The 54,682-nt window shown below is 41.0% G+C and overlaps 2 protein-coding genes across 7 annotated transcripts in view; one reads left to right on the forward strand and one right to left on the reverse strand.

Annotated features, from left to right (window-relative positions):
• Positions 1-8,207, forward strand: part of usp15 (ubiquitin specific peptidase 15) — a 25,760-nt gene extending 17,553 nt beyond the window's left edge. For 5 of the 6 annotated variants that reach the window (XM_074625546.1, XM_074625547.1, XM_074625549.1 and 2 more), the window contains 5 exons: positions 11-126; positions 223-372; positions 2,103-2,206; positions 3,451-3,539; positions 5,414-8,207. In XM_074625546.1, the coding sequence (XP_074481647.1) occupies positions 11-126; positions 223-372; positions 2,103-2,206; positions 3,451-3,539; positions 5,414-5,818 (864 nt within the window). In that variant the 3' untranslated portion in view covers positions 5,819-8,207. The remainder of the gene's footprint in view (positions 1-10; positions 127-222; positions 373-2,102; positions 2,207-3,450; positions 3,540-5,413) is intronic. The other variant, XM_074625551.1, reaches the window with a different exon arrangement.
• A 7,171-nt stretch (positions 8,208-15,378) lies between these two features.
• On the reverse strand, positions 15,379-51,977 carry LOC141761893 (protein phosphatase 1H-like). The gene is made up of 10 exons (XM_074625556.1): positions 51,379-51,977; positions 37,024-37,213; positions 34,731-35,105; positions 29,790-29,902; positions 29,437-29,521; positions 27,907-28,025; positions 24,286-24,349; positions 23,134-23,241; positions 21,023-21,174; positions 15,379-19,700 (listed from the first exon to the last, which is right to left on the reverse strand). Exons 1-10 carry the CDS (start codon positions 51,612-51,614, stop codon positions 19,553-19,555), a joined length of 1,590 nt encoding a protein of 529 aa, XP_074481657.1. The 5' UTR covers positions 51,615-51,977; the 3' UTR covers positions 15,379-19,552.
• Positions 51,978-54,682: the final 2,705 nt, after the last annotated feature.

Raw genomic sequence — 54,682 nt, forward strand, 5'->3', positions numbered from 1 at the left:
GTGAGAGCAGGACTTTGACAAGCACGAGAGCATGGAGTACAAGCCTCAGAAGAAGGCGTTCTTCAAGCTGAAGGACTGCATCGAACTGTTCACCACGAAGGAGAAACTGGGAGCAGAAGACCCCTGGTGAGAAACGCTGCACATTTCGAAACGAGCTACAAGCACGGAGGAGACGCCGGCTGTCGACCGACCGCATGTGCTAACGTGCTTCCTGTCTCGTAGGTACTGTCCGGACTGTAAGCAGCACCAACAGGCCACTAAGAAGCTGGACCTGTGGTCTCTGCCGCCGGTCCTGGTGGTCCATCTGAAACGCTTCTCCTACAGTCGCTACATGAGGGACAAACTGGACTCCCTTGTTGATTTCCCACTCAGGTGCACGCACACACACACACACACACACACACACACACACACACACACACACACACACACACACACACACACACACACACACACACAAGAAGGCAATAAATCACTGCAGCAGAACACTGTATTTTCAGCAGTTCATCCATTGTTTCTGTTTTACTTCATCCATACACACTACAGTATATGCAGACCCACAGTATATATATAGTATATATATAGTATATACATAAAGATGAATCCTGTCATGCATATTATAGATACAATTACACATCTTGTGATTTCCTTCAGTAAAATTAGCTAAATTTGAAGGTTTTCAAACTTTTTTTCTGCCTCCGCGGTTTATGTTTTGTCATTGTTCGGAATTGTGATACAAAATGACAAACACTACAGACTGCTGGATATTTTATGTAATGTTTGAAACATACAGTATGTATTTAAATTCAACACTAGGCCAAATTGTTGCTTTTGCTTTTTTTTTCCTCTGTACAATTTTCCAGCAAAGATGAGTGAAATTTGCACGTTATGATAAAGATGTTAGATATCAGATACCTTTGCCAGTCAAAGTACCATTTTATTTTGATTGTAAAACCACACACCAAACAACAGTTTAAAGCTGAAGTGGGCGAGATCGGAGCAAATATGATTATTTTTATAAAACGGTTGCTATATCGTGACAGTAGTACATGAAACACGTAACCTGAAAAAAATCATGCACCTCTGCGTCCTCCGGTGCTCCTAACGGCATCTGCGAGATTTCACAGACCGGAGGAAAACAAGCAGTAAGAGCTGATCTGAGGTCTGCTGTCCAGCTGAGAGCCAGCTGTCAATCACTCGCAAACGGTCAAACTAGGCAGCGCTGATCAAATATGAATCAATATTATGTTACGTTAATGCCTATTTCTCTCCTCAGATGTTTTCAAAATCATCTTGTAGTGCACGGTTTAGCTGTAAAATGAGAAAGTTTGTGACGCCGCTGCAATTGTGAAATCTGGTGAAGGAACTTCAAGTTTCGGTCACATGACCGGAGCACAGCCAATAGGAACGCTCTCTCATTGAAATGACCTGTGATTGGTCAAAGTCTCCCGTCACGGGCTAGATTTTTTAAAGCCTGAAAACAGAGCCATGAGGAGGTGCAGAAGTCTAGTTATCTCTCAGAACACTTGAATTACAATATGCTGAAAGGTTATTATGGAATTTTTGCCCAATGATACCAAAAACATACTGCCTACTGCAGCTTTAAGTAAAAAATACCTTCATGTCAAAATCACAAAATGTTTTACTTGAAGTAATAAGTCTACAAGCAATTTCATCAGATTTAGGTTTATTTCCTCTTTATGCTTCTGTTTTCTTTGGTTTGTATGTGGCTGGAGGTAGATGTTTTAAAGAGGACCTGTTATGCTTTTGTGCTTTGTCCCTTTCCTTTAGTTTGTTATATAGTTTTTTGGTGTTATAACTTTGCAGACTTTTTACATGCACAAAGGGAGTTCCTCTCCTTCACTCCTTCACAGAAACACTGCTCCTGAACTGAAATATCCTGCCTACTGCAGCTTTAAACAGAAACTAAACAGTTTCAGTTCTGTTCCTGCTAGCACTGCTGTCTTGACATTAGTCCAAGTTCTAAAGGGTTTCAGGACCTTTTAATACCCTGAAATACCTCAGAAAGTTGCTGCCTGTATAGAAATAAAGACCTGTATAGATGACGTCTTACAGTCCTACATATGATGTGCTTCCTGCAGAGACCTGGACATGTCCGAGTTCCTGATCAACCCCAACGCCGGACCCTGTCACTACGACCTCATTGCCGTTTCCAACCACTACGGCGGGATGGGCGGAGGCCACTGTAAGATTCACCACACGTATCATTGAGCAATATTCATCTTTCCCTTTTTATCACAGCTCTGTATGTTCCTTCCCTTTTAATATGACACTTTGCAGCATAATCAAGAAACACGATGTGCAAATATAGTGTTTATCATGTGCCTGAAAGCCAGTGAGGCTAACAAGCTTGATGTAAACATCAGTCATGACTGGATTGTTTCACTCTGAAGCTCACTACAGGCATTACAGCAGGGCTTCACTGCATTTTTAAAGTTTGCTTTAAGGGCTTTCTGTCGAGTTTGCATTAACATTCTGTTCTAATTATAGCCAACCATATGCTTGTGTTATGGTACAGCGTTTTGAACGTGCTTTTCACTGTGGTTACAACAAGACTTTTCAGAGACAAGAGTGTGTATGTATTAAATAGATTTATTGTACTTAAGTACAATAGAGTGGTACAGGAATGAGTCCTAAAACCTGTTAATGAGTTAGCATTCTGGCACTTCCGGTTCCCTCGTCTGGAAGTCAGTGGGTTTTTAGTTAGATGCCTGAAATGAAGTCTGTGGTTAACACAGGCTGAAGAGATTTTACCGTTTTACCTACAGTATAAAATACGTCAGTAAATCCCCCCCACTCGTGAATTTCGAAGCTTGTACGTGTCTTTAAAAAGGCGGTTGCTAACAAGTGGCTAATAGAGAGTACTAAACGTCATCACGCCGAAGACTAGTGAGCCTTTAGCTTAGCGGTGGTGACGTGAAGTCATGTGACTAGTTTGTTTATAGCCGAATGTTAGCTTTTTTACTTCTGTCGATTGCATTCACGCTTCAAAAATCATAAAAGTGGTGTTCGTTTGTGAAGATTATCTTGCGGAACAAAACGTAAAGTATCATAAACGTTTGTTTGCTACAGAGTTTATTTTCTGCGATAATCAAAAAGCCAACGGAACAATCCAATCGGCTTTTTATCGAGGGAGCCAGGGCGATGCTAACTTCCTGGTTTGTATACAAGAATACATCATCCCTGGATCACTCTATACATAGCTGTCATCTATTCATTTTTTATGTGTTGGGTGTCCTGTTAACAAAATGTCAGTGACCAAACTGTACTGAATTGAGTTTTTGAATTGGAAATGCAGGAGCTCTTAAGTACTGACAGACACAGTACGCTTACCAAAGCGTAAGTGTTTTATAGTACAAACGGTACGAGTACACATGTAAAGAGGGAAAACTTGTCTAATACTCCGTCTTTGAATCTCCTCCCGCTCAGACACGGCGTACGCCAAGAACAAAGACGACGGAAAGTGGTACAACTTTGATGACAGCAGCGTGTCTCCTGCCAACGAAGATCAAATAGTGGTGAGTGTGTCCTCATTGGCAACAGCACTACTGTACATTCATCAAAGGCCGTTTTGCTGGACAAACTAGAACTGGTTTCATTTCATTAAAGTAATGTACTTCTAATATTGTCACTAATTGTGATTAATTATTAAATTGCGGTTTTCTCAAAGACATCCGACTGTGCCGATGCTTCCAAAAAAAGCACTAATAAGGAACCGAGGCCTCTCTCTTCTTTTCTAGGGTCGTGGGTATTTTGTTGCTGTTACCGCTCTTGGACAGTTCTTGATATGCAGTAATTGGCACATTTAAACAAGTCGGTGATTCAGACAACGGAGCCCACACTCCAACAATGTGAAGTCTCATTAAGATGTGTTGACAGCAGGGGGGGGGTGTCGAGAAAGTTTTTAAAGGCATTCCACCGCACTGATAAACGCAGCTCCTAAGTAAATAAGTTTGTCAGGTTAACACAGCACAATCACAGCTGATGTTTTAATGACTTGTACGTAACAAACACCTTCTGCTGCAGGAAAACGTGTTAACACAGAAGGTGGGTATGATTAAGCATAACTGACGCTCACATTCACGTAACTGTTGAATTAAATCATTGTAAAAATAAATAAACATGAATTGCCATTGGCTGATATAGTTAATTACATATTTGGTAATGGTATATATACTGCTTGATAGTTGATGTTAACAGTGTTGTTGGCAAATGTGTGCCTGTGCTCCTTGTGTGTAATATTCATGTTCATTTTCATAAGAAATTTAAAGGGTAAGGCAGGTGATTATTATATTATTTGGTATGGTAAACAAATCCAATGAAGACACCGAGGTGAACAATCTGTTATTCTGTCTCAATACTTTTCACTCTCAGTACAGTCACTGATGTGTTTTTAAAGAGGACCTATTGTGCTTTTTTTCAGGTGCATACTTTTATACTATTTTGGGTTTCTACCAGGACACATTTACATTCCTTAAAGTTCAAAAAACACTTTATTTTTCTCATACCGGCTGTGCTGCAGCACCTCTTTTCACCTTCTGTCTGAAACGCTCTGTTTGAGCCCCTGCTCCTCTACAACCCCCCTGAAAAACTCAGCCTGATTGGTCAGCTGGCCCACTCTGTTGTGATTCAACCGAATCAATCTCTTCGTACCCCGCTCCAGCTCCGCTCTTTGTTTAAGGGCGTGCCAAACTAGCAGGTATCATGCAAATGTGTTACTTGGTGACATCACCACGTTACGGAACAAAAAGGCGGGACTTCAAGCAAGGCATTTCGGGCCGTTCAGGAGCAGTGTTTCTGTGGGGGAGAGTAACTCCCTTTGGCGTGTGGACTTTGTAGCTTTGCAGACCTTTTACATGGACGTAAAACAATATAACACACTACAGGAAAGGGGGAAAAAGCACAAATACCAATCGGTCCTCTTTAATAGCTTTTGGACAACAATGGAGCTCTATGACGCAGAGGAATAAACTAGTGTATACCAGGTGTGTTAGTGTGATCAGTTAATTGTTAGTTTTGATCTTTTCATGGGAATTGTTGACAAAAAATATAGAATATCACCAGACTACTCCTTTAACTTTCCTCGACAGACAGACTAGTCATCATTTGTTTAACCAATTAGAATTCGGGAGGTGTTCCTACAGTAGGGTTGTCTTGGGAAACATGTCCACAAACACTAAGCCCTCTGGTTAGTCTGTAATTAATGCAGCATCCTGTTGACTCATTATCAAAGGATTAAAAAAATTGCATGGTCATGTTATTAGAAGTTATAATATTTAAAAGTGTCGACGTGAGTTAAAAAGGGAATTCTACCTAAAAACAAAGCCAACAGCAGCAGTGAGTTGTTTGTGTGGCTGCTCGCTAACTTTCTTTATCATCGTCTTTCTTTCAGTCCAAAGCGGGCTACGTGTTATTCTACCAGCGCCAGGACACGGTGAAAGGCACCGGCTACTTTGCTCTAGACCACGAGGAAGAGGAGGAGGACGAGGAGGAGGAGGAAGGAGAGGATGAGGAGAACGGAGGCGAGGAGAGGCTGGAGAGAAAGACCGCCTCCTCCTCTCAGGGTGCCTCGAACGCCGCCGCCAGTACCTCTGCAGCCAACGCCTCTGCAGCCAACGCCTCTGCAGCCGCCGCCTCTCAGAGTGACGAGGAGGACCTGAACGAAAACCGGCGCAGGAAGAACGACAACGATCAGGGGAATGAGGAGGAGGAGGAGGAGGAAGAAGAGGACGAAGAGGAGGAGGAGGAAGAGGAGGAGCAGGCGCCCAATCGAGACGTCACCATGAAAACCAACTGAGGCAAACAAGGACACGGATATATGGAGAGAGAGACTAGGATCTTTCCATCCAAAGCCATATGGACACAGCATGGCAGCGGGCGCCACCAGCCTCGGCCAGCGGCTCGGACTCGGCCGCTCGACAGGCTGAGCCACCGCGGGGGCGACGGCTGTTCGGTCAGGGAGCTGCCGCGGTACGCAACTCTAAAGAAATCAGGGCCCTCCTCTGTGGTTGGATCACTGTGTGTGTGTGTGTGTGTGTGTGTGTGTGTGTGTGCAAAGTGTGCAAAGTGTGTGTGAGTGTGTCGCCACGTCCATCCGTTTAGGATTCACCTGAAAAGAGTCACTGAACGACATCAGGGGGGGACGGGTTTAGAGGCTGCACGGTGCAGCGCTCTTAATCGCCCTCTTGCTTTTTGTGTTTTTTTTATATATTTTTGAGAGCAATGCATATCATTTTATTATCATTTAGACCTTGTAAATATTTTAAACACTGAATTATATCGGGTTTTCATGATGCGCTGAAACATTTTTGAACTTGCACAATCACCAACCATCCACCCCTTTTTTTTATGTGTTATTGCCAGACATACTGCAATTGTGTAACAATAACGTCGTCTCTCAGAGGGTTCGCTCACATTAAAAAGCTTAGGAAGCTGCCTTTAGTCGAGCCAGTGTACAGTCTAGACTCAACGTAGAGACGTGATGCTCATAGCTGGTTTTATAACGTGTTGAAAACAGCCAAACTGTCCTAGCTTTGTGCTGCTGCTGCTGCTACTACTGCTGTGATCTTGCATTTTTAGACACATTATTCGTGTATCAGCATGAACCTTTAAGGTCCTGCTTTTTGCTGTCTCTCTCTCTGGTCTCCTCTGTTGATAATTTCTTAAAATAAAAGCAGGATTTAAGAAGTTATCCAGCTAACTTTGCAAAAAAAAAAAATGAAACGGATTCTAATTTTATCTGCAAAAATGAATTGTTAAAAGGTGTTTCACTCTGTCTTAACTCAACATACTGTGCAGGGATCGCAACAAATAATCTGTTTTAAAAAAAGTTAGCTGGCCGGCTCGGATCCCTACGCCGCAAATCTCCTCTTTTTTTAAGTTATTTCATAGGTGGCGTTTTAAAGCTTTACCACGGCTCCGCTCTCCTCTTTCATAATCGAGGCACTGCGAGATTAGAGAACATCGGTGATTTCGCCGACATCAGATGGATCATCGTCTCCTGTTCGGATCACCTCGGCCTTAACTCTTAATCTCAGTCTGGTCGCCTTTTCTTTGCACATCACTATATCACGCCGTCTTTCTCTCGCACCAACACTCTGTGTACGAATGTCCGTAGTATTATTCGTCTGCTTGTTACATCGCAGATTTCTTTTACTCCACAAGAGGGCCAGAATGTACGCTGAATGGAATGAACACTGACCAGATGTATGTGGTTGATGCCTTTTTTGATTCTTTACAGGGCCACATTTCTTTTTCCCCTCTTCCTCCTTTTTTTTTTTCTTCTCATGGCTCCCTTTTTTGGTTTGGTTGAATGTGATGGTTATAGGTTCTTCGCCTTTGATTCAGCTGTATGAATTCATGGGTCCCTTTCCAGGAGGGGGGGGGCTTCTCTGTGGTTCCTGAGCTTTGAGGGTGGGGGGACACAAAGTGAAAACCGGCGGGGTGAGTCTGCCTAAAAGGCCGATCAGCTTTTTTGGATCATGATACAGTGACAATATTTTGTGGCAGATTGTTGCAGGATATTCCTCCATCGGCGTAACTCCTGATAAAACTCTATTCTCCATGGTGGAGTGTTATGTTTTCTTTTTCTACCGGTTCTTCCATTGTAAGCAGCATTAGCGTACCTGTTGTTGCCTCAGAATATTCAACGTGTACCATGCCTTTATGAGCATCTGTGTGCTTCGACTTCATCGCCTCAGCCGCTGCCTCGCTTTTTGGGCGACTCACCCCACCTCCCCTGAATCCTGACTGAGATGTGATTGCTACTATAGGCTTATACAATACTGTACATAAGAGTTCACTCTGTGAGTGCACATTTGATAAAGTTTATTTATTTATATGTAAGCATTTAATAATAAACAGACAATATATTTAAAACCTTGGCAAGACCTGAAATGTCGGGGGTGATTGGGGGGGTGGGGGGGGTAATATGTGGGGAATCCACACACGTACACACACTAGTTTGCAGAAGTCTTGCCTGTGCTCTCGTCAGGGAGGGAATATTTTTAAAAAAAGGATGGTTCTGTTTGTTTTTGGGACGTTTTTTTGTAAAAATAATCAAGACATCCTTGCATGACGACATAACGGGGGTTTCCAGGTTTGGCTGCACTTGAGTTCACTTGGGTTTACATTTGAAATGTGCATGTGTATTTATACACAATATTCAATAAAGTTGTGTAAAGCTTCCTGTGGGTCCTGCTCTGCTTTTCCTCCCTCTTTGGTGTGTGTGTGTGTGTGTTTGTGTGTTTTCTTGCTCAGACTCACTGTCCCTAAAGTGTTGTACTGTGTATTTGTCATAAATAATCAATGATACACATGTTAGTTCTCACCAAGAGGAAAAAGGCTGCTCCTAAATCAGCATCAGAGTTAAAGGGAAATACCAAAAGATGTTTATAATTTCCATCATCAGAAGCAGGTACAGATCTTGAAGAATTCCTTCAGTAGCTTTACATTTCCCTACAAAGAATAAAGAGTCTGGCTTGTTGTTCTTTTCCAGTCTGTGCTCCAGTGTGTGTGCAGCAGCAGCAGCTGCAGGCTGATCTGTGAGGAGGAACACGGTGTTCTCTCCGGGTTCTGACGGGTTCTCTGCCGCTCTCAGCTGGGAGGTTCCTCCGGAGCGGCGGATCATCCTCCCAGCCAATCAGAGGGAGGATAGGAAGGCGCGGGCTGTGGGAGGAACAGTGGATCACTCGCGAGGAGAAAACAGAAACCAATTTACCAACTAAAACCTAAATAGTGATGTGGAGCAGGGAACATAAAAATGTTTTTTTAGAAATATATTTTAGCCGGTTCACATATTACTGTTTTTTTCTCCAATATGATTTAATTGATTCATTCATTAGACACCATTCATTGAAACTGGTTAGAATTACCAATTATTTTGTTTTGTAATTAGGTTATTAGTATTTTTCAGATTTTAAAGAGGACCTATTATGCTTTTGTGCTTTTTCCTTTTCCTTTAGTGTTTTTTAGGTTTTTTTTGTGCATGTAAAGGGTCTGCAGACTTACAAAGTCCACGCCAAAAGGAGTTACTCTCCCCCACAGAAAGTCTGCTCCTGAACTGCCTAAAACGCCTTGCTAGAAGTCCCGTCTTTTCTTCCGTAATGTGGTGATGTCACCAAGTAACACATTTGCATAATACCTACCTATAGCGGCCAGTTTGGCAACAGGGATGAATGAAGAGAACTGGATACGGCGTTGGAGGTGGGTGCCTCTTCATTCCTATTAGAGTTGCTCAGTTGCGCATGAAGCTAGAATGGCCGAGTGCGAAAGTGCCCGGATCATCCGGCGATCTTCCACATCTGTTGGGCCCATGGAGCAGGCACAGTAGCGTCTTCTTTAACTCCGCCTCCCAGCCCGCGGTCCAGCCCAATGTATATCTATGGCAAAAGTCTTTTTTTGGGCCCAATGGCATTACGTGACGGACACGGGGAGTTGTAGTGTTGCTGTTTGGCCACTACCAAAATTTGCTTCATAGCCTGGCGCTCTTCCTGGGGGGTTTGTTTTTTTCACACACGCCCTGAAACAAAGCTAGTTAGAGCGGAGCTGGAGAGAAGTCTGAAGAATTTAGTTCGGTCGACCAATCACAGTCAGAGCAAACTGGGCTTTTTGTGTGTTCTAGTAGAAACCCAAAACACATATGCGCCTGATAGGTCTTCTTTAATTACACATACAGAACACCTCGACCATTCATCATCCTCTCCTCTGGTCCAGAGAAATATCAGTGTGGAAAAAACAAGGAAGAAAAAAAGCTGAGTTTACCTGCAAGATGCTGACATTATGTAGGCAGGGTCCGTCTTACAATTGTATCACTTGCATTGATTTGCTGCTTCATCATGAGAATTTCCATCACAGGAAGATTTATTCTAATGCTACTAATGTTTAATAACTGGAGCACTTCTTTATAAAAACCTGTCTGGAGAAATGAAGCTGCTCTTTTGGATGCAACCAGCTGATGGCGCACTCTGACAGTTTCTCTCCTTCCTACATGGTGTCTGAGAAACCCCGTCAGAGTGAGACCTCTGCGTTTTCTCTGATCTCAGCTCGTGCCTACACCCGTCCTGACGTTCCCCGCGAATTTTATCCACGCGCAGCTCCGCCAGATCCACTCATCCTCCTCCACACCTCCAGACCTGACATGCGGCATCTTGCAGGCAGAGAAAAGAGCAAAAAGAGAAAAACCCAGTTATCGCTCCGATGTGGATTTGTGCGCGTTTTTTAGTGTGTTTTTGTGTGAACCGAGCGGGTTTGACAGCGGGACAACTTCCCTTTCCACGACTGCAGAGACAGAAACAGACAACAATAGATTATAAAACAGTCTGCTGCAGTTCAGCTGCAAGGTGAAGGAGGACTGAACGTGGACACGATGTGGGGATTCTCTCCATCCGACACAATCCTGGTAATATCTAGAACACAGCTCTGAGTTTATTGCCACTTTTTGGTTAACGTATATGCTTCATTGCGCAAACAAAAGATTACAATAATCAGTGTTTTTAAATTCAATACTTAAAAAAAAAAATATTTTTTCAATTTTTGTTACATTTGCTAGACATTGTGATGTATTTATGGTGATTTTTGTATGCGTAATTTCATGTTTTGATGTCTGGAGACGTACTGCATTGCTGAATTGTGCCGATCATAAATAGTTTTTCCTTGTTTGGAACATGCATGTTATGCAGGATTAAAATATATATGTCATTATTTATTATCACAATCGCATGTTTTTTGTGGTGGTCTGACAAAGCTCTGCATGTCTTCTGTTCCGCTCCGGAGATCCACGGAGAGCCTCTGGTATACGGCCCGGTGTGTGTCAGCTCCACCGAGGTCATCTGAGGAGAGCAGCCGGTGCAGGAGGAAATATAGGAAAGGTACAAGAGGTGTTTTGTTTTTTTTCTTCTTCTTTCTTTGGGTGGGGTTTTTGTCTCGCTTTATTGCGGGGCCACGTTTTTTTTGCGCGCACGCCATTTTTTTTGCCCCCGTGCGCTTTTACGCACAGCGACACCGAAGTGAACGGAGGTTTCAGTCTGGTGAAGAGGAGCAGAAGAAGAAAGAGGACAAAAGAAGAGAAGAGCAGAGAGCAGCGGAGGCCACGCGCTGGTTGAGGTAGTAGTTTGTGCTGTTGGTCGGGTTGTCGTTTTACCCCCATGTGGAGATGACTGCGCAATCTACTGCCTTGCCGGCGCTGGTGACTTGCGACGGAGGAGTCCAACCGGATCACCGTGAAGGACCGAGCTCACTGTTGTTGTTGTTGTTGTTGGTAAACAGGATAAACTGAATGGAGACGGATGCGCCTTCAAGAAGAAGAGTATGTGTATTTCAGTCTGTGGGGTGGATTTGTGGAATGGGTTGAAGTGGAGCACAAATATAACTCACTTTAAAAAGAATCACTACAAAAAATATATTTTTGGGAGGTATATGCACTGGAAAAACAAACCTATAGAATCTACTCAATAAATGTGAGGTAACAATTTGCACTCAGTTTGGTTGGGTAGATTTCACCCTATGTTTTGAGTAAAGAGTACATTAATTTAACAGCTATGACACACTAGAAGAAATTAGGTAAAGTCTACCCAACATTTCTCAGTAAATTACACAACTAATTACTTTTTTTATTAAAAAAAAAGTATGTTGCAGTTGTTACTGTTAATAAACAGGTAACGGAGATAGAATTTACCTATTATTATATATTTTCCTTTTTGACTAATATAAATGAGAACATTTTAAACCATTTGCATGAGTTATATCTACTTCGCTCCAAAATCCTTTTTTACAGTGTGGTTGAGGAATAGCTGTGATATGGGTTGTGTTAAGGGTTGGTTAATATAGACTTTTTTTTAACTCTGGATGGATATGTGGGTTGTAGATAAACTTGGGATGCTGTTCATATATTTAATTTGGAATGTAAATATAATCTGGGATAGTTTATATATTATATTATCATTCTATGATATATGAGTTATTAGAGGAGAAGTGAGAAAGGGCTATAGGGAAATATAAGTTTTGCTTCTACCTACTCCTTTTTGGACACTATTAATCTTGTTTTGTTTGTTATTATTTTGTATCTGTTTTTATTTATTTTTATGTTCGAAATAAAGTCTTTCATTCATTCATTCAAGATAATCACGTTCTCTTTTTTGAAACTGTTGTGCGTAAATGATCAGAAGGTGTAAGCTGGGACAGATGTGTTCAAATGAAAGCTCAAATATCTCTGTTTTTTACAGAATAAAATTATTTTAATTGTATATATCACGTGCGTTTGTGTTTCTTTTCTCCAACTCTTATGTTCATTTATTATCCAAAGAAAGTCAGGATGTGTATCCAGAAATCAAAGGAGCTGAAATTAGTTTTTAATCTATTTAAAAATATTTAAATCTTTTTTGGGAATTTAGAGAATTAACTTAACTGTTCAATGCACTGGAATCCACATTTGGGCCTGTATAACAAAATTAGTGAAATTTAGGCTAAGTTTAGGGACAAAATGATTAGGGGGGGAAGAATGTTGTTTTGTATTCTAGGAGGTTCTTTAGTGATTGAAAGTTACCTCCAGAGAGCTCACACCTTCACTTCTTTATGTAACAGAAATCACCAAACTGTCAAAAAAGTGTAAGTGTGTCCAATAAAGTGACAGCTCTAGGTCCAAAATGAGAGACATGCTGGTAATATTCTATGAAAAAGACATATTATTTTGTTACGTCTGTCATAATTTTGGCTAATCCCACCGCTACAGTGCTATTAGAGGGCTATGAGCAAATAATGATTTAATTAATGTACAGTACACCTTCAATTCTTTGTACACTTTTAGTTATTAATTGCAAACTTTGAATTGTGCCAATCAATAGTGTTTTATTACTATGATCATGTGGGGAAGGTGTAGCAATTTTTCCGAAGAAAATATTAATAAAACTGGGGGTGACCTTTGTTTTAAAAAAAAAAAAAACTGGAACACAGGCTATGTTCCAAATCGCATGCTTTTTCTTTTTTACTTTTAGTTCATACTGCAGCTGCCCTTACAAAGTGCATACTGTTGCATGCAGTATGCATACAATTGGGTCATACTACTTCTTCATAACTTGAACTTTGACCTGCTCATATATCTGCTGTGCAGAGGATTGTGGGTCAGAATAGTCAGAAAAGCATGCTGGCTTGCATACTGCAAAATGCGACCGGATGTAGTAGGACATCCTGGTATTTTTGGTATACTGCATTTGACATACTATATATTTGGACATACTAAATCTTTTCCTGGCGTACTAAATAGTGGTAGTATGGGTATTGGACCACACAGATAATGTTCAGCCCCTCTCCTCAACCCAATCATTTTTGTACGGTCCCTAAGGAGACACATGGTTTTGGATGAAGGTACTCATAATGTTATCAACCTTTACATGGCCTATAGTATGTCGAAAAAAAGCCATAGTATAGTATGTCGAAAAAATAAAAGTCCTAGTATAGTATGTCGAAAAAAAGCCATAGTATAGTATGTCGAAAAAAAGTCTAATTATAATATGTCGGGGAAAAAAAAGTCATAGTATAGTATGTCGAAAAAATTAAAACTCATAGTATAGTATGTAGAAAAAAAGTCATATTATAGTATGTCGAAAAAATAGTCATAGTTTAATATGTCGGAAAAAAGTCACATTATAATATGTTGGGGAAAAAAAGTCAGTATAGTATGTCGAAAAAATAAAAGTCCTAGTATAGTATGTCGAAAAAAAGCCATAGTATAGTATGTCGAAAAAAAGTCTAATTATAATATGTCGGGGAAAAAAAAGTCATAGTATAGTATGTCGAAAAAATTAAAACTCATAGTATAGTATGTAGAAAAAAAGTCATATTATAGTATGTCGAAAAAATAGTCATAGTTTAGTATGTCGAAAAAAAGTCACATTATAATATGTTGGGGAAAAAAAGTCAGTATAGTATGTCGAAAAAATAAAACTCATAGTATAGTATGTCGAAAAAACGTCATAGTATATTAGGTCGAAAAGTAAAAACAGTCATAGTATACTATGTAAAAAAAAATAAAACTTATAGTATAGTATGTCGAAAAAAAAGTCACATTATATAGTATGTCTAAAAAAGTAAAAAAAAAGTCATAGTATAGTATGTCGAAAAAATCAAAATCCTAGTATAGTATGTAAAAAAAAAGTCCAAGTATAGTTTGTTGAAAAAATGTCATAGTATAGTCTGCCGAAAAAATAAAACTTATAGTATAGTATGTTGAAAAAAAGCCATAGTATAGTATGTTGAGAAAAAGTCACATTATATTATGTCGAAAAAGAAAAACTTATAGTACAGTATGTCGAAAAAATAAAAGTCCTAGTATAGTATGTCGAAAAAAAGTCGAAAAAATTAAAAATAGTCATAAGATAGTATGCCGAAAAAAGACATATTATAGCTTTTCATGGTACTCAACGACACTTTACTCAAGTTAAAATGATCATAGCAAACAACACGGTAAAAATATACAACACACAACATTAATCACACATTAAAAGCAGTTGTAAAAAGGTGAGGTTTATTTTGTGATTTGATTGTGGACAGATTGTTGCAGTCTCGGATGTGTTTGGGGAGTGATTTCCAGAGGGACGGGACAGCTATGGAGAATGCTCTGTAGCCTCAGGTCCAGTGCTTGGTTTTTAGTGGTGGAGACAGGAGGTCGGCATCAGAGGAGCTGAGGCTGCAGGAAGGAGTGTGGTGGTGGAGCAGGTAAGTCATTCAAAAATCATAGTATAGTATTCTCTAAAAATACGTCATAGTATATAATGTTAATTTATCACAGTGTTTTGTATTTTTGTGGTAGTTTATTCTTAGTTTAATACCAGTTATATCGTAGTTCAATGGCTGATGGGGGTTAGTAGGCCTACTAATAGTAATACTATTAACCTGAGTAAAGTGTCGTTAAGTACCATGAAAAGCTGTACTATGTACTATGACATTTACATTTTTTCCACATACTATACTATGACATATTTTTAGAGCATACTATACCGTCTATAAGTTAGTCCACATTATACTGTGTAAATCGACCCTGTTCTGTCAGTGTGTGTCCTGTAAAACGTTCTGAGTTTCAGTGAGCACTCTGTAGCTCCACTAATTAATCCCTTTGCTGTCCGCTCACAAAGTCTAACTAGTCTTTTAGAGGCCTGTTGACCCTGTTTGTCAGTTTTTGTTTCCCCACAATGAGAACCCGGGGAGTAGAAGCAACAATATTGATCAGTCTCTTCTTTTGTTTCTTTTTCCTTCAGACAGATTTGGTCTGGTAAACTGAGTTGGACTGCAGGCAGAAAGGGGTGCATTGCATATCGAGTTTACTTGACATTCAATTCTTCGTTTTTTTAAATCACACAAACTACATTTTTTTTTTACATTTATCTTTAACATTTATTTTCATTTCTGGAAAAGAAACACTGAAGGTAAACATTTTTCCCTCCCAAAGTCAGAGTTGCACAAGGAAACATTAAAAATATTTCTTTTTGACCTCATAAGTTATCTTTTTCTTATACAAAAATGTACATTTCACATTCACAAACGGAGAGGTTGAGGGTAGCACAATGGTCACTTAAAAATGGTTCCCCACTGGGCTTCAAACTTCCTCTTTGCTACAGAAAAAAAACCTCCCAGCTTTTCTCATTTTCCCATTACGAACTTTATAGTCTAAAGGTAGAAAAAAAACAGTTACTACTTTCACAATACAGCAACTTCAAAAAGGGAAACCTACAGTCGAGCTGACAAAAGTAAACTTTCAAGCTTCCTCTCCCATAATAAAAAATGTAGTGGGACTAATACGCCGCCCTGGGGGACTCCCGCCTTTAGAAAATCCCTCTTAACAGCTTGTCCACTTTAACTACACATGATAATTGAACCTGAGTTGATGTGCAGCAGTTGGGTGGCACAGTAGGATGACAAAAATAAATCAATCTTTGACATTCATCTAAGAGAAAAAGGCTTAATGACGGGTAGAAGGATGAACATTCAACACTTATTCTGACGCCCCATTCAGACGTTGTCTTAACATGTTTACAGTTCAAAACATTCACTCTCCATGTCGGATGAAGCCTGGTTGTTTGAAACCGTTCTGTTGAACTGGGACGCATGCTAAGACAATGCTTAGGTGGCTGTAAGGTAAAATAATAATAACAAAACATTCAATAAATTAAATTGAGAACAAGTTTAAAAAAAAAAAACGTAACTGTCAAATAGCTTATATGACAGACATATAACAATACAGGATTTTTAAATTAAATATGTCTTTCATGGAATGTACAGGAGGAAAAATGCACCATACGAACTTCAGGCAAATGTAACTGACTGCTGCTCAGAGGAATGTCGATAATTGTCAACTGCAAAAAAGCTCGGATGATAAATAGCCCATGCTACACAATGGCACATATCATGTGACGTAAAAAACGAAAGTTTGACATTTTGGGAAATGCGCTTCGCCAGAAAGAAAGGAAGTATATGTCCCAAAAATGTCAAACTATTCCTTTAACAATGGCTTCCTCATCCTGGCACTGCTCAACTTCCAAATAATCTTTGGATTCAGTCAATTGCCTGTACTATACGGCCCGTTTCATGAAATATTTTCACTTTACAGTCAAGTCTAAAGTAAACCAGTGCTACTCCAAAAACTCTACATATCCACTATTGAGGGAAAACATGCACTTTGTTTTAATTTTATGCAGTCAATTGTTTTTTTTTTCTCACTGGAATCAAACTTTTAAAAAAAACGATGACCTTTTTTTTATTGATCCTCTGAAGTCTCAAGTTTCTCCTTCCCCCCAGACTACTTCTCATTCTCTGCATCTCAACACTGGCTGAGGAGTGTAGTCTGTATGAATGCAGAATAATAATGTAGGGAAGGAAAAAAATACACATGCACATCAGTTTCTGAGGCCGTGACACTGTTTTCAGACAAGCTGAACTCTTCGTGGTTGTTTTTCTTTCTCGAGCCCAGTCAGCAAGATTTTTAAAAAAAGTGCAAAAAAAAATGTAGCCATCAGTATTTTTGTCTCATTCCTTTCCAATGAATCACATCCTTAGCTCTTATACGCTAAATGTCTGGGATGTTAATGACTCTAAAGGAACAACAACCTTAGAAACATATGCATGGTCTATGCACATTTACAAACAAATAACATCATCACTAATGCTTTGAAACATTACAGAAATACAAATTCAGTCCATATAAAAACAAACAGCAGTGTAAACCATTGCACCGTCGCTTATATTCCCAGGCCTACAATATGTCACTGCATGCACCGACTACATCACTACATCCAAACCTGTCCCTCCGAAGACAAATGGGATCTGTAACGAGCATCTAAAGCTCATGAGACATGCAAAACATGTTAAAAGAAAACGTCCGGTTTCTTTTCTTCAGATTGACTTGATTGATTGTATTTCATGATTTATTTATTTTAAAAACAACAATTATTAATTTAATCCAATCCTCCCTGCTGCAGGGAATATTTGCCTCTTCATCATTCTATAGACCGTTTCAACAGAATTGCGTTGCTAGGCAACAGCTTGGGTCCATGTTTACTTCCTGTCAGTTTATGCCGTTCACATACACTGTAACAGGAAATAAACTGGGACACAAGTGGCATGTTTACGTAACAACTGTGAAATGGTCTATATATCATGGCTGCTTGGTTAATGATGTAGGTCATACCTAAAGTGCGAGTATACTGATGTACAAGTCATTTAATCTAATGTATAGTCTCATGAGGCTTTTAGCTAAGTATGAAAAGGATTTCTTGAAAATCTTAATTTACACAAATTCCAAGTTTCTCAGTGTATAAAATATTTACTTAAAATGAATTGGTTGACATTTTGGGGAAAAAAGCGTATTCGCTTTCTTGCCGAGAGTTAGATGAAACATTGACACCACTCTCATGTTTGTACATTAAATTACTGCTATTATGTGTGCATTATATTTACTCAGTTATTACTGTTGCTTGCTTTGTATTCATTTGTATTATGTACATGTTCATAACTTTGGTCAACTGCGGTTGTTTTTTTAAACATGCTATATAAATAAAGTTTGACTTGACGAAGCTAGCTAGCAATAAACCGTTAGCTTAGCTAGTTTAAAGACAGGAAGCAGCGGTACAAAGCTAGCCTGGCTCTGTCCAAGCGAACATGTAATATCTCCTTTGTTTAACTCATACACAAGTGTGGTGTAATGTCTTTTGAGGTTTTAGAGAACTTTTTTAAACCTTTGGGCAGAGCCAAGCTAGCCATTTCCCCCTGCTTCCAGTCTTTAGCTTTGAGCTAACGGTCTCCTAACGCACAGATATGTAGTGTCGATCTTATCATCTAACTCTCAGCACAAAAGCAAATAAGTTTATTTCCCTAAATGCTGAAGCATAGATGTTTCATGAAGTGACATGGGTTATTAAAGACCCCAGCCAAGGTAAAATAACGTAACCATCACTGCTAATTGCCAACTAGCTGCAACTTAACACAAAGTAGACAAACTGATGACCAACAGGTTGATATTTAGGAGCATTTTTTTCAATTTTAAGACTCCATATTAGATTAAATGACTTGTACGAGTGAACACCTTTTTCTATGCAGATGTTAATTGACATCACACAATTTTCATATCAAACTTTGTCCATAAACCATCAAACTATGTCCCCATACAGGCTGAAGAGCTCTCACTCCACAGTAAAACTGATTTGCCTCACTACTGTGAGGTGGTAAACTTCAGGTCCTCGTCTCTTTTCTTGTGTCCACATTCCCAGAAACACGAAACACACATGAAACAATGAAACCCCCCCGCCCCCTCAACTTTCCATGTGACAAAAGATTTCAGGTTTCCTGGGCTTGCACCAACTGAAAGCCTCTGAAATGACAACAAGATGCTCAGAATGGGAACGGCAACGTGGGGTCGGGGGCCAACATCTCATCGCTGCAATCAATCTGTAATCTGTAAAGCAATCTGGAAGCAGTTCTTCAGCACGTGAATCCTTCAAAGCCACACTGTGGCGAAACAGAAAACGCAGCTGACCCGTCAGCTCGGTCCATGGTCACGAGACGGAGGGCTTTTTTTTTTATATAAACAAGTTGACTGTACAGTATAGGAGCAGAGGGGGGGGACTAAAAGAGAGGGAAGAAGATGGGTCATGTACAGCACTGCAAGAGAGGTACGAAGAACAGAAAGAAAAGAGGTATTTTCTTCGCTTTGGAAGAGCATTCGTCTATTTCAGCTTTCACATCTCTGCAGAAGTTCAGGGGCAGTCACTCCATCACTGTTATTAACTTTAAACAGGTCACATTATTTATCACCAGGTGCCTGAATTGAAACAAAGCAGAGCTGACTGTAGCGTTCCCCCGAGCAGCCAAATGTGGTGCCCGACCAATTCTGAACTCCTACAGAGATATGAAACACCAACAAATATCCAAACATTAGTATATCCTTGGTCTAAGGAAGAGAAAACAAATGTGCAAACGGCACTGAGGAAACTGAAACGTGGATTCTCAGTTTAAGAGCCTTTGAGCCGCAGCGTCTCTGCCGGGCTCCTCAGGGCTGACGGTTGCCGTACATCAGCGGTATGATGAAGGCCGAGATGTCGTCTCCGGAGCCCAGGCGCTCGTTGGTGATCCTCCAGCCTCGGTCCCTCAGCACGCCACGTGCTCGCATTACCAGGTCTTGTGCTGCCATTGTATACCTGGACAACAGAGGAAACAACAATGAAGCCTGTGATCCACAACTATGTAGCATCCTTCCCATGGACTCTGTATAAGAAGTTGACGTAATCATAATTGTTTGTGGACTGCCGTTTTGAAGCCTCGAGTTCGGCATTTTGGCTGTCCCCATCTTGGTTTCGGGAGTCGCCATCTTGGTTATTTGCAACCAGAAGTGACGAGGGTGGAGCTAAGCACAACTAATCACTGAATAAGACATTTTTAGGTGACCAAAATATTACAATTAACTTTCATTAACTGAAAACACACTGTGAAAGGATTAAAGTTGTGAGATGAAAACACGGACAACTCCCAGACCGGACAACGCTTTGGTAGCGACCTGTCAATCGCAAGGTAGCCCCGCCCTAAAGCATCCCCTGCTTTATGGTCTATTTGACTCTAAATGGGACCGTAATTTACTAAATGAACATCATGCGAGAAATCAAGTGAGAAATAGGCTTATTTTCTCACAGACTTCTATACAAACAGACTTCTTTTTGCAACCAGAGGAGTCGCCCCCTGCTGGCTATTAGAAAGAATGCAAGTTTAAGGCACTTCAGCATTGGCTTCACTTCTCAGACCCAATTCAATATTCTGTCATTATACCGTCCCACTGTATTATTCTCCATTTTGCCTCAAAATACCAACTATACAAGATGAAAAGATCTTGGACCTCCTCTGCGCTGGTGAAAATATCTATTTTTGACTTAACTCACAGATTTATTATCATATTAAAAAGTGTGAAAATGATGAGAGCAACTGGTGTAATTTATCCTCGAAGGGGAAACAACGGCTGTTAAATAAAACAGTTTAACATAAGGTATAATGACGCAGACAAAAAATACTTGACATTTACTGGAGAACTGGAAGGACCAGTCTTCAGGTTTACTGGATTAAACCTGTAATTAAAGAGTCATAAATGTGTCATTATTTGCTCTGCGGTTATGCTTTCTTTGTTTCTTGTCATTCATTCTGTTTCCCGTCTTATTTTGTAGTACTCACCTTGTCTTCATTTCCTACCATAGTGTGTTTCCCGCCTGTGTGATCGCCTTCCACTGCCCTGATTAGTTCCACCTGTGTCTAATCACCCTCCTTTCCCTGTCTTTTGTCAGTTCGTCTTTGCACCCAGCGTGTAGCCTTTTCCCCCAGTGTTAGTTTGTTCCTAATGCTTAATGTGTTCCAAGTTTATTTCCTATTGAAAGTCTTGTGGATTTACTGCCTGTTACCTGCCTGTCGGACCAAAAAGAAACCAAAGAAACCAAAGACAGAGAAATAAAGAAATTAAGAAGAAAAAAAAAGAACAGACCTGTGTAGGTCATCGGGGTCACAGTTGGCGAGGAATGTGGTGACGGTTTCGGCTACTTCCTGGTTGGAGAGGACGTCCCAGAGGCCGTCGGTTCCCATTACCAGAACATCATCAGCCCCGTGCTCATACTGCATCAGGTTGTATACCTGAACCTGCGTCACAAAACACAATTAAAAAGTAGCAACAAAATTACTTTGGTACATTTTACGACTTAATTTACGTTCCTTCCAACTGCTGGTAGCATCATAGATCAAGAACACTCAGCTGAAGTAGCTCAAGTCTCTCAGCCATACTGAAATCTATACTGCCATCACACAGCACAACGCAGTGGCATTTTTCACAACTTAACGAATTCAATGTCGTTTCCATTCACTGAGAGCATCTGAGGAAACGACTTGAGAGACTCTGGTGAGGGGTGAGACTCGTGTTTGTGAGAGAGAAGGACAGAGACGGCGTGCTGCTGAGAGGAGTTGAGTCTTTCATGTGAACCTGGTATGAACCCGGGTATTAATGAATTAAAGATCAAACAGAGAGCGCTGGGAGGGGGAAATGCTAAACTCTATAAGACAAACTGCAGTACATCAGGAGATGAAAGCGCTTTGAAACCAGCACCAGACAGTCAGACAGGTGAGCTCCAGTTCACCTGCAGCAGAGGACCTTGTTCAGACAGACGCAGATCTGACAGACGCAGGTCATGTGACTGACATCCTTTTCATGTAGGACGTATGTCATGAGACAAAACAAGGTAAGGAATGTGGCTGGCAAGAACTAGAATGAATGGAGGAGAGAAACATCTGGAACATCCTGATTAGGATCGTTAAGAAGTTGGTTCCAACCCCAGTCTGAGGGTTAATGGGTTTAAGGAGCTAGATGCTGACATATTAGCCCACAATTTCTCGTTTTTGGAGAATGAAACACAGGCCAGCCGCAGATGTAAGCTAATGTTTCCTCATGTGTTCTTGACTGGTACGAGCTCCAGGGAAAGTTCATTATGTTCTGCCCAAGTTACAGAGACCGGAATCACATTATTTTTGTACTTTCAACCTGCTGCCAAAATCTATAACCGTATACTGCATGGCGGTCTTCTTCGCTGCCTTTATTGGCACATTTCGGTTTCTCTTGGCGTGTAGATCATTGGCATAGTGTGAAACCATTGGCAGGACTGTATGGAGTCACCCGCTAACACCGTTAGCTGTGAGTCGTCAGCTCAGCCGTCGCTATGTTGAGAGGCGTGCGAAGGCAATATAGAAAGGCTCTGAATTCTGTATTTAGAACCTTTTAAAGGGATAGTTCGGGTGTTTTGAAGTGTGGTTGTATGACGTACTTCTCCATAGTCAGTGTATTACCTGCAGTAGATGACGGTCGGCACGTCCCCAGTTTGGAGAAGCAGACATGAGTTTAAAATCCAATATCAGTTTAAGTGTATTTAGAATATTTTCACCACTTTACCTCGCCGTCAGACAGCCCTTTCTGACGGGAAACTGAAGCCGTTGTATCCATCTTTGCTCTCGCCAAAGCCACCAGACTCCATTGAAAAAAATAGTAATTTTACCTTGCAGAACATGGGGGTGCTGGTCTACCGCTGCCTCAATCGGTTAGTTTGTTTGTGCTATTGTGTGACTTTGGTGAATCTGAACTAAGTAAAGTCACACAATAACACAAACTAACCAATTGAGGCAGCGATAGACCAGCAACCTACATGTTCTGCAAGGTAAAATTACTGTTTTTTTCCAATGGAGTCTGGTGGCTTGGGTGAGAGCATAGAATAACAGCTTCAGTTCCCCCTCTGAAATAGACTTAAAGCTGTCTCACGGCAAGCTAAACCGCCAAAAATATTCTAAATATAGTGTACACTTATACTGAAATTGATGTTTTTAGGTGAGCCTTTCTTTTAGGTGTCTAAAATATGTTTTGCTGTTGTCATTGCTTTGCTTCCATGCTGGTACTCTTGTCTGCTTCTCCAAACTGGGGGCGTGCCGACCATCATCTCCTGTAGGTAATACATCGACTATGGATAAGAACCTCATACAACCCCACTTCAAAACACCCAAACTATCCCTTTAAGTCATAAATGACTGAATTTTGTGTCAGCAAGCTATTTACAGTCTTACCTCGGGGCAACAGGAAAGGAACGGTTTGATGTAGATGTTGGAGTCATGAACTTTGAGGTCATGGTCGCCGAGCCCACGGGTCACACCGATGGTCGCCAACACTCGTGCCTGTAAAACACAGACTGGTTTAGTTCAGGTTTCTAACACGTTTTTATTCTCTTCGGAGCATTTTCATCAGAAATTCTGCTGTTTGTCAGTTAGCCGTTAATGAACATATGGATGTTCCCATATTGACTGACAGTAACCATGACGGCAGTGTTTCACCCTGTTACCTGCCAGTCAGAATTTACAACATATGTGGAGCTGGTAATTGCTCACAGTACAGTGGTGTTGCAGTATAGCTTTGCATTGTGGTGTATTAAATGTAAATATGTTTGGTGGTGCATTAAACAATATGTGAAACTCTTCAGAGGTCTGTAAAGCGTTGCTGAAACTCAATGTTATTTTCTATTCATTTCTATTTCTGTTAATTATCAAATTCTTTTTCAATATTCTTCCACTCTTTTATCCCTGTGTGAAAACTCCCTTTGTCCGTTCTTTGAATTCAACAGCTATTCATCAGACAACGCTGGCGTCAGATGCGCTATTCCTTTCCGTTATGTCTCTCTTTGCATCAAACCGAACTGATTGAAAAATATGAAACAAACTGACATGACTCAAAATTTGAGTGTTTTCATTTTCGGTCTCCTTCTCATCTCATCCCCTGCTGTCCCTGTGGGGATTAACTTCACTTCTCAGAGAGACGACTGTCATCTCCCGAGTGGTGTGTGTCTGTCTGCATGTCCATGTGTGTGTGTGTGTGTGTGTGTGTGTGTGTGTTAGATGTAGCTACTGGAGTGAAACAGATGGACTGTCTCCTCTCTCTTCTAGTGAGGGTGTACATTCGCACACACACACACACACACACACACACGCACACACACACACATGCACGCGCACAGTGTGGTTCTCGCACATCAGAGACCGAGTGTTCGCCCACTCTCTGGGTGGCTAGCAGGCATGCAGTGTGTGTGTGTATGTGTGTGTCAGATTGACAATGTGGGAGCGAGGGATTTTCTCTGCAGTTCTGAATTTCAGAGTAGATGTACAGACACACACACACACACACACACACACACACACACACACACACACACACACACACACACTTACCTTTTTCCCTTCCCCATATATCAGTGGGAACTTGAGATCTTCATCCTCGATGGTCTTGTATGCCCTGTGTTTGAGGGAAGAAGAGAAAAGCAGACCGAGACAGTGAATGAATCTTTTCTTTCTTTCTGCCTGACTCACACACTCACACACACTCAAGAGGTACATAAGTGGAGAGAGAAGAGCAAAAGGAGACCTTTGAGATCTCTCTTAATTAGATGATTTCCCTGAGTCACATTGGCCCTGGGAGCCATTTTGGCTTCACAACAGCCTCTCCCTCGGGTGCGTCATTATCCATCCAGATGTAACATAATTAACAGCTTCTGCCACCAGATCCTTGAGCAAGGCACTGAGGGACTTTGTAGCTGATATGGCTTTTAAGGTGCACTCCACTGATTTAGAATTGAACATTCATAAAATGATGGGACTTGCTGGAGTACATGAATGATTAAAATTGGTGCAGCGGGGGCTGAGATGGCCCGAATTTTAGTCTCCAGTATGGGACAAACTCGTAAAAATACACTTCCCATAATGCAAATTGATAGCATCTCTTTGTTAGACCCTCCGGTAAATAGGGATGTCACGATACCAGAAATTTTGTGGTCGATACCAATAACAGTAAAATTCTGCGATTTTTAATACCAATGCGATACCACATTAATAAACAAAAGTAAAACAATAAATCTCATGTACTTCAACATATCTATTATCGTTTGTATACTGTTTTTTTGTTTGGAAGATAAACAGGTCATAATTCCCTCTCTAGTATCTATATACAACTGGATTTATTCAAGTTTCTTGCCAAAACCTACATTTTACACTTGAATACATCATGATGACGTTAGAATTTACTTTCACTCCATTTTTACTGAATAGAGCCTGAATGCATCATAATGTAATGTAATCGATGGCACCTTCCGTGTCGTTGAAATCGGCAGGTCGAGAGCTAGTTAGCGTTAGCTGTTAGCAGCCGGTAAGCAGCAAGGTCCTGCACGGAGCTAACAGCTAACGCTAACTAGCTCTCTTCCTGCCGATTTCAACGCGGATTTGTTGTTCGCAGTGTAGCATTATCGGGGAAAAAATAGTGAGTATAGAATAGTCGATAGTGAGTTTGCTGCGTTCCAAACACATTTTCTATCGTCCCCAGGATGACGGGACACCGTTAGTCTCGACCTCTGACGGTACCTATCTGCGGTACTCTAGACAAACGAGTACCGTCACGTTTTCAGAATTTTGGCATTGACTTGGTACCGAAGTATCGGTTCTCGTAACATCCCTTCTGGTAAATGACCATCTTTCAAACGCTACACCTCAGTTTGTGACGCTGGTTTTCTGTTGTCTCCCAGCTCAAACTGAGATAACCCTGATGACATCATTAAGGTTATTTCTCTTACATTTGTATTAGACATTATGAAAGTGTTTGTATAGGCTGGGTGGTACTAACCAAGATGAATACACTGAGAGTTACTTTAATGCTAAAAGCCTATGACTTTTTAAGGTCTGGTGTTTGTCAGTTTTGCATTAAACAAATATTTATTCTCCTTTTTTCCACCATTTGTTCTTGCTCTTGCTCTACCCTTGTTAATAAACATACTGTAGGTGGGAAACAAAGCCACCACCATGCCTTCTTGTAGGTTTTGATTCTGGGTCTCACTGCGGCGTCTCTCTAGAGTGCAATAACAAGTGTTTTCACTGCTGAAAAATTTAGCGAGAGAAACTGAGGGGGAGGGGATCTTAGAGTACACGAGCAAACAACACCAAAAATCTGTTCAGAAGCGCACAAATGGAAGCAGAAGGTCTGAAAACACACTTAGAAAAATGGAGCTTTGATGTCAGACTGAAAGACTCCACGGCTGACGCTGATGTACTTAAACTAGCTAGATTAGACCTGGCGTCGCCGGTCTGTGGAGAATATCAACAACTTCAGACGGCTTCACGTCTGACCCGGGTTTGCTCCGTCTGTCAGTCTCGGCCCATTTGTCTATCCCAAAACTGAGATGTGTACTTTTACAGGCCAAAATGCAACACTTTGTCTGGCCTTTGTGTTGGACCCGTGCTCGTCAAACTGAACACGAGTGAGTCACACACTGCGCTAATCTATCCTCACACTGTTTAATCCGGGATGTCAACGGGCTGCCAAGTGAGAACGCTAATTTTCCATTATTGTCTTACTTTGCATTTCACACAATTAGTGCTTAAAGAGGACCTATTATGTTCATTTCTAGGTATATACTTGTATTTAGGGTTTCTACTAGAACATATTTACATGTTTTAATGTTCAAAAAATGCTTTATTTTTCTACTACCGGCTGTGTTGAGGCACCTCTGTCTGAAACGCTCTGTTTGAGCTCCGCCCCCCCTCCCGAATAGCCTAGTCTGCTCTGATTGGTTAGCTGGCCCACTCTGTTGTCATTGGTCAACTGCTACAAACTCTTCGGACTCCGCTCCAGCTCCGCTTTAACTAGCTTTGTTTTGAGGGCATGCCAAACTTGCCGTTATAGGCAAGGTATTATGCAAATGTCTCACTCGGTGACATCATCGCGTTACGGAAGAAAAGGCCAGACTTCCAACAAGGTGTTTCAGACAGTTCAGGAGCAGTGTTTCTTTGGGGGAGAGTATCTCCCTTTGGGCTGGACTTTGGGCTTTGTAACTTTGCAGACCTTTTACATGCACAAGAAAACTATATGACACACTAAAGGAAAGGGAAAAAGCATAACAGGTCCTCTTTAATTATAAATGGCAACCATTCACTGTTTCCAGCTCCTCAAATGTGAGGTTTTACTGATTGTCTCTGTTTTGTATCTAAAACATTTTGGGGTTTTAGACTGTTTGTTGGACAAAACAAGATATTTAAAGATGTCATCTCGGGCTCTACTGCCTCTTGCCCAAAGGCACCTCAGAAGTTGCTGCTTTCAGTAAGCAAAATCAGTCATTACACATCTTTTGTCTTTCTCAAATCCCTCAAAATTATCCTCCAGCTGCCTTGGTTTGTGACATAGGCTAATTGAACATTTTCAAGCTATACCCAGTCTTTCCCAGATATGGACAAAATCTAAAAAATAAATGACTCCAAACAACTTCCTCGCTTGGATGTGAAGAGAAACATCCTGGTTGGCACATTTCTGCTCCTGAAGGGCGATCTCATGGTGAAATATACATGAATACGCACAGTACTGTATGTGGCTCTATGCATCAGTGAAAGAGAGAGAGAGACAGAGTAGCAGTAAAAGCACATCTCATTACTGGCTTCCACTGAAGCCACAGTCACACAGCATGGTGCCTGGCTAGCCCACAGAGTGCTGCACACATACAGGGCCATCTCTGCTGTATCATTATATCATATCGAGTTAGGCTGCTCCCTCATTAGCTCTCTGCTGGTCTCTTCAGCTCTCGCTGTATAGAAGCAGCAGTAAAGGAGGGAAAAGGGAGCGAGGGAAGCAGAGATTCAGGCCGCAGTATGCACGATCAACTGATGATATCTTTTTCAGATTATTGTTTGGTTTAAGGGGGATGCAGCTGGAGACAACATTAGCGTTTAGTTTGGGTGCAGGGCTGTGCCATCTTGAAGTGTCTGCTCAGTGAAAATAAAAGAGATAATAATAATAATAATAATAATAAGACTTACCATCCGTTCATGGTGAAATCTCTGTAGAGCATCCTCTTGCCCACCTCCTTCCTCTGAACTCTCCGGGGAAATTCCAGGTGCGTGAACTCATTTCCTAACAGGTGAGGCTGCATAAAACCCTGGAGGACACAATGACGGGCTTCAAGTCAGTCGAGCAGATAAATATGAGGCAGATTTGCAAATCAAATGAAAGTTATCTTCCATCACTTTGGTTTTTTTTGTCACTTCACTCTTGAACCTGATTCCTACATGAATTTTGAGGCTGATAATATGATACTGGAGAGATAAAACATTCTGATAATATATTGGCCAAGACTGTTGTGATTGACATTAGATTGGATTGATGATTGAGATGTAGTGCCCATCCTTTCATTTGTTTTACATAACATTAAAAATGCCTTAAATTTGCCATTTATTTGGTTACTAAACTCACTTTTTTAGTGTTTGTGCGCATACATTTTGGTATCTGGTGTGATTACCGACCCACAAACAAGACAACCCAGTCAGTTTTTTTGTGGGCTTTTTCTAGATCAGAAAACATGTGATTCAACAGGCCATTCAGATTTGGCTCCCCTTCCTATGTCACATGCAGGCTCATTAGAATATACCGCCCCCCCCCCCCCATCTGAGTACCTCCGTCCACGGCTTGAGAACTACCTTTGCAAAAGGCGCAGCGTATTTTTCTTGCAAGCCAATCAGAGCAGACTGAGCTCTTAAAGAGACAGGCGCTAAAACAGAGCTTTTCAGACAGAGGGTGAATACAGGTATATTCAGACAGACAGTATGAGGAAAATAATGTATTTTTTCAACATTAAAGCATGTAAACATGTTCTAGTAGAAACCCTAAATACAAGTATGAACCTGAAAATTAGCATGACATGTCCCCTTTAAGGAATTGTATTGACCAGGATATTTTACAGTTGAAAAATTGCTCTCTGGTGGACAAACTATGTAATGGAGAAACTGTTTGTAAATGACCTCACGCACCTTCCTAGCATTTCTGTTCGGCAATTTCTTGTAATTTACCTTACATATATGATGATAGATTGGTGATAATATCAGCCGCGCCAATGTATTGGTCAGGCTATATAGTCTCGGCAGGCAATATAGTCAGAAAGAAAGTATTTGGTAGTGAGCTTTCCGTTGCTTCCAACTAAAGATCTTTGAGATTTATTCATGAAATCAAAAGGAAACATGCAAGCGTCACTGCTTACAGCCACTGACTATAAAAAAGGTCATACCCGGCTGAGCTGAGTGTCCTCATATTGGTTGATTTTATAGGAAATCGATGGACTTCAGATGCCTTACTGATTGTGACTGTGGCCAACAATAAGCACTGTTTCTCTGGTCGACTATATAAACTGACATGGCTTCCTGTGACAAACCTTATTACATATATTTGTCAAGATTCAGATCACACTTCAAACTAAAGACGACACTAAAGACCAGGCGTCATACTGTACAGAGCTATCCTTTCAAGAGAAGACATGTAAACACTCTTTGTATTTCTCTGTCACAGCGTTTTCTTACCAGGAACTGGAGTCGCTGTCGTTCTGACTCCGGTGTGAACTCTGTTGACATGGGAATGATCTCATTGTTTCTGATAATGATTGCCCTGCAAGACACACACAAAAAGAAGGTGAGCTGTAGGAAGGGAGAGACAAGAGGGCACGTGGACCAGCTTTCATAGAATGGAAAGGCCCAGGTGAAGCAGACCAGCTGCTCCCGTGTCAGCCAAGTTCCTGCTGAGGTCGTCCAGGAGAGCGTCCAAAAACAGTGAGTCACAATGTACTGACATCACATGTCTCTGGGTCTCTATAAGGTCTACTGCGGTGTAATGACCACCATTTACTGGACAGAAGATTAAGCACACACACACACACCTGCTGTCACCTGCGTTCCCAACGTATAGTTTTCCCAGCAGGTAAACCACAGAGAGAGCCGTACACCCTCCTGTGATGTTATACAGTTGCTTCTCCCTCTCGATCTGGGCATCCTGGGAGAAGAGAGAGAGAGAGAGAGCTGTCAATCTTTAATGAAGCATCACTTAAGAAGCACAATAGCTTTAAAATTCTCCCACATGCGACAGTAAAAGTGGCTGCGAGCAGCCCACACAGGCAGGAGGGAAGGTTTAAATACACAGTCTCTGCCTTCTTCTATTCAATAACATTCATAAATATATGACTGTAAGGGTCGTAAGAGAGAGAGAGAGAGAGATGGAGAAAGTGTGCAAGAAATCTGATCAACCTTTATAGAAAGACAGACACTGTGTGGGCATCGTTGCAGACTATTGATCGGTTTAACCTGAACCTCTTGTCGACCGCGTGTCAGCAAACAAGAAGTGGCCGTGCATGAATAATGTGGACATTGATATGTGAGAAGGTTTGTGTATTTCCTCAGCGTATCATGGTTCAAGAGGCTTTATAGCGACTGATCGTACATGCGCACACTCAGAGTGCGTTTTTTACCCCTCAATTTGATGTATTTGTTACTTGAAATTCTCCTTTTAAGCGTCCTACAACAGGAATATGATCACATGATTTTTCTTGCAGAAACCCTGCAGACAGAACAGTTATTTTTCCTGCAGGAGGATTTCTTTCCACAAAGGCCACAGCTTTAACTGATGCATGATGATAATCTCCTACAAAGAATGTCAAATCAAGTGTAAGAGAGCTGCTTTTTCCACTAGGGGAAAGGGGGATCTGAGAGGAGCTTTCACAGGGATTCTTTTTTATATAAATCTGGTACTGCAGGGTCCAGCTTGAACTGTTTTCCATTGCCATCTAGTGGTAATACTGCATAGACTTTGGCTTTTACAGATATCTCAATCACAAAGGAAAATATACACGACTGAACGATGTGAAAGAATCCGTTCTCTTTTTGATAAGGTGTGTACTTTCAGATCTCTGAAATTGAATTCAAAAGTTTGTGGCCACATTTGGTAACATAAAAAAAGGCCTGTAGCTGTTTCTTCAATTGTGAAGTCAGTCAGCTAAATACCTTTTAATTAAAAAGCAAATGACTTGAGACATACAGACGTAGGCAAAGTTGTTGGTAACGTTCCGTTAAAGAGAGAAAAACCCACAATGGTCACTGAAATAACTTGAAACTGACAAAAGTAATAATAAATAAAAATTTACTGAAAATTAACCAATGAAAATCAGCTGTTGCTTTTGAATTGTGGTTCAACAGAATCATTTTAAAAAACAAACTGATGAAACTGGCCTAGACAAAAATGATGGTAGCCCTAGAAAAGATGTAAAATAATTTGACCATAGAGACATATTAAACTAAGGTGTGTCCTGTAATTAGCATCACAGGTGTCTTCAAACTTGTAATCAGTCAGTCTGCCTATTTAAAGGGTGAAAAGTAGCCACTGTGCTGTTTGGTGTCATGGTGTGTACCACACTGAACATGGACCACAGAAAGCTAAGGAGAGAGTTGTCTCAGGAGATCAGAAAGAACATTATAGACCTTCATGTTAAAGGTAAAGGCTATAAGACCATCTCCAAGCAGCTTGATGTTCCTGTGACTACAGCTGCACATATTATTCAGAAGTTTAAGGTCCATGGGACTGTAGCCTACCTCCCTGGACGTGGCCGCAAGAGGAAAATTGATGACAAATTGAAGAGACGGATAATACGAATGGTAACCAAAGAGCCCAGAACAACTTCCAAAGAGATTAGAGGTGAACTCCAAGGTCAAGGTACATCAGTGTCAGATCGCACCATCCGTCACTGTTTGAGCCAAAGTGGACTTAATGGAAGACAACCGAGGAGGACACCAAATCATAAAAAAGCGAGACTGGAATTTTCCAAAATGCATATTGACAAGCCACAAAGCTTCTGGGAGAATGTCCTTTGGACAGATGAGACAAAACTGGAGCTTTTTGGCAAGTCACATCAGCTCTATGTTCACAGACGAAGAGATGAAGCATCCAAAGAAAAGAACACTGTACCTAATGTGAAACATGGAGGAGGCTCGGTTATGTTATGGGGCTGCTTTGTTGCATCTGGCACAGGGTGTCTTGAATCTGTGCAGAGTGCAATGAAATCTCAAGACTATCAAGGCATTCTGGAGCGAAATGTGCTGCCCAGTGTCAGAAAGCTTGGTCTCAGTTGCAGGTCATGGGTCCTCAAACAGGATAATGACCCAAAACACAGCTAAAAACACCCAAGAATGGCTAAGAACAAAACATTGGACTATTCTGAAGTGGCCTTCTATGAGCCCGGATCTAAATCCTATTGAACATCTGTGGAAGGAGCTGAAACATGCAGTCTGGAGAAGGCACCCTTCAAACCTGAGACAGCTGGAGCAGTTTGCTCACGAGGAGTGGGCCAACATACCTGTCGACAGGTGCAGAAGTCTCATTGAGAGTTACAGAAATCACTTGATTGCAGTGATTGCCTCAAAAGGTTGTGCAACAAAATATTAAGTTAATGTTACCATCATTTTTGTCTAGGCCAGTTTCATTAGTTTGTTTTTTTAAATGATTCTGCTGAACCATAATTCAAAAACAATATCTGATTTTCATTAGTTAATTTTCAGTGAATTTTTATTTATTATTACTTTTGTCAGTTTCAAGTTATTTCAGTGACCATTGTGGGTTTTTCTCTCTTTAACGGAATGTTACCAACAACTTTGCCTACGTCTGTATGTAGTCAGATGCTGCCTTTGAACTAGAGCAGTCTTAATGTGTGCGGTTCAGTAGCGTTTGTAGCTGGGAGCCATCATTTCATAAGCCAGCTCTCTGAGGCCAGATGTCTATATAAACTGGAAAATAGAGACGCTGAAGGTCGTTGTCGGAAAACAATCGTTGCGTGCTTCTCTGTGACGTGTGTGTGCATTAGTGCCTCTTTTTGCCCTCGGTTCAGGATATCAGTGTGCGTATAGCATCATGACAGCAAATACTAATTCAGCAATTGGTACCAGCTTTTCATCTGTACTTGTTTGCATGTGTTGGCTTCCTTCCGTTACTACATTTCCATATCAGCTTAGTATTCAAGTAAATATTTACTGCATACATACTGGCTCTATTCCAGTTGGTGCTGCACAAATATACAGTTTGGAAGGTCATGCACATGCACATATAACACACATCAACTGATCTAGAGTATAATAACAGGTTACTGTACCACCGATAAACTACTAAATATATCAAATTCATTTATGTCAACTGTTCATGATCCTAATAATCTGTGATTATTTTCTTGATTAATCGATTCATTGTTTGGTCTGTAAAATGTCAGGGAGCGGCTTCCAAGTGCCCAGGGTGATATATTCAAATGTCTTGTTTAAGTTCAGACCCAACGACATTCAACTGACTACCATCAAGACTAAAGAAACCAAAGAATATTTACATTAGAGAAGTTGGAATGACTATATTTCAGTTTTTGTTTTTTTTTCATTTTTGCTTCAAAAACTGACTTAAAAGATGATTTAATATGTTGGTTGCCCCTCTCTTCACCACTGATTGAAAAGCTTAACATCAAGTTTGGCTCTTGAGAAACTAACATGTACAGTTAGGAAGAAAGCTTCGGAGTTTTATGACATCTGGGAAACGTTTTTGGAAATTGTTAAAAAATGACATTTAAGAGGCGATGGAAATGTGAAGTTACAGTGAAACACTTAATGTGAGGAATGTGTGCTGTACCCTGTTTTATGTTTGTGACCTTATTCTTAATTTATTTTATTTATTTATAATTTTATTAATTTACTTAATGTTATTTTCATTGTATATCTATAGCATTTTTTTACTTTATTTTCAGCTATTTATTTATTTTCAAGTGATTTTCTTATTATTAATATTATTGTTATTTCATACCCTGCCATATGTTCAATTTCGGGAAGGTTCAGTGATGTATGTACAACTTGTTAAATGTATAAAATCCATAAAAAATATGTTAAAGGTCCCATATCATGCTCATTTGCAGATTCATACTTGTATTTTATGTTTCTACTATAACATGTTTACATGCTGTAATGTTAAAAAAACAAAACTTTATTTTCCTCAAACTGTCTGCCTGAATATACCTATATTTATCCTCTGACTAAAACGCTCCGTTTTACAGAACTGCAACGGAATTGCGTTGCTAGGCAACAGCTTGGGTTTATGTTTACTTCCTGTCAGCTGATGTTATTCACATACACTGCAACAGGATATAAACTGGGACACATTTAGAATGTTTATGTTTAAAATCGTGTAATGGTCTAAATATTGTATATTTGTGACATCACAAATGGACAGAAATCCTAATGGCTTGTTTCAAATACAAAATTTCTAAATACGGGCTGTGTGTATTTCTCCTTATATTGAGCGTTTTGATAATTTAACAGTATTTATATAGCACTTAAACCTGTTTTATAATATAAAAGACCTGAAAATCTCACTTTTTATAATATGGGACCTTTAAAAAAAAGATTTAATTGATTTTTGCAGTCATGATCAATTAACTGACTAATTATTTCAGCTCTGGATTTGTGTAGATTTACGGGTAGTAAGCAGATAAATCACAAAACATGGGATGTGTCAAAATGTCATAACAGCCTAAATAACTTATGGTGGATATTTTCATTAAGTGTGGAACTCGAATAGAGATTCTGATAAAGGGATGATGACGGAAGAGGTCTGTAACTGAGAGGTCAGACAACGGATCCCTGCAAGAAGATAATGAACACTTTTCTGCAACCTCACCGTACATTTCTCTGCATTATAGACTCTCAGCCAAAATCCAACAATGTTAAGTAATGATGCATGACAGAGTGAAAGCTTCCAGCACCGATCAGGATGAGTGGGCAGAGACTCATCGTGACCTTGCTCTTACCATCTCTTTGAAGGCGTTCTCTATGGCTCCGATCACCAGGCTCTCGTGCTGGATCTTCTTCTCGGTAAAGAAGCGTGGTGGAGGCGGGGTGTTGCTCGGGGAACCTGGTGCGCCGGCGGCCCCGCGCAGAGAAGCGGCCCGGGTCAGGCCTCGGTGAGGGCCCGGGGTGTTTCCCTGGAGGTAGGGGTTGTTGTCGTTGGGCTCCTCGCCAAGGACGGTCGGGGGCAAGGAGGCTAGGTTGCGTAGGATCTCGATGACGGCCTGGAGCTGGCAGGCGATGTGGTGCTGCAGCAGGCGGGAGGCGACGACGGCTACACCCGAGCCAGCGTGGCCGTCGAACAAGGCCCAGTAGTGGAACACCAGCCCTTCGCTGTCCTGAACACACACGTACACAATGTATGTTTATTTCATATCATGTGACAACAGCATACAGTAACAGCTGAATTAAACACAATCATGATAAAAATGATGAGCGGATTTAAATTTTTTTTAGCTAAAAAATGCATAACTTCTATCTATCTTCTATCTGCATATCTAATATCACCCACTGTAAGTCACCGCCAGAGGTCAAAGGTCACCTCCCTGGACAAATAAATGACTAAAAATCAAACTGATATGAATCAATAGAGACAAAACTGCCTTTTTTCATTTTCAAGTAGCGAGAAATTGTATTTTAAATGACCTAAATAATCAGACAACAGTATGCAAAAGTCCTTCTCCAGCTCATCATACCATAGTCAAGATAAAATAATATAATTTTATAAATTGACATTTGAAAAAGAAAAAAACAACATGAAGCTAAATGACTAATGTAGTATGTGTGAGTCATCTCTGGGAGGAGAAAACATCATGACTCATCCTGTCCAATGGTGTTTGAGGAGCTGCAAAGGTCAAAGCTCCTTATCTCTTCATCTCTCTCTGTAGGCAGGAACACTCTCACACCTCTGTCTCAGGTCTGTGCCATCACATACTTTACTGCCTGGTACATAACGTTTTTTTTCTTTTTCTGCTGTACATTCTGCCTTATTAAAACTGCACCAGCATTTATATAATAAATTCACAATTACAATCCGACTCTGGACATGTTGAATCATTCCCTGACAGACTTTCCCATGCGGCGTACAGGGTGTAACCCTGGAAACAAAATGACTTTGGACGCAAACTTTTGGGATTTTTTGAATGAACTCCCGAGTGACATGAATGACGATCTGCTTCCTCTGACAGAACACTTCTCACAGCTTTTGTGCCAATTTGCGGAGGTGGCACTGAATAAAGATTTACATGAGAAAAAAGTTGCATAAATTAAAGTACAAAACAACTAATCCGATCATTTATATGGTTGAAATGAAGTTCATTATGTATGCCTCTTATATAACTCCCACCCCTGGGGTTTTGATGAAACCTGCTTTCTCCCGAGATGATTTTCCCTGAAACATTCCTCTCTCCCTAGGCGTGATGTTTTTTTTGCATAATGGATGGTCCACAATGAATGTTACCTTCTCAATTACACTGTCAACTACGGCTGGGTTTACTCACTTTAACTTCTAATTGGCACTAAGCACAAAGTACAGCTGAGGCTGCTGGTAATGTAATTAGTTTAGTAAGTGTTTGTTCATCAACCAACAAAGTATTGGGCAAATGGAAATTGCCAGATGTTTAGATGAAAAGTTCAGGGATCACCCAAGTTCTTACAATTCATCCTGATGGGGACGTGTGATTGGATATTGATTATCATAGAGTTTTAGAAGTCACCTTTGGTTTAGGAAATCATCATTTTCTGACAAATCAATTAATTAATATATACACTTGAGGATTATTCAGTGATTGAAATAATGGTTAGTTGCAGCCATAGATGCATCATTCTCTATCATTTTTGTTTTTAAAATGAGATTTACTGGGCTGCACGGTGGTGCAGTGGTTAACACTGTCCCCTCACAGCAAGAGGGTCGTAGGTTCAGCCCTTCTGTGTGGAGTTTGCATGTTTTCCCCGTGTTAGCGTGGGTTTTCTCCGGGTTCTCAGGTTTCCTCCCACAGTCCAAAGACATGCAGGTTAATTGTTGACTCTAAATGTGTGAATGTGAGTGTGAATGGTTGTCTGTCTCTATGTGTCAGCCCTGTGATAGTCTGGAGACCTGTCCAGGGTGTACCCCACCTTCACCCAATGTCAGCTGGGATCGGCTCCAGCCCCCCCTGTGGATGCATGTGAGCAAGACTGTTTATAAATGCATCATGTATGTACACTGTATACTCTTTGTGCACATGCTCACACATTCAATGGAGTGTGTATATATACCTCTCCCAGCTTGCTGTGCTCCACGCGGAGCCCCAAGCCCTCTCCGTTGGGCAGCGAATTGCGTCTCTTGGCTGTGGGGGTCTTGCTGGGTGTGGAGGGGGGGCAGTAGCTCATCGGCCTCCTTCTTGCTACGACCACCTCGCAGCAGGCCTGATCCTCATTCAGCGCACTCTTACCAGCATTAATCACCCTGAAACAAAGGCGTGATATACACAGGTTGACACATATTTAAGGCTTTTGACTGTTTGTCAGACATTTAGATGTCCTTTTTTTCCCAGATCAAATTTCGCTACCAGCAACAGATTCACCACTTGCTGTGATTTCCAATCTGACAGCTGTGGTCTGGAACAAGCGGCTGAATGAGAGCCGACATCAGATGTTTTTTTGCCGGATGAAACGGCACTGCGGCCTTTCATGGTTATTATAGCTCACTGCAGGATCACAGCAATTAGTCAGAGCCGCAGCCTGAGGTTTCTATCTGTACAGCCAGCGAAGCAGCTGGCTCGGTATGTTTCATGTTGCTGATGAAGATCAAACAGGAGAGCTTGTTTGTGGTACCGCTCTGCCGGGAGTGTCCTGATGCATCAGGACAGACGCTTTGTCTGCGTGTGACTATACATACAAGCCCAAAGCTCTGTGTGTGTGTGTGTGTGTGTGTGTGTGTGTGTGTGTGTGTTGCCTTATTCATCTGTATTCGTCCCTTATTTAACCAGGCAGACCACAGAGAGAGATTGTACCAAGGATACATGAAACCCAGTAATCACTAAGGACAGCCACACAATAACCGTGTGGTTTGCATAAAACCAACATGTCTTATTTCCTTTTTTTTCACATTTCAGCATTCAACAGCAATTTTTTAAATTACTTTTTTGTGTTGTTGTCACAGATAGTACCAGAAGCTATAGCTGAAATACATAGGAGCAGGGCTGTGGCCAGGATTTGAATATAGGTTAACTGTTAAATTATGATTTACATTCATACCAAACACAGTATATGCTGGTTAAAAGTCTTCTCCAAACTATTTATATATATACTGTATATATCTATATATATATATCTATATATATATATAGATATATATATATCTATATATATCTATATATTAACTAGCAAATCTTAGCATGCTAACACACTAAGATGGTGAGGGTAAACATTATACCTGCTAAACATTAGCGTGTTAGCATTGTCATTGTGAGTATATTAGCATGCGGATGCTAACATTTACCCCACAGCACCACTCACAGGGCTGCTAGCTAGCTAGCATAGCAGTACACTCTTATTTTAAATTGTACCATGTAACTCCCCCATGGTCACTAAACCCTCCAGTTTCCCCCAAAATACCAAGGATATACGGAGTAACACACACAGCCCGTATTCAGAAATTGTGCGTTTGAAACAAGCCGTTAGGATTTCTGTCCATTTGTGATGTCACAAATACACAATATTTAGACCATTACACGGTTTTAAACATAAACATTCTAAATGTGTCCCAGTTTATTTCCTGTTGCAGTGTATGTAAATATCAACAGCTGACAGGAAGTAAACATGGACCCACACCGTTGCCTAGCAACGCAATTCCGTTGCAAATCCGTTGAAATGCACTAAAACGGAGCGTTTCAGGCAGAAAGGTAAATACAGGTATATTCAGGCAGACAGTATGAGGAAAATAAAGTTTTTTTTTAACATTACAGCATGTAAACATGTTCTAGTAGAAACACAAAACACAAGTATGAATCTGAAAATGAGCACGATATGAGCCCTTTAATGTTAGCAAAACTGTGAATGTCATAGCATTACTTAAAGGAACAGTGTTGTAACGTTTAGTGGGATCTACTGGCAGAAATGGAATATCGTATTAATAAGTATGTTTTCTTTAGTGTATACTCACCTGAAAATAAGAATTGTTGTGTTTTTGTTACCTTAGAATGAAACGTTTATATCTACATAGGGAGCGGGTCCTCTTCACGGAGCCAGACACCATGTTTCTACAGTAGCCCAGAACGGACAAACCAAACACTGGCTCAAGATAAGGACATTAGCATTTTTATGTTTTTGCATCGGCCGCCGTGGGTCTCCTACACGCTTGGCACACGGGAGGAGTTCAATAAGGTCTCAGTTGGTTGCAATCTGCGACCTCACCGCTAGATGCCGCCACATCCTAAACAATGCACCTTTAAGACTTTTGTTTACACAGTGGTGACATTTCAAACAATATAATCCAGTTTCTACTTGCAACAGCTGAGTACAAAATTCTACATACAAATTTGTCACACCTAATTTGCAGCACTAACCTTTACTGGCCACCTCAAAGGTCGCTGAACCTGCTGATTAATAGCTAATGATAGCTAATGTAATTGGGTCACTAATGAATGGTGAGAAAATAAAGATTGTGAAGGCAGCTCCTGTGAGACTGGCAAGTCTGACAGACGTCTCTGGAGGGTGTTGTGAATGTGTGCGAGTAGAGAAATTGGCATGCCTATTTATAGACACAGACTGGATGTTTTCTGCTACTAGGCGGCATCAGTGTCTGGTTCTCTGCCTCACATGCTTGTTAACCTTAGATAGAAAGAGAAAGATCGGGAGAAACCGCAAAACATGCAATATTTTGCATTTATGCAATTTATGTCTGACTTTTGCTGTTCCATTTTTTCATTGCCACATTGATTTTATGTTGTTCTGCATACTTGCTTCGCCAATACCCCTTTATGCAAGTAAAGCATTTTTTTTATTTGAGAGACAAAGGGAGAGATAGAGAGAGTGAGAGAAAGAGAGAGCTATTGTCTTGAAAGCTTTGTGTAGCTGTCCATTTCCACTGTAGATTATGCAGTGGTTAAATGGGAGGATACCAAATCAATATTACTTTGTATTTTGAACCTGGTATAAGTGTAAATTGTTTGGCCATTTTGCTTTAGTGGACTGCAGCGGAAATCCAATAACCAAGGAGCCCTTTTAAAATGTGTACAACAATATCGTCTGATCAGTGTATCAAACAGAAAAATTGTACAGGATGTAAATCCTTGGCCTTGTGCTAAGTCTATATTCAGACTATTAAAACAGTTAATCAGCCACTGCTGTGGTTGTAGGAACAGTGGAAATACTACATCACTCTACATCTAATTTCTCTTCTGTATATGGCAACAACAGGCAAGAAACTGTTCTGAATGCTCTTAAAACTGTGGAGATGAGAGAAGACTTTGGGTGGAGCCCCCATCACCATACTGAACAACACTGTGTCTGCTGTGGAAAACCGTCAGGTTTCTGGGAGCCACTGTCTGGGACCTAAAGTGGACTTCCAACATAGACACCATCAGGAAAATAGGCCCAGCAGAGGTTGAACTTCCTGCCTTAGGCAGCTGCTGATCCAGTTCTACACTGCAATAATCCAGTCTGTTCTCATGCACAGACAGCCTGCCCTCCATTCAGGATTTATCCTCCTCCAGAGTCAGGAAACTGACTGGTAACATCACTGCAGACCCTTCACAATCTGTTCAAACTTCTTCAAACTTGTAAATAATATATAAATATACATATTTTTTATTGTTGGTCATTGGTGCTTTTTATATATATATATATATTTAAATAATATTTACCCACTCAAAATAGCCTATAATAAGGATGAGTTTATTGTGCAGTAGCCCGTTTAGTCCAGCAGAGGGCGGTGGTGGCGCTGCAGAGAGAAAACAACCACATGGCTTCCCGCTAGAAGGAGAGTAGAGTGAGACAGCAGAGCGGTAGCAACAAGCTAACAGCTCAAAGGAAACTAACTACAGAGAGAAGAAACACAATATAAACACAACATGAAAGTTAGTTTGAAGGTTCCGTCCCAAAATGGGTTACAAGGAGTAACTGGTCGAAGTCCTGCCGAGGATTTAATGATTTGTGTATACCGCCATTCTCAGGTGAGTGTTAGTGTGTGTGCTAGCTAACATGACGCTAGCTAACATAGCTAACGTTAGCTAAGTCCATGTACTCTGTCACAGAGTGAGAAGTTCTCTTGGTAAGAATTCATGTCATTCAGCTAGTTGAGTTGTGTGTTTTCCCTGATAAGACATTTACTAAAAAAAACAATGGAGTATGACTTGAGTTGAATAAAACAAAAGCATAATTAAAGCAGCGATGAACAGGCCTTCGCACCTTCCCGCGCGTCGGGGGTACTGGCGGGACTCCGATCGACGGGGTAAGGGACAATGAACCCGGAACTCTGCCAAGTGCAATGATGCCTGCCACAAGACTCTTTGACAAATGGCTCATGAGTTATGAAAGGGGGCGGGGCTATGAGTATATTTTTGCATGCACATGTCCTCAAGACTGGACCCTCATCCTGCCAGAGAAATCTGGGTCAGATCGGACTATGTACAGTGGAGTTACAACAACTTCCTGTTTCATGGCGAATGGCTCAAAATGGCCGCCACGCCACGGTCAGGTGGTTCATCGAAAACTCACCATTTGAATAAGTTTTCATCCTTAAGGTCTTAAGATGGTCCTGACCAAATTTCAAGTCGATCTGATTAAATATGTAGGAGGAGTTCGTTAAAATACACGGCCTATAAGACGCTAAAAATGGGCGCATATTAAATTAAAAATGTCTAACTTCCTGTTGACTTTTGGACTTTTTTGTGCGTCTCCACGTGTTACATTTGTCTGCCAAATTTCATACATGTAGGTGAAACCGGAGCGAGGGGCTCAATTTTTCCAACTTTCTAGGGGGCGCTAGTGAGCCATTTTGCAACACCCAAACCAGAGACCCTTAAAATATAAAATTTTTCACCGCGTCTGATAATTGTGCCAAGTTTAACAACTTTATGAGCATGTTAAGGCCCTCAACAAGGCGATTCATTTGAGAGAAGAAAAAGAGGAAACACTAGTTTCAATAGGGCCTTCGCTGGCCCGACGTCGTCGGTGCTTGGGCCCTAATTAGAAGGATGGTAATGTTAGCTAGCGCCAGGGTTTTACATGTGCAGCAGCTATGGGGATATGAATGTATAGTAATCTTGAAAGTACTGTAAATCCATTAATTTGGATTTTTGAGTGATATTAGTTCCAGATATGGTAATATTTTCATCCAAAAGAGAATAATCAAATGTTGTCCTGCTTATGCAAATCACAGGTGGACATACAACTGACTAGCAGAGGACGCACAGCGGGTGTGCAGAGGAGCGTCTCACCAGTCAATAGGACTGATTCACTCCACCATCTTCATCACATTGTACAGGTAAGCCATAACATACATAAAGCACTTGTGCTTTTATCCCTCCATAGTATGCTAAGGAAGTGCTTAAATTATATATACGCCTGAGGCCTGTACTACGAAGCAGGATTTGGGGTTAGCGAGGTCACTTTGGGGTTAACCATGGGTTTTTGTAGATCGCCATGGTAATTTATGCTTAACACATAACCTGCTCCGGAGCATATAAACTCCGGTGATAAACTCGTATTAAAGCATCGCCTACTGACCAATCAGAGCTTGGTGCACTGATCGTATGATAATATTACACACTGGCTGTATGGTGTGGGTGCTAACCGCTTTGGATTATAGTTTGACATTTATTTTTTTACTTGCTCTCAAATCTGTTTCACCACGCCGGAGTCGGGTGATGCAGCTGAAAGAAGGCTGAAATAGTCATACACGCCACATCCTTACCAAAGGGCATAATGAAGTGTAATTTATTTATCTGTTAATTTACATATTCACATATCGTCATTTTTGTCTTTTGCCAGCTGATCTTCCTGCATTTGTCAGCTTCAACTGTGTTACTTTTAGTCTGGGTTATGTGTTTAACGTCTTTATATTTGTCTAATATATGCTCTTGGTTTGTATAATATGCCGCTCTGCTCACAATAGACTTGTCCATGTCTGTGATTGGTCAGATGCTGCAAAACACCGCCCCTTTGATGTGAAAGCGCTCACAGCCAAATTGAGAAACCCTGGGTTGATATACTGAGTTGATAACCACCGTCGTAGAACTGCTTAGCGGGGTCGTGGTTCTTAGGGTTAATTAAACCAGATAAGGAGAAGATACCCTGGGTATGTTGGACTTGCTTCGTAGTACAGGCCTTGTTTTTTTTCACACACTTGTGTACATAACAGTCCCGTCTATTCTTTACCTTTATTTTTCCAGCTTTGTTGTCCTTGTTCCTAGTTGCTCCTTGCATGTGTACACATACTTGGCCAATGAAGGTGATTCTGATGTGTCATTCACCATGAATAGTATAAAATCCATCATGTCCAGAGGGCTGGTCTTCACTAGGATTACGTAGCTCTGCTTTCAAACCTAATATATTACAGCTGCACTCAAAATTATAGTAGAAAATGCCCCGTGAGTTATTGCAGTCATAAAACACTCTTGACGCATCGACCACTTTGGAGCTTGTGATACACTAGTCCAGGAAGTCTTTGTCTGCTTCATCAAATCTGCTGTCAACAAACGCAGTAATGAGATGACCTGTGTGTATGTGTGTTTGTGATCATGTCCTGGTGGTTTTTACATGAAAAAATACATGTTTACATGAACTTTTGAACCCTAAAAACGACTCGCAAAAACAGTCCTCGTCCTTCGTGACTACAATGCGTTTAATGGGCCCGATCAATAATGGATCACTCTGTGTTAATCTATTTCATGGTAGGTGCAGCTGCTGCCATTGTGTGTGTGTGAATGTGTGTGATTGAAAGTGCTCTTGCATCTAATACGTCCTCATTTTACCATTTACAGGAAGAATGATATTTATTTCATTTCCCTGCCAATCAAGTTTCATTCGGCACAATTAGCTTTCCTCCCATTAGGAACAGAACCTAATTTCCCCCTCCATTGTCAGACATCTAATGCCCTCTTTGTTTCTCTACCCTCGGCAACAGATTCTGGGCCAGACATTGGCCCCAAGGATGAGATCATTATTTGGTGAAGCACAATGGTTCAGAGCTTTGCCTCCGTTTAACTGGGAACATCGAAGGAACAATAACAGTGAAAGAGCGACGAGTTAAATACTTAAAACAGTCTTTCAAAAAGACCACATTTAGTACTTCGATCCTGGTCGGTTTTGCACTACCACCTGAATATAAGAGATAAGAAAATACAACGGCAAAATGGGAGAGTTTGAATTGTCAATTGAGTTGATGGGGCTTGTCTTCAATATGTATTACATATAATAATATAATTGATTGATAATCATAATTACAGTGATAATGGTTAAACATTTGCCACTCAAAATTCGTAGTATTTTTTAAACAATGGGTCCTTGATTTCAGACATAGGTAGACAAAAGCCTTAGGCCGTTCATTTTGCTGGCTGAAATAACAACTACTGTAGCTGGCACATTTTATTAGCAGTAGCTAGCTAGCTAATTAGCTCCGTGTTATCTGAAATGCCGTCTCCGACTACATACATGATTTGGTGCTAAAAGACTGAAGCAAAAGGCAAAAAGTCAGAATCCTCCCCAGTTTCTGGTCCATATAGAAGACATGGAAATAAACAGGCAACATTGTTCTTGTATTTGCAGCCTAGAGCTGGCTAATTAGTCCTTGTATTATAATTATAATTATGATAATGAAAATGTAAGATCAGACTTTTGTTTCACTCTATCATAAACCTGTTTGGCTGCTTATTAGCTTAAAGGTCCCATATTGTAAAAAGTGAGATTTTTATGTCTTTTATATTATAAAGCAGGTTTAAGTGCTTTATAAATACTGTTAAACTATCAAAACGCTCAATATACGGAGAAATACACACAGCCCATATTCAGAAATTTTGTGTTTGAAACAAGCCGTTAGGATTTCTGTCCATTTGTGATGTCACAAATATACAATATTTAGACCATTACACAATTTTAAACATAAACATTCTAAATGTGTCCCAGTTTATATCTTGTTGCAGCGTATGTGAATAACATCAGCTGACAGGAAGTAAACATGGACCCAAACTGTTGCCTAGCAACGGAATTCTGTTGCAATTCCATTGCAAATCCGTTGAAGTGCACTAAAACGGAGCGTTTCAGACAGAGGGTAAATACAGGTATATTCAGGCAGACAGTATGAGGAAAATTAGTTTTTTTTTTTAATATTACAGCATGTAAACATTTTCTAGTAGAAACACAAAATACAAGTAAGAACCTGAAAATGGGCATAATATGGGACCTTTAAATACTTGGACAAGCAGGAGCCAAGTGACCATAATATCCAAACCTGCAAATCAGGACCCTTAAAGGTCACATATTATACTCCATTTAAACTAGTTATTATAGGTCTCAGACACCTCCAAACCATGTCTCTGAAGTTTTTTTTTCAAAAAAACAATCAGATCATGCATTCCAGCATGTCTCTATAACCTCTGTTTCAGCCCATTTCCAAAAGTGCTGATTTCTGTGTCTGTAGCCTCTGTCTCCTCCCACTCTGCTCTGATTGGTCAGCGTTTTCTGTCAATCAAACGTCCTCAACAACACAGCGTCACCCTCCCCGCCCCCCTCGCGGCCTGAGAGGAGTGGAGAGAGAGGAGCTAGAATAGAGCTTATAAACCACTTTAAAGTTTATAAACCAGAAACTTCACCCAGCGCACGTTACCGGAGGAATCTGATCAGAAATCGGCGACACATGATGAACATCTGCGGTCCAGATTCCAGGTTTTCCTGACGGTTTCTCTCAGGTAAATAATGCTGTTTATATCTCTGTTAGTTAGCTCAGTGTTTACCTCATGCATCAACTCTGTAAACCGTAAACATACACTCTGTTTTACGTCTGTCTTTACAGATCCATCTGTGAGAAATGACCGACAGAATCATCCCAGAGGAGAGCAGACAGCTGAGAGCAGATAGCTCTGTTTACATGGAGATACAGAGCTAACCCGGTAGCATGTAGCTAACCCGGTAGCATGTAGCTACATGCTAACGGGTTAGCTACATGCTACCGCTATGACACGGTGTGTAAACACAGCGACCATCAGGGTGGAAAATAGAAGATGTGAAACAGTAGTCAGTTCATTATTTCTGCTAAAAGATAAATGTATGGAAGATCAGAGTAATGGTATATTATTTACTGTAGTAGCTGTCTCTGTGTTACCATGACTACAGACCACCGGAGCTTAGCTTACCATAGTTTACCAGAGCTGAAGACTTTCTCCTGTACCATGTTAACATAACTGCAGGTGGGATGATTACAAATGCTGTGAATAATTAATATTGTCATCTGTCTACTCAAATAAAGTTTGACTGTGAAACAGAAATGTGTTGTGTTGCTTACAAGTCACTATTTACTACCTGTATTCTGCTACATGCATGACATCATATATAATATATAAATATCAGCTGTTTAAACAGTGTAATTACATAAAGCCTTTGTGAAAGAACATGTTATATTTAGATGATGGGAGTACATGAAGACTGTTCTGCTGGTTCTTGCAGACTAACAGTAGGAGCTACTTTGCTCAAGTTCGGTTGAGGAGGAGAGACAGTGACGCGCTGTGGGGCGGGGTCAGCTACTGAAGGTTCTCTCTGGTTCGACCAGGAAACCCTCACGTGGCTTGCATTCTCTAATGACGTCAGAATACAAGGAAAAAAGCGAATTTTTTTTCTGCACCCATTTCCGGACAAACGGAGGAGGAGAAAAAGAGAGAGGATGGTCTTTTATGATACTATGGTGGCCTGTAGACACACTGGGGACAGATATTGATGTTTAAAAGACATGGAAAAGTGCATTTTGCATAATAGGTGACCTTTAAGTGTACCGCACGACCTTTTAAAACTAAACACAAGCTATTTGTCAGCGTGTACAAGCGCAGGCTGCCGGCTAAATGGCCGACTGTGACACATTCTCTGCCAGCTGTTGTATATTGTTATCTGGCTGTCTTGATATCTTGTATATTGCCATTTCCACTGCGCGCGACTTAAAATGTTCTCTTGCAGTGTGTGCAGAACACAGTTTCATTGCCCGGTCCTTTACGACAGAAGGAGTAAGCCTCCTGGAGCGACTTTCTCTTCGGCATGACAGCTAACCGTTAGAGCCGCAAGGCGCCATAGCAACAGCCTTGACAACGTCACATTGATTGATTGACACATATACAGACAAATCAGTGTTGAATTCAGACGCGTTGTGCATTGTTTATGTTTTCATATTTGGTTAATGACTGGCACAGAACATGATAAACGTCTATGTAAGCGCTGAAAACAAGTATAATATTAGTTTTGATTTAATTGTGATGAAAACCGAATATTTTACAGATATCTGTCGAGACACCCAGCGTGAAACCGGGACAATCCCGGACAAACCAGGACGTCTGGTCACCGTTAGCAAGGCAGAGGTTAGGTTTTATGCTTTAGCCTGTTGTAACAGTATGTTTCAATTCTACCGTTACAAGAGAAAAGGCTTTTAGGGTGTGAACTCACTGAAGTGTTTAACACTATCTCAGGTAATGTTGGCTGGGGTCGCTGAAGTATAAACTTCCCGAAATCGAAGTAATGCTCAGTTTCTATTAGGTTATAATCGAGTTAGCTGGACATGCTAATATTTACAGTTTACATTCCTTACACCGTTGCTCTTGTGTTTTTGTTTGCTCTAGTTGCTAAGCTACGACTGGACAGTCGCGGTTCTAGGAGGGATTTAGAAAACGCTCAATTATGAGCACTACAACAAAAAGATTTGACTAAATGACTTTGGCTTGGTAGAGTAATCAATTCCTGACGTCTGTTGTGCTGTGTTCGTTGTGAGCAGAGAAGAGCAGAGAGAACGAGAGGCAAAGTGGGAGGAAGGAGCGGTGGTGAGAGCCAAAATGGCTGCTGTAATGACAACACAGGAGGCTTTAATTACAGATGAATGGCGGTACGAGCTGAACTCATTAACGACACCGGTCCCAGAGAGACACTTCAGGCCTGCTCTGAGTATCAGTGTGTGTGTGTGTGTTAAAGAGAGAGAAGGGAAGATGTGACCAAAGACCTGATTAACAAACAGTTTCAGTATTATTCTTATAATCCAGTGGGAGAGAAGAGGGGGGGGGGGACCGGATATTTCTAATAATAAATGTTTGTGAGAGAACAACCTTACAGAATGGGAACAAACTTCCTTTCTGTTCAAAAGACTTTGACTTTACTAGGAGAACTATTTTAAACATGTTCAAATGTAACCTGCTCTTCTTGAAGGAAAGCAGCAGTAGTAGATTCACAGATATCTAGGAACAATCATCATTCAGTATCTACAGTGGCACCCTGTTCTTTCCTTTATCCACTGTTCTGTTATTCAGGTGCTATAACTATTGATTAATTAGCAATTAGTTCCTCTCATTTGTTCTGTTATTACTCAAGATTCTGTGTATCTTATTGTGAAATGTTAACCACACACATTACTGGTATCAGTTTGGAGAGACAGATTGTTAACTAGGAATTCATTCATTCTATCTATATATATTTACTGCACAAGGCAACTCTCCTCCAGACAAGTTTGATTAATATTTAGAATAATCATTTCATCCATCCCAAACCCGGGAGCTCCCTCACTGTTATGTGGCACCAAAGGCTCCATCCAGCAACACGCTAATCATTACAGGGCGGGTCCATCTGCGTTCTTTTCAAAAGGAAACGCCCACTCAACAGTGATGTAGGTTACCAAAGTAAGCTAATCAATAAGGTTATAAATAATGTGAACACTAGCACTAGCTGGGTCAAAATTTGGAAATAACTGAAAGGGTTAGTTTGGATTTTTTGGAGTGTGGTTGAAGGGGGCAGCTGTGGATCAGAGGTAGAGCGGGTCGCCCACCAGTCCACATGTCAAAGTGTCTGAACCCCAAATTGCATCCGAAGGCTGCGCCATCGGTGTGTGAATGTATTTTGGTCCTGATGGGCCGGTTGGCACCTTGCATGGCTGCCTCTGCCATCAGTGTATGAACGGGCGTGTGAATGCTGACATGTAGTGTAAAGAAGCTATATAAATGCTAGTCCATTTACCATTTGTATGTAGCCCACACTCCCACGTTCTGCTAGATAAAATGATTTAATTTGTGAATGGAGTCTGGTGGCTTCAGTTCCCAGTCAGAAAGGGCTATCTGATGGCGAGGTAAAGCATCACTATATTTAGAATATTTCCCCCGCTTTACCTCGTCATCAGACAGCCCTTTCTGACGGGGAACTGAAGCCGTTGTATCGCTCTCTTCAAAGCCACCGGGCTACATTCACAAAAACATTTTACCTCGCTGAACACAGGAGTTGCTGGTCTACCGCTGCATTGATCGGTTAGTTAGTTTGTGTTGTTGTGTGGCTTTCGGGCGTGGCATCCACACAGCAGTACATTGCTTAGCTTCTGTGTTGATACTCCTGGCAGCATGCCGACCGCCATCTAAGTTACTGTTTGTTACATTAATACACTGACTATAAGGATGTATACACCGATCAGCCAGAACATTAAGACCACTGACAGGTGAAGTGAATAACATTGATTATCTCGTTACAATGGCACCTGGCAGTATTAGACAGCAAGTGAACATTTTGTACTTTGAGTTGGAAGCAGAAAAAAATGGGCCAGCGTAAGGATGTGAGCGACTTTGACAAGGGACAAATTGTGACGGCTAGACGACTGGGTCAGAGCATCTCCAGAACTGCAGCTCTTGTGGGATGTTCCCGGTCTGCAGTGGTCAGGACATACGAAAAGTGGCCCAAGGAAGGACAACCGGTGAACCGGCGACAGGGTCAGACCCGAGGCTCATTGATGCACGTGGGGAGCGAAGGCTGGTTCGTGTTGTCCGATCCAATAGAAGAGCTACTGGAGCTCAAACTGATGAAAAAGTTAACGCTGGTTCCGATAGAAAGGTGTCAGAACATGTTGCGTACGGGGCTGCGTAGCTGCAGACCGGTCAGGGTGCTCATGCTGTCCTAATGTTATGGCTGATCTGTGTATATACTGTATATGTAGCAGCATCATGTATGTATGCAGAAACCTACGTCAGGTCACGTGGGAAAGTTTTTATAAGGGCTTGGAAAAATAGCATTTTTACACTAAAACATACGTACTTTGACCAAAATGTGAATGTTGGAATTTGAATACATAAGAAACAGCACTGGGAAGCTACAGAATGATATAAAAACCTAAAAAACAAACAAAATAACTCGCCCTTTAAGTCAACAGAGATACTAAAGAACGTCTAGTCACAGTTAACATGTTGTGCAGATATGAAGGGGAGTCAAATTGTAATACCCCCATGTATTGTTGTAGTTAGCTATTAATTAACCCCCTCCTACCTCAAACTGACAGGGATTGAATGTGACACATAAATATCAAACTAAAGAGCTAAATGTATTTTCTCGTGGAATAATATCTACGCTTTTACATCAGATTTGTGGAGGAGTGTTTGTGCAAAACTGCTGTGTAAAATGTGACATGATTACAAGAGCACTGATGGTTCTCTGCTGTACAAGTCCAGTATGTGAATGCTGACAGAGGCAGCGATGACGGGCGTCAACAGCAACATACTCTTCACTTAAGTGCATTAAAGACTAGTCAGCGGTCTGGAGTCAGGAGAAGCCAATAAGCCAGAATATGAGGCTGCATCTTATTGAACTGGTTTGCTACAGCTACAGTAGTAGTACCTAGAGGCTATTAACATGCAATCACACACTGACACACAGCTAGCCATAAGTAGAGCACAGTTGTAGACTAATACCCAGATGCAGCTGGTACAGTAGAGGATGCATCATCCTCTGGCATGTGAAAACCAGCTGAGTGCTGTGATCCTTTGGATGAATGCATGTCATCCATTTCTAACAGCACGATATTTCAATTTGATGACGCAAAGCTAGGAGAGGAAAAAAAGGATGCTGTGGATGTAAAAGCATGCTGGAGATGGATGTAGGTCACAACAGGTGCAGGTCTGCTCCCAGTCTCAGCTTTTCATTAGTCTGAGACTAAAGAGTGTGGAGGTCTACCAGCCTGTTTATAGGAGCAAATCAATGAAATCAACTATTGTGATGGACACCTGCAAGGCCTCCACAACACTGAACGCAGATGATCTCCATGTGATGACACTTAAGACATCAGGAGCATACACAGTTATAATTATATACTGTATGACCTTCCAATTAACTTAAAACATTTTTCTTTGTTTTCTTTTTTTTTATTATTATTGTTATTATTTACTTATTTATTTATTTATCTCACTTATTATTTTCAAGTGTTGGTATTATTATTGTTATTGATATCATTATCAATAACAATAATAATACCATATGTGTATGTGTATATACTGTATTATATATATATTTGACTCATTTATTTTCTTTTTGTTTTGTTTTTGTCTTCACTTGTTTTGTAATCACTTTATAACACAATAAATAAAAATAAAAAAGACATGAGGAGCCTCTTTAAGAGCAGCTGTCGCCGGGTTTACTCACTCAGCGTATCCGGTGGCCCACGGTAATCTCCTGGTCTCCTTCAGGATGAGGATGGGCCGGGCTATGTGGTCCGCGGAGCACTCGATCTCATCCGGGGACAGTCCCAGAAACTCGGGTCTCATGTAGGGGAATCTCAGCGGCAGCTCGGAGCCCGTGTTGCCCGCTCCGCCGGAGCTGCCCCCGGCCATGATGCCACCCATGAACCCGGCCACTGCGGACTTGACCCGGGTGAGCATGTTGGTGGCGCGTCGCGGCGGGGTGGTGTCCGTCGGCCGGTGGTGCTGCGCGGCGCCGCGGCTACCTTTACCCGGATTCCCCCCCAGCTCGGCCGCGCTGCTCGAAGGACGGCTCGATGGAGAACAAGAGGAAGGAAGAGGAAGGAAGAGGAGGAGGAAGGAGGAGGGAGGAAGGAGGAGGAAGGAAGAGGAGGAGGAGGATGACCTCAGATGGTTACAGCTTCATTCATTGAGCGCTCAGCGGAGACAACAGCCGCAGCCGGAGGAGAGGATGATGGAGACGGCTGTGATGCATTAGGTTAAAGCCCTGCACACCCATGGAGAGAGTCATGGAGAGTCATTGATAACAGCTCGGCCGTCGTGAACGCGGAAATACACCCGAAGATTAACGGGTCATGTGATGCAACCAGGGATGCACACTGCAAAAAATGTTAAACCCATGCATGGTCCCCAGGTTCATATATACCAGGGTTGGGCAATTCTTTTTCCGGGGGGGCCACGTGAGAAATCCAGATTGTTGCCGGGGGCCAAACAAATTCTGTCAGACGTAACCTTTTATCACAAGATTAAATCATAGAAAACATATTTTTCAGGATTTATTACACTGAAAATCACTCCAAACAGCATATTATTAAAAGAAATTCCATTTTATGCAGCAGTATTTGAACTGTACAGGACTGACTGTTTTGGGTAGTAATGTTTCCATTAACAAAACTTAACATTTAACTTAACATTAACACTTAAAGGGACTATTTGTAACTTTCAGAAATGCTTGTTAACAGTGACACCTGTGGCCGTTAAGTCAACGAAAGTCAGCGTCGGGCTTGCGCTTGCTCGCTCTAAATAGACATGAACGAGCATCGCTAAAAACAGTGAGGCGACACGTCAGCTAAAAGCACAATATCACTCTATATTTCAGCTGCTTGGCAGTAATGTTAGCTGACCAGACGAAGGTCTCTCCATGAACCAATGCTGGCTTTTCATGCTCAGCCTCCGGTGTCTCTCTCTCCGGAGGGAGACACCGGAGGCTGAGCAGGAAAAGCAGGTCGGTGCCGGGGCTCCGCAGAGAACAACGTTACCGTCTCCGACCAGGTGCCACTGATAACGTTTCTCGTTGCGGAGCCCCGTCACTTCACAAGACACGGAAAACCTCTGTTGGTCTGGAGGAGCTGCAGCAGTTATTTCTGCACAAACGTCCACTGTGCATTCACTAGATATTCTCAGAGCTACCAACTCTTCTGCAGTGTGGAGTGAGCGCGCGTTCACGTCTAGAGGTGGAGCGAGTACGCGAGAACGCGCACTCACTGTGTGAGTAAAGACAAGCAGAAGAGCAGAGGCTCCGGCCACACGCGAACGCACATATGCGAGCGCGCATGTGTCCCGACCCGGTACATTTATACACTTAAAAAGTTACAAACAGTCCCTTTAAATTTCCTTCTTTCGTTGCATGCAGCTTTGTAAAAGTCCTTGCGGCTTTTGTAGCTTAACTAGCAATCCCTCGTCTCTCCTCACCTAAAATTGTGTGGTTTGTCTGAGACCTCCCGGGACCAGGCAGAACCATCACGAGGGCCACTGCTGGCCCCGAGCCGTATTTATTTCTATTTAGAGTAAAAAAAAAAAACTCTTACAATTTAGACTTTTTAAATTTTATTTAAATTTTTTATTTTACATGTCCACTGTAGTGCACCATAGGACGATTTTAATGTGAAACGACAGCTGAACTGTGAAGAACGAAGACAAAAAAAAGAACAGATTATGGCTGTAGAGTGATTTAATACCAAGAATACATTCAACTTGTTTAAAAATACAAAATATATCATTCTGGTTTATTTCACCTGCTTGTTTGTTTCAAGGGCTCGGTCTCAAGAGCATAAACTTATAAATTGAATTTTAAATGCTTAAAGTAATATAAAATAGTCTAAACAGTGGTGTGAGATAAATATTTGTTTTGCTACTGTATGGTAATAATATTTGTCAACCCATTTTACAGGGATCAACTCTAAAAGGGGTAGCGATGAGTCCTTATTTTAAAATAGCTTTATTTTTAAACAGTATAGGCTAGAATACACCACTTCACTGGAAACAACTGGACTTTTTTTTAATAAAAAAATACAACATATTCATGCAAAGCAAGATTTAGACGCTCGGTAGGCTAAATGACTTATTAAGACTGATATTTTTTGCAGTGCAGGATGAGCAGCTTACAGTGTCTGACAGCAGGTTAAAGGTAGCCTGAGTTAGGCCTATAGTCATTATACAGGCTATAGAAACCTGCCCTTCTATCCTAGATTGTCCTAAATGACAATAAATATGATATTACAATGTACCACTTGATACTGGACGCTGACATGATGGTTAACAGAGGCTGTAGGCTCATGACAGGAATTTTAAAAAAGTCCCTTTGGTGGAGTTTAGGGTGCAACCAGAAGGTGTCTCCTGGAGCATACTCCAAGGTATTTCACTCTATAAGTCTGTTGAATAGCTCACCAGTCTGGTGTGTAGAAAACTCACCACTGTGTGATTATTTTTGTGATATCATGAGGATGTGTAATTTATCAAATTGTTTAAGATACAAGCTGCTTGTAATTATGCAGAGCACATCCCGGACTGTGTGCCGTTTGAGGACTACAGGTATTTAATCAACTGAAAGGAAAGGACTTTATTCATAAACAAGCTGAGGGGGATATTATTGATAAGAGGAAATAATTCAATTGGTAATGCAATGGAAATAATTAGTTTTTAAAAAATCTTATTTCCCCCTTCTTCTATTAATAATAGTAATAAATAAGTTTTGTGAAATCAACATAAGCATGCTGGTACCATTATCTATTTGGCATAATCTTACTTTATAAATAAGTAAATGGGTAAATAAGTTTATTTACTAACTGCTTACAGAAGGTTTATAACTTGTAACGAATGTTTCATTATTTGTTAATGAATTATTTCTGTTCATTAACATTATTTTCCAGCATAAGTTGCTTTATAGTTTCTTTAATTCACCAGGATGTACTCCAATGTACTGTTTGACCACTTACGTCTTGGAAAATAGCTGCAGAGCATTCAAAAAT

Source organism: Sebastes fasciatus, chromosome 23 (assembly GCF_043250625.1).
Source record: "Sebastes fasciatus isolate fSebFas1 chromosome 23, fSebFas1.pri, whole genome shotgun sequence".
Classification (NCBI taxonomy): Eukaryota; Metazoa; Chordata; class Actinopteri; order Perciformes; family Sebastidae; genus Sebastes; species Sebastes fasciatus.

Coding starts and splice junctions, on each gene's coding strand:
- LOC141761893 (XM_074625556.1), bottom strand. CDS start 51,614: ATGCTCACCCGGGTCAAGTCCGCAGTGGCCGGGTTCATGGGTGGCATC. Junction 28,026..29,436: donor GACAGCGACTCCAGTTCCTG/GTAAGAAAACGC, acceptor TGTGTCCTCCAG/GGTTTTATGCAGCCTCACCT. Junction 21,175..23,133: donor TCCTTTCCTGTTGCCCCGAG/GTAAGACTGTAA, acceptor TTTGTGACGCAG/GTTCAGGTATACAACCTGAT.